General features: G+C 39.7%; 4 protein-coding genes across 7 annotated transcripts in view; 1 reads left to right on the top strand and 3 right to left on the bottom strand.

Moving 5' to 3' along the window:
* Window positions 1–6,729, bottom strand: part of map1b (microtubule-associated protein 1B) — a 16,806-nt gene extending 10,077 nt beyond the window's left edge. Inside the window, exons 1-2 of the mRNA XM_070924602.1 lie at window positions 6,546–6,729; window positions 4,280–4,381 (exon numbers count right to left, since the gene is read on the bottom strand). Coding sequence (XP_070780703.1) covers window positions 4,280–4,381; window positions 6,546–6,729 — 286 coding nt within the window. The remainder of the gene's footprint in view (window positions 1–4,279; window positions 4,382–6,545) is intronic.
* A 31,959-nt stretch (window positions 6,730–38,688) lies between these two features.
* On the top strand, window positions 38,689–42,493 carry ptger4b (prostaglandin E receptor 4 (subtype EP4) b). Its single transcript, XM_070924209.1, has 2 exons — window positions 38,689–39,607; window positions 40,905–42,493. Exons 1-2 carry the CDS (start codon window positions 38,828–38,830, stop codon window positions 41,472–41,474), a joined length of 1,350 nt encoding a protein of 449 aa, XP_070780310.1. The 5' UTR covers window positions 38,689–38,827; the 3' UTR covers window positions 41,475–42,493.
* Window positions 42,494–45,622: 3,129 nt separating this feature from the next.
* On the bottom strand, window positions 45,623–57,789 carry ttc33 (tetratricopeptide repeat domain 33). The gene is made up of 5 exons (XM_070924948.1): window positions 57,721–57,789; window positions 57,042–57,269; window positions 52,880–52,961; window positions 49,594–49,725; window positions 45,623–46,813 (listed from the first exon to the last, which is right to left on the bottom strand). The coding sequence occupies exons 2-5, from the start codon at window positions 57,266–57,268 to the stop codon at window positions 46,439–46,441; spliced, it is 816 nt and encodes a 271-aa protein (XP_070781049.1). The 5' UTR covers window position 57,269; window positions 57,721–57,789; the 3' UTR covers window positions 45,623–46,438.
* Window positions 57,790–58,399: 610 nt separating this feature from the next.
* On the bottom strand, window positions 58,400–69,118 carry prkaa1 (protein kinase, AMP-activated, alpha 1 catalytic subunit). 4 transcript variants are annotated; one of them, XM_070924299.1, is made up of 10 exons: window positions 68,981–69,118; window positions 66,595–66,736; window positions 64,159–64,252; window positions 63,798–63,942; window positions 63,326–63,413; window positions 62,963–63,187; window positions 62,357–62,876; window positions 62,025–62,151; window positions 61,268–61,353; window positions 58,400–61,216 (listed from the first exon to the last, which is right to left on the bottom strand). In XM_070924299.1, exons 1-10 carry the CDS (start codon window positions 69,075–69,077, stop codon window positions 61,070–61,072), a joined length of 1,671 nt encoding a protein of 556 aa, XP_070780400.1. In that variant the 5' UTR covers window positions 69,078–69,118; the 3' UTR covers window positions 58,400–61,069. The 4 variants fall into 4 exon arrangements, with proteins under 4 accessions (XP_070780400.1, XP_070780397.1, XP_070780399.1 ...); XM_070924296.1 differs by having other exon boundaries at window positions 58,400–61,353; window positions 64,111–64,252; XM_070924298.1 differs by having other exon boundaries at window positions 58,400–61,353.
* Between the last annotated feature and the right edge of the window lie 2,971 nt (window positions 69,119–72,089).

Genomic DNA, 72,089 nt, shown 5'->3' with positions numbered 1-72,089 from the left:
TGACTGAGGAAAAGAACATTTCAGTGGTCTGTGAAATGAGAGACCAATCAATCATGGAGGTCTGTCTTCATCCTGTTTATGATGCTTGTACCCAAGCCATATCTGTAATTGCTAATGTAATAGAAAATCTTGTTTTTCTTTTTTTTTTCTTTGTTTGTCTCTCTGTGGGTTTAGCCCAGCTTACTGGCATTTTACGAGATGAAACAGAAAATGCAGCAGTCTGTACATGGCGTATTACAAGGCAGCCACCATCACCATCACCCTGCCAAATTGCCATGTGTCTAAGCTACCTCGTCAAAAAATGACGCATTGTGCACTGGAGCTTGATTGACTCTGACAATTACCTTGATCGATATAAAAATCCTTAACGCCCAGCGTGTCTCCGTCTCAGTGGGAGACGAGGCAATGTGACACGCATCACTGAGCATTCTCCTTCTGGCTGAAAAGAAAGTGCAAGACTGGTATAGCCTGTCTGCCACAGTCTGAACCAGACAGGGTAACGTCAATGTGGATGGCACCGCACCAAAAATAGATCAGTGGAACAACTAAATTCAGAGCCTCCTTCCTTTTGCATCAACAAAAAGACCTTGCACATAAGGATTATAATTGTATCTCCTCAGGTGGATGCTCTGTGTATGTCAGCACCTTTCTCCTTGCTGTCATTTCCTTTTCCACCACAACAGAATAATTGACCACGTTGACTTTCAGCAGCAAAGATGGGGGGCCCCCTGAGCACAGTTTTCAATGTCACTTGTTCCCGTGTCCCCGCACAACTGGATTAAAAAGGGAACAAATATACGTAATATGTCTGGCCATGGAGCTAATGTCACTGCCACTGCTGTTAAGCCGGCTGACTCACAGAAAAGTCAATCTCTTGTGTCGTAGTGTCGATGCCTCTAACTAACATTCAGTGTTAAGCTCCGTTACAGCCTTTCCTCTTCAGGAATTAGCTTGTCAAAACAAATGACAATCTGGGAGGAGAAAGACAATAAACACTACATTATTATGTCTATCATGTCTTCCCACCAACTGTTTCTTTCCCAATTCTTCCAGCTGTGAAGATGAAGGGTAATGTGGCTTGATAGGTGACTGATCAGTCAATCTGAACTGACCAGCTGTTTAATAGACATCTAGAGAAAACAAGAACGTATTTGTGAAAAATAGCAGGAGGATCAAATTCATTTTCATTATTACTATTGATCATTGACTGGATTTGCGGTTCGGAGACAGCCTTTTAACCCTCCAGTTACTATTAAAGCTTTAGTGCTTTCTACACATGTATGCAGAGTGCTGGGAAATCTATATGTAACCATAAGTATCATATATCCATCACGGAGACACCGGGGTGTCCTGTCTTGCCCCTTTTTTCCTCCTTTCTCCTCCTCACTGTGGGGTCCAGGCTTCCTGTGCACTAATGTAGTGTGATTGATAGCATGTTATCTATCAAGCAGACAGATAATTGCATTCGTCCTCCTCCACCCGATTCACTACCACCTGCTGGGTTGTGTTTTCCTGTAAGCACTGAGCTCTAACCAATTAATGCATGATACAAGCTAATGGTAAACATAGAAATACTCGAGCATATGAAGATATTTCACTGATTTTCTTTACTACAACTAATGTTGAAATTATACCTTACATAAAGTCAGCAGCTCAGCTTCCTAATCAGCCTTCTTTATCCTGAAAAGCGCACTTATCATTGGTGTTTTGTGCAAATTCACAGACTTAAAGGAACAGCTCGACATTTCGGGAAATATGCTTATTCAGTTTCTTGGCGAGAGTTAGATGAGAAGATTGATACCATACTCACCATACTTATGTCTTTCCAGTAAATATAAGGCTACAGCCAGCAGTCGGTTAGCTTAGCTTAGCATAAAAACTGGAAACAGCGAGAGAGAAACAGCTTGCCTAGCTCTGTCCAAAGGTAGCAAAATCTGCCTGCCTATCCACCAGGAGCAGCAACTTCCTTAAATCTCTGACAAGACTTTAGGAAGTCACTGCTCCTTGCCAAGAAATACACTTTTTGTTTTTGTGTCATGGTTTTTGTACAGATTAAACAAACAAAATATAACATTTTAGTTAGTGAGCTTTGGAGATGCTGATGGGTGGATATTGTTACCTTTGGAAAGAGCCAGGCTAGCTGTTTCTGCTTGTTCTCAGTCTTTATGCTAAGCTAAGCAGCTGCTGGCTGTAGCTTCATATTTAGCAAACAGATATGATCTAACTCTCGGAGAAGAAAGCAAATATGTGCATATCACCAAAAATGTCTACTACTACTAACTATTGCTTTGAAGCAGTTTATTTTGTGTTTCACTGTGAAGTTTCAGGGTGAAGTTTCTATTTAAAATGAATGAATGAGAAAAAACACAACTTTATGCAGGGAAATTGTCTTTGATGAACATAAAATCCCTGTCAATATCAAGCTAAATATAGTAGGCCTAGTTTTCTAGGAAGCCCAAAGCAGTTCACGTATTAAAAGTTCAGAAGACAATGAAAATCCCCCCCTTGAGAAAGAGACTTGGCAAAAAGCCTGACGTGTAGAATATAAGATAACAATATTATTCCGGGTTAACTGCTTATGCAGCATTAACTCTCAAAGACTAATTTACTGATCAGAACTACATTTCTGTCTCTGTGTTGCAGCTTTTTTACCACTCGCATCTCACCCTATTTTTTCCTCCTAACCTACTCGATGTTTTCCTTTTCCTACCTCATCCCCCTCCCTGGCTCCCTTGTTTGCTTTTCTCTCATCCTCTTTCTTTCCCCCCTCACCCTCTCTGTTCCCCGAGTCCTTTCTGTTCCCCTCCCTTCTTTATTTTCATGGACAGACACTTGCCACTGGGGATTTTACACTGCTAATTACTCCCGAATCAACTGTGCATCTAGTGCTGGGTTGCAAGGCAACATCACAAATGGAGGAAGAAAGAGAGAAGAATGGAGGATGGGAAAACGGTCAAAACAAGGTGGGATGAAAGGGAGTGGGGATTTGGAGTCTCTTTGAATGCAATTATAAATAAATCACCATGTTTCACCTCCCTCTCAACCTATTGTATTCCACCTCTGTAAACCCAATCCTGAGATTTAAATTAAATCACCTGATCTAGTCCGCAGCAGCAGGTGTTGGCTGGATCAATCTATTGTAAAATATGAAGCCCTTCTGGTCGCATCCAATATGGAGCTTAGCCAAGCAGAGGCTTTACTGTAACAAGCTGCTGACCGTCAAGGCCATACAGCCCACTGACAGACCACATGTCCTGCCACACTGGATCTGTTCCATCTTTATGGAGCCTCTCCCTCACCTTGCAAATGATACAGCTATAAAAGCACCATGCAACAAAATGCTGAGAGGGCGTATCCGGGGGTAGGTAATAAAACCCCTCTGCTTAGTGTACTGCACAGACGTTATAGCTGACTGCGATGTGACAGTATACCGTGCTGAAAAGTGCAGTGGTATACAAGTATATTTACTCATGTACTGTACTCAAGTACAGTTTTGAGGTAATTGTACTTTACTTGAGTATTTCCATTCTACTACTTTGTGCTTTTTGTTCCTCTGTTTTTCTGACAGCTGTAGATGCTGGTTACTTTGCTTATTTTGCAGATTATTTTTCATATAAAACATTAGCTTTAAAAACGATATTCATTGTTCAGAGAAAAGAAAATCTCCCTCTTATCAACTAATTTTAATCTGGAGTTTAAATTTGATTTTCTTAGAAAAGGTGAAAAAGATCTAGTGGGAATATTTCAACCAACTACTAACATTTTCTAATATCTAATCTTTCATAATTCTAGTACACAGCCTGCTGCATTTTGCCTCCTTTCAAGATACATTTCTAGGACTTTTTCTTTAATATTTGAATTAAAAACAGGTTGAAATATTCAGATTGCACTACAAAATGAGGTTTTCAGGAATGAGTTTTAGACAGAAAAGTTTTTATAAATTTGGAGGTTTTGCACATTAAACTGCCCATCACTTAATAATCACCTCGACCAACCACAACAAAAATGCTGCTCATGTTTTAATGCGTAAGTGATAATAATCCTGTAGTATATATAACATATTCTACATAATGAGTATGTTCACTTTTAATATTTTAAATTTATTTGGCTGTTAATGATTATGTATTTTTACTTTACTTTTGAATCCAGGGTTTTACATTATTGTAGTATTCCTTTTACTTCAATAAATAATCTGTATACTTCTTCCACCACTGGGTAAGTGTGTATCAGATCGCTAGAGTGAAATTATCAGTGACAATTTCTTTCATTTCCAGTTTACCTCTAACATCTGCAGAGAAACGAGCTGAGTGTCTGGAGACAAACAGCTTGAGTTCCTGGTCCAGGTTGCAGTCAATAAGGTTGGTGTCCCATGAGCGAATCCCTGCAAGATAAAAAAAAAACACAGAAAATAAAAAAAGAGCAAGGAGAAGGAAAAGACACCAGTGAAGAAAAACATATGTTAGCTCATCTGAAGGTCTGAATCAATGCACGTGGCAGATGTTACACCGAGAACTTGGCAACAGGTCTATGTGCAAAGTCTCACCCACACATCTATTTCACTGATCCTTTAACTCCAGTTCATCGGAAAATCTTAGAGTGAACATGTATAGACTTGTTACTGGTTTGGCATGAGAAAAGAAATCTATAATAGGAAATATCTATAGCCCTGTTTCTGTTTTGCCATGGGCCAGACGCACTCAGCTGAGTCATGGTGGTATCATCCTCTCTTCATAATTATGCAGAGTAAAGGCCTACTGGAGGCCTCTGTAAAGTTAGATGACATGAACTGGGAGACAAAATGACTGAAACAGAGAATAGTGTTTTTCTGTGAGGTAAACTGCACACGAAAGGTGGACATAAGTGTTTATTTCACTCACAGTATTACTTGTTGAAAGGGTATTTGGTAGAACAGCAGGTCTAAACAGAAAACAAAGGGCGTGGCAATAACTTGAGACCATTAATCAATTAACATGAGCAACAATGAAGGTGATAAAATGCTGAAGCTATGGAAGGCGCAAGAATAATAGCCTAGTTGATACAAAATAGATTAGAAGAATGAAAACTGAAAATAAAAACAAAAGGAATTCCAGAATAAAAGAAAAACCCTTAAATAGCTCGATTCCATAAAAACTGAGCAAAGTCCATCTGCGGAGGAAGATTGTGAGATCCACAACAGCCACTAAAGGACGGTGTGTTTTGATTTTTTTTTGTTGAAGGTCAAGAGTAAACTTTCAGTCACAAGATCTGACATAGTTAGGGCCAGCATAAGTATCTATTGAATTAATATAATAATAGACTAATAAAATGGACAACTGCGACTCCATCAGGTTAATCTCCTAGTTAATGGGTGATCCTAAAATCAGGTGATACTCAAAAGTAAACACTTCTGATCATTTTCTTCTCTATAAAGCAGCTTTTTAATCACACCTGATCTGTGCTTGTTCAAAGTCTTTCTTCCTGTATTACAATAAAAAAACTCGCTTGATTTTGCACCCACACAGTAACTGCGCCATATCCTCACCTTCCCTCTCACACATACAGTACACTCAGGCCAGGGAGACCGGCCACCACAGCAGCTGGAGCATTTCTAAAACGCCCTGCTCGGTTCGAAAATCGTTCCTTGTGGCTTTCCGTAGGGACCGCAGTGCGGACCGAGCCACGCCCACCAGCCGGTGAGGGGTGAGAGAGCTGGATGCGGGATGATGATGATGACGATGATGGAGAGATGTTCCCACGGGATGAACGGGGAATTAATGTATTACTGTCCCGTTATCATAGCCAAGCAATCACTCGAGTCTCAAAACACAAAGCGCATTTATTCAGCTTTGTCAGCGAAGACGAGCTTTCTTCCACGGCGACACAGAAAGAGGGAAAGCTGCTGTAAACCCCGTTGTCTCTTCCTGACTGTAAGCTGATGCGTGGGACCCTCGGCGCTCCTGAAACAAAAGCCTGACGCACCTGAATAAAGCCTGGCAAGGTGCTGTGGGAGAAAAAGCGCAGCTGCACTGGAGCCAAAGAAATGCTATACGCTGCATTATTGACGCATACTCCAGATATAATGCTGAATCATTGTTGTCAGCTTCATTAGAGGATCCGTCCCACGTGTGTGGATGACAACAATAGGGCCTATTGTCATTAATATGACAGATAAACAGCAATTATATGGAGCTAAACTGCTCCTGAACACAGTGGGTGGGGGGTAATCCTTACAGGTACCTGTGGGTTGAAAGATGTGTGGCGACTGCTTACAGGGAGGGGCTGTTCAGTAACCTTATTATGAACAACATCACTTCTAGTTCAAATAGTTACCCGATAAATAAGGTGCACCTATTGTTAGTGACTCATTAATATGCGTAATTTGCGCAGGTAGGATATAATGTATCGTGCGTAAAACCCGGCGTTGCTAACAGGTGCATCGACGGCCTACATGACTTTTAAAAGCTAAAAGACGAACTTCCACGCTATACATCTCTTTTCAAGTTGTTCTGAAGACGTTAAGTTCAGCTCTCGGTGGCCCACACCCACCTCACGAAGCTCCATCTTACCTTTCTCTATGTCCGCAATGGCACACTTTAGGTGATCCTCCGTCAGGATCTCCCCGATAACCACCAGCAGGTAGAATTTGCTGTCGTTGAAGTGCTGCGAGGGGCTGGAGGATGTCGGAGATGTCCCGGTGTTGCTTTGACCGCCTAAAGTCTCCATATCTGCAGATTCTACCAGGGTGGCCATCCTCTGTCTCTGTCTCTCTCTCTCTTATCTCCCGTATACTCGCGCAGGATCCCAGCAGCAGCCTCCTCCCTTTATTCGCTGCAGAGCACCGGAGTGGTCTCCAGACATGCAAGTGGAGCCTTGATAGGAGTGGCCCTAGCTTTTTATACCAGCAGACATTGTGTCATATTCGGTAACCGGGGAGAGAAGAGGGCGCCGGGGTTTTTTCGCACACTCACTCCTCAGCTGATGTCATCCGCAACGAATCAAACGCCTCCGGAAGTCACTGAGATTTGATGCTTTGTATTGTACATATTCATCAGTGCTGGACTCCTAATTACTTGTTAGTCGTTACAAATACTCAATTAGACAGCCACAAGTTTGATGTGGTGTGGAGTACTTTCATACTGGGAGTATTTTTTTAAATCAAAAGCGGTTTCAAAACCACTTTAACTCCTACAAAAACACTATGTTCTTTTATTCAGTCTATTTTACTTTAAGAATAATTTAAGTAATTCACAGTCGGGGGGTGGCTTTAACTAAATAAAACACTTTGTTTTGTTATTTAAAAGGTTAAACTAGACATTTTTCTTGCATGTTTTGTTAATTCGTTTAAAAATGCAGAACACACATTATATTGTCGATTGATAGATAAACTCAACTTTCGAATATATAATATTAGAAATCGAATATATTACAATATCAGAAATGGACCCAATCATTGTCCAAAGGTGATGTTTCCATCTTTATTCACTTGCACTCGTAAAGTGTTTGGCTGCTTACCCCCCTCTGATCCTAATATCCATCTTTGATATTGCTCATGTTCGTCCCTCACAGTCTAATATGGAGTTTCAAGAGATTCACTAGAAGAAAAACCCTCTTCGATGGTGGAAAGCTTCCATCTAACAGAAAGCACATTTCAAATCAAAGGGGTGGTTAAAGATGCAGAACTACAAATGGATAGTAAATGAAAAGATGGGAGATCACAGGATTTCAGTCTGTCATATTTTTTTTAGGAAGGAAACTGTGTGTGTGTGTGTGTGTGTGTAGATGTTAAATGTAGTTGGCAGTGAAAAATAAGCCATTCTATCTTATGATATAAACATAAAAGATGCTCCCAGGAGGATAATCTAAAAGCTGAAAAAACAGCTGAAACTTTGCCCTCTGTGAAAGCAGACAGACTTCAGAACTGTAGCCGACTGTTGCAGGAACAAACGTGCACAAGGATGCACAAAAGGCTACACACACACGCGAACTCTGACTTTCATGCTGGATTTCCCTCTGGCAAGCCTAATTGATGTGATTCGGTCTCATGGATGGGGGTCACTGCAGGTGCGTTATTGACTTTAAAAAGGCTATCAAGAACAGGAGTCCACTCAGCAGCTCCTGGATGTGAATATTTCAGGGCTTTTTTGTGGCCTGGTGGGCTTGGCTCGGTCATATTCTCCTAAGGCCATGGGAGGTCGAATCAAACATTCATCATACACAGCTGGGAAAGAAGAAAGGCATTAAAAATACAACAGGCTGCCCCCGAAAGTCTCCCAGACACAGGCGAGGATGGCGTGTGTGTGTGTGTGTGTGTGTGTGTGGTGTTTTCAGGAGGAGGATTGATGGATACGATCGCTATAGGATTTTGCTTGTGCACATGCATTTGTGTCTGTGTCCGTGTATAGACAGGCAATTCAAAAATGAACATGGAAGGATTTTAATAATTCAAAAACCTTAAACCCATGTGGGTCTTACAAAACATCAAATCCTGTGAAGCCTCAGGTCACTTATAAAAACAACAAAGAAATTAGATTCACTGTATAATGCACTGGGTGAGTCTGGAAACCAGAGAGATTTATTCAGCAAAGAAACAAAAGAAAACATACAATACAGAGAAAGAAATGTAAAGTATTTTTTAGGAGAAAATATTAATGAAAAGTGATTTTCCCAAAGTGGGTTGTATGTCTTTGTTGATTATTCTGTCTGGTCTCTAGTCTGTTCGGAGGCGTTGTTGTGATTTTCAATACTGTTGTCCTTTTCATATTAAATAATTTTGCAGCTGTTTTTAACAATGCACCCGCTCTGTCAGAGCTCTCTTTGTTCTCTCATGCTGCTTTGAAAATTCACATATCAAAGTGCTGCTAGCCACACCTCATTCAGCTGGCAAATGCTGCTAATTGGCATTCAACCTAATGTGACACACCTTGGTAGCAGTGTGACTGAGTTACTTCAGTGTTAGCAAAGTACAAATGTTGTGTAGATACTTCTTCAGTCAGTCCTTGTCTTTTCTTTTGTTTACTGCTGAGCGTGGATTTCGTTCCTTTCATAGAACTGAAACACTCATCAAAGTGACCAATATATTAATTTATGCTTAATTTCAGTTCTGTGTTTGATTCTGTCGACCACTCAATTGTAACTGCCTGTAGGTAAAGTGGTTTGGCATTAAGGATGCAGCTCTTGACTGGTTTCACTCCTACCTTTATGATATAAATGTCACTCTTAACATTGGGAGGGCTTCTTCCATGCCTGCCTCCCTCACCCGTGGAGTCCCCCAAGGATCAATTTAGGGTCCTCTTTTATTTTCAAGTCCTTCGAATTAGAAGTCTTCAGTACATCGACCAAAACACGCTACTCATTGTTCTACTGTTTCATGTTATGTTCTACCCTTAAAATATTGTGATTATTTAAGCATGTTTTCGTGCTTAGTGTTTGTTTTACTCTTAAGCACTTTTCTATCTTCTAAACTGTTTAAATTAAAATGAAAATGAAGTTCTTGTCATAACTATATTGCATCAAAATACCCACCAGGCTCACGGTACTTGCACTTGCTGTAAGTGAGGCGCAAAATATCCCTAAATCAAATATATTACAGATAAATACAAGTAAAACAGCATAATAACATCTGATGCAACAGGGTTTAGTTTGATGATTTGTTGGCATGGAGACAGCCATCTGCCCTGACTTGGCATGAGGCCACAATCAAGACCATATCTCGCTGGCATCATGTTGAGTTGGCACATGATGTTCATAATGGCACACACGTGCATATCAGTTATCAACATCAATTATTAACATTTATATTAATTAATACATTTATTTCAGACAAATATTTTAATTGAAATAAACCACCAATGACATTTAACAAAGCAGGAAAAGCACATGTGTAGTTAAAAACATTTAATTTAGGTCTTCCAGTAGCACTTGCCAACATCCACAGCACCAAGGCCCAGCAGCGACACAGCCAACAGGCGCCATATGTTTGACAACCGTTCACCTTGAGAAAGGTTGATATGCAGTGCATCTTTATTTTACAGATATCACAGAGTGTCTGAATTAGAGCAGTTAGAGCTCCTGAGCAATTAAGTTACTTAGATCAATTTTATGCAACTTTGTAATTCTACTCCCCTACATTTCTGACAGAAATATTACTTTCTACTCCACTACATTAATTTGACAGCTGTAGTAATTAGCTACGATTAAGATTTCACATACTAAACATATGATCAGTTTAAACTGAATATAAAATATGATGCATTGTCATGGATTTAAGTACCCGAATGTTGTCTCAAGTAGGGTTAAGTAGTTAAAATTAGCTCCACCTTGACCAGCGGCCATTCTGTTGCATAGTGAGTACTTCTACTTTTGATACCTTTATGTACATTTTGGTGAAAATACTTCCGTGCTTTTAATTTTTTTGAATTGTGAATGCAGGACCTTTACTTGTACTGAAGTATCTCTACAGTGTGGAATTTCTTTTTTTTTTTACTTAAAACGATCTTAAAAAGGATCTAAATGTAAAGGATCTTACCACTCCATCACATAAATGTTCCTCTCTTTAACAGCTTTACTATAAGAATATAGTATCTTGAGAAATAAAAAGGGCAAAGGACAAATATATTTTATCCTAGAGAGGAAAGCACAGGTGCACAGACTACACTCCATCACTGAGGAGTCCCTCGCTCGGCTCTGCCTGGTATCTCTGTGGTATTTCTCTGGGCCAGCCTACACCCTGCTGAGCTGACAACACCAATGTGTCACCCCATTGTGTGTGTGTGTGTGTGTGTGTGTGTGTGTGTGTGAGTGCGTGGGTGTCTGAACATGCAATTGACTGAGAGAGACAGAAACAGAGAGGCAGAGGGGAAGTGAGGCAGAGCGTTCAATCAATCAAAGTTCAAATGAGCACAGTGAGAGTTTCACACACTCAGTTATGACACTCTATACAGTATACATACAGTATTCAGTACATCAGGACTAGGATTTACCTTTCTATTATTCAGACCTTCTCCTGTCCAGGCATAGAATTTGTTGAAAATGCCCGGGAGAAAATAACAGTGTCTGACCTGTTTTTCTGGACACGACTCACAAAGACAAGCTAACTCTGTGCACAGCAGTGTCGTGTTTGTGTGTGTGTATGCATGTGTGTGTGTGTGTGTGTGTCTGTCTGAACCAGTTGAACCCTGTTGTTTCTGTTTTGAACGACTGCTGGGTACAGAACATGGCTGCCTAGATTTCAGACTGGCTAACCAGCTGGCTAACTGAAGATTATTAGACATGCTAGTGGCAAGGCTGTAGGGAAGGTTAAGTCAGCCTGTCTTCTACTTATACTTCAACAACTATAGGACGGATCGCCATGAAATACAGAGTACAGATATTTGTGTTTCCTATAGGATGAACCCTATGACTTTGGTGATGACCCTGACAGGTCAAAATGTTTACGTGTCCAGTGAAATATCTCAACATCTTATCAATGGACAGGCACAAAATTTCTAGTTTCCAGCCGATGTATCCTAATTACTTTCGTGATCCCATGACTTTTCCTTTGATGCCACAATGAGGTTGACATTTGTGCTTGTGAGTGAAATGTCTCAACAAATATTGGATGGATTGCTATGAAATTTAGTTCAGACATATGTAATAACGTTGGTTATCCCTTAATTTTTCATTTAGTGCCAAATTAAAATTCAGGTCTTATGTTTTTCTTTCTGAATTTTAATTTGTCAATTTGTCCATTAATTTGGTTTATGTCTAAATACCTGCAAAACTACTGACATTCCCATCAACCTCAGCTGTACTTTGTGTTTAGTGCTTGTTAGCAACATGCTAACATGCTAAACCAAGATAGTGAACATGGTAAACAGTATACCCGCTAAACATAAGCATGTTAGCATTTTCATTGTGGCCATGTTAGCATGCTGATGTTAGCATTTGGCTCAAAGCACTGCTGTGCCTTAGTACAGCCTCACAGAGCTGCTAGTGTGGCTGTATAGACTCTTACTCTTGTATTAATTATACCACTCGCAGAATATGTACAGGTTTAGGAAGCTGAGGAAAAGCTCAAAGTCAATACATGTGAAAAGAACAGATTGTTCTCACCATGTCAAGCCAAGTCAATTTTATTTATATCGCCCAATATAACAAATCAAATTTGCCTCAAGGGGCTTTACAATCTGTGCAGCACAACACCCTCTGTTTGAGTGAGGAAAAACACCCCCCAAAACCCTTTTTAGCTAACCTAGTTAGCCCTATTGTTTTCTTTGTTAGGTTGGGATAAAGCTTATCATATTTTTTAGGCTGGCACACACAGGGGAGGAGAGAGTCATTGCAAAGTCAATAGCCTCCCATCATGACCCTGTAATCTGCACTTTACTAAGTGATCTCCTGCAGAGACGGAGAAAGAAAAGGTATTATTGGCTGTAGCGAGGTGAAATGGCTTTTTGGTAACGATCCCAGGAGGCATTAGCTCTGATTTAAGGAGCAGCGCCATATTCAGATGCCACTGACAAAAAAAATCATTGCATCGCAGTGGTGCAGATTCTAGGATGACACAGCAGAAAAATATGGAGTCATGTTTCATAATGTAGTCTGTTTTTAATATATAGGAGATTGTTTTTAGTTTGGACCATATGGGCTGCTGTTCAGTATCTTGCAGATGAGAGTGCAGGAGAGGCTTGGCCATAATTAGACTGACAGCTCCCTCTCGTGGTGACACCGTGATATACAGGATAAAAAATGACACTGAGCCTTTTACAGTTACTTCAGAGAATTTATGGCGCCAGTTTACATTTTTGGTAACAACTTATTTAATTGGCCTCAGTTATTGTTTAGCGTTTGCTTTACTGTATTGCCGCCACTGAGTCACTTTATGGGCAGTTCACTGCTACTCTTCATCCACAGCCACCTTGGAATGAAACTAAATAAAAATGTAAAAATATGTTGTATGCTATATTTGTTATGATAAGGTTTCATGATGGTTAGTAAAAAAAATATGTTGGGTTGTTATTTTGCTACAGTGTGTAATTTTTTACATATTTTATTTATTCATTTCTAGTTGTTGAAATGTCAAAATATTCTACTGAGCTGACACTTCAAACAGGATCCCACGCCACACACACAACTTTGTCCTGAACTGACACTTGAATGAATTACACAGTAAGGATGTTATTACCACTACAACCTCTCCCAAATTGCCAGTTTGTCTCTATCTTTTCGTGGGCACAGATTCTGATGACTGAACTTTGTGTGAGTGAGCAGTTAAAGTAGTAAATAAACATCATTCACCTGGTGCCGTCTCCTTCTCGGGTAAAGAGATCTCTCTGAATCACCAATACATCACTGGCTTCACACTTATACAATCTTGATCATTACAACATGCACTTCCTCTCTGATTCTCTCTTAAACTGCTCAAACTTGTCATTTCCTGAAATTCACACTCAGAGTAGGGGGTTTTCGCAATGACCTCTCCCTAAATTACAGAAAGCACAGAGGAGTACAATCTGTGAGGTCTTGTTATTGCACCACGCTAGGCTTTTATTATCAGCCAACTATATGTCAGCTCTTTTTCCACAGGAGCAATTTGAGGGAGGCTAACAACAAAGTCAACCTGCTTATTATCTGAATTTCTGTAGTGGGCCGTTCTTTGTAATTAAGATACAACCAGAGAGTGGAGCTGTGGTACCATAACATGAAGAAATAGCACCTGCAGCTGGAAAGGAAACTACTATATTCTGTAGGGGTGTATGTGTTTTTGTGTGTGAGAAACAGTTTGACATATTGTGATTTATAGGGAGCACAGTTTAGGTAACGCAAAAATTTGAGTTTACGGTTAAGGTTAAGAGAGTCAAAGGAATAGTTTTGGGACATTTTGGGTAATATGCTTATTCACTTTCTTGCCAAGAGTTAGATGAGAGAAGCGACACCACTCTCACATCTGTATGGTTAATATGAAGCTATAGCTTAGCAGCCGCTTAGCTTAGCACATGTCTATGTTGATGTACACTTGCACAAGTACATTAATTCCCTACCTCCTTGACCAAATCTGAATCATCAGCACTAAATGCATAATTTAGTCCGATCTGAATTTATTCTTAATTTTTACCGTAAAGGAGTAGTTTGACATTTTGAAATATGCTTAATCTTTTAGTTAGATGAGAAGATTGATACCACTCTCTGTGTGTTTGCTTCAGCCAGTAGTTGGGTAGCTTAGCTTAGCATAAAGACTGGAAACAGACGGAAACAGCTAGCTTGGCTCTATCCAGTTAACTAATTAACACGTTACATCACATTTGTTTAAGTAAAGAGTAAAAACAACATGTTTTATGGTTGTTTTTTTTACGCAGGACTGTTTCTTGGCCTGGCACATAGCTTCCTGGAGTCTTGTTGCACATATATACATACAAGCATTGTTTTCACACTGGTTTTTGTACAGATTAAACAAACAAACCTAATCAGTGAACTATAATGGTGCTGGTAGAAATATTTTCTTCATACCGTTGCACAGAGCCAGGCTTGCTGTTTCCCCCTGTTTCCAGTCTTTATGCTACGATAAGATAACTAGCTGATGACTGTAGCGTATTTCCTAAAATATCAAACTACTTTGAATTAAGTAAGTTATGCATTTTGTGATGATGATTAAGCTTTGGCTTAGGATGTAGAGAATAAATGTACTTTGCATGCTGCTTTGTGTGCCAACTGTTTCCGTTTCAACAAGGGCATTAAGGCAACAGCGGGCTACATTAAGATCCACCGACACCGTCTGACTGGAAGTACTTGGCACCTGCAGCACAATATCACACATGGCAGCACCCTTCCCGACATCTCACAGTGTGCTGGAGCGGCTAATAGAGCCAACTCTCCTTAGTGATGTGCTGCAAGTAAACCAAAGGAAAACACAGAGACTACATGTCACAGTTTTCTCAACCAACGTTGGACCAAAGCACAAAAATAGAAAATGTACTGACTGGTGCTCTTAGCCACTATAAAACCTATGCATGCAGTAAGACATCTTGTTTGCTATTAATCAGTGTAAAAGGCAGAATTTATTATTAAGTTCTTTTGAAGTCATGAAAATAATTCACTGTACCTGTAAACATTCTCGTATGGGCCGAACAAAGTATGAAAGAATTCTATAGATCAACTCAATATTTTCCATTAAGGGCAAATATACGAGTTTACAAGTTTTAATTCCCAATGAAAAGCAAAGGCTTCCCATTTTATCAGGCCAGTCCTTCCTGTAGTCAGAACAACATGTGCAGCTCAGTGCAGAGGAAACCTGTCCATACTGTTCTGGTTCATGTCAGCTTAAAGGCTCAATCACTTCTTATCTGACTCCTTAGCTGTACGTTATCTACTAAGGAATTGACTGAAGTTCATCCAAAGCTCCACACACACACACACACACACACACACACACACACACACACTCTTACAGACATACATTCCTTTGGACTTCATTGTGACCTGCCCTGTTCAAACAGTTTAGATGGATATCAATGGGACTGGTAGGTTGTTTGGTTTACACTGTGCTGCTGTTACAATAGCTGATGGTCATCAAAATAAAATAAACATTAACATACTGCTCTGCTTGCTAATTTCATTCTAATGTTTTTCTATGTTCCAATTTCATGTGAGTGCTATATACACTCAGCCGTCTAATGCAACAGTCCTGCAATATAGCCAACTTTCATGAAGGTTATAATGTTCAGTGTTTTTAATATTCTGTTCAACCCATTAATGTTAATGGGAGACTAAATATTAGAAACACCTCTCTACACCTCTACAACTTAGTGTAAATTAGCCTCAGGGATTCTACATAAGACCATATGATTAATGGAATACTGAGACAGGTAGCTAGCTGTAGGGATGGCCACGTTACCCTTTTGGTATAAAACATATTCAAAATAAACATGTCTTGTATTCTGTGGACTGTATCAATGGGAAATGGAAGTCTCTCAATCAGCATGATGGAAATTGGATCACATGGCTATGTAACACAACCCACCCAAAATCATAACCCTTTGCAGCTCCATGTTGCGTCTTTTAACTCATTGTTTTGGTTTCATGGCTGCAACTTGCTATTTACTAGTTATGGAAAATGCAGCTGGTTATTCTATTTGATTATGCTTTGATACTCCTTTCTTTCATCAGGAAAGCTTTGAGAAATAACAGATTCAAAAGAAAAGAAACTCATCACTTTCACTCTCACTGAATTGCAGAGGGACAAAAATTCAATGATATAAATGTAGATATATTGACACATTTAACTTTCCTTGGGCTTTTCCTAATAGGTCGGGGAATTGAAGGGTAGTTTGGAAATGTTTATGGAGAGTTGTGAGCCAGTCTGGAAATGTGGAAGGACATAGAGTATTTACAAGAGCTTACTCAGACTTGTAAACACACATTTCAGTTTGCAAATGTAAGTATTTAAGCCACATATTTACACATTTCACAAGTCTCTCAAGATTCTCAAACACCTTTTGATAAATCTGATTACACGGGTGTAAGCAGGAAGGTCTGGGTCAGATGCAGTCACATCGAAGCAATGCTGTGATGCCAAAGAAAGCTGTGGAGTTTCTGTGGAAATGGCCTCTACTGGAAACTTTACTGGAAATGTTGCCCTTGAAAGGTCCATCAAGAGACCTGGACAAACACATGACCGTACACCCGCACATACATCACATCAACAGGTCAGATAAACAAGTATTTACGCTAAAAAGTAAGACAGACAATACATGTCTGTGCGTATGAAAAGTAAATAAACGATGAGTAACCCACTATAGCATAGCTGTAATCATGTTTAATTAAAAACACTTTTCTGTTTCTAATTGTGTTCAAAACTCTTGAAGACATGTTGAGCTTGAAGGTTCGTTCTTGACTTGAAACAGCAGTTTGACTAAAAAACAAGAAAGACAAATCTTAACTCAAAGTCCACTTACTCAAATTCTTGTGGCGCTTTCTGCTGCATCTCATGGCCTTCACCAGCAGATGGAGTTTGCTTAGTTGTCATGGAGACTGAAGTGGAGGTAATTCTAAATAGATACATACTTTTATTTAATAAATACAATAAATGAATTACTTTTATATATAACACTTAATACTATCAATAATAATAAAAACTCTTGGAGTGAAAGGTGAAAGTGACCTTTCCTGAAGGCAGCAGAAGGTGTGGAGTCAGAGGTGCAGCAGCTGCGGACAGCTTTTGTGCCAACTCAGCCAATGTTACACAACCAGCCAAGCAGTAAGTAGCTGAGCCTCTTCTCTGCTTAGCAGTCCAAATACCCTCAAATCTGGAGACGTAATGCAATTAGCAAAATATGGTGACTTTCACATTTTCTCCTTCAGCATCTTTCCTGTTTGAGCCCATTAGGTTTATGTCTCTATTCTGTGACACTACTGTTTTTATGACTGCGCACTTCACAGGCCAGGGTGGTTTGTCACTGTCTTTCTGTGTTTTTAGTTCCTTAATCCCAGAGGAACAACAAAAGGGAAGGAGCATTCGCCAAGCGAAACAGGCTAACAACACATCACAATGCAAAATCAAAGAGCGGATGTTTGAGCTTGTGACTCACTTCAAAGTTCAATGAAGTTCAATTTGATTGTCATCAGGATAAAATAATTTGCGTGAATGCACTCCACGGCCGTAGCCCAGATTTTAGAGCTGCAAGCCCTGCAGCCCCTTCACCCCTAGAGACATGACGATTCTGTAAAAAGATCTATTGATTTTGATATTTTTCCATGTTTAATTCTTATTTTTTAAGATTGTGCTTTGGATTCATGTAATTAATATAACTAATGTAGCTTTAAACCTTCATCACTTTAAAAAGTAGATTGTTGGCAAACAGTTGCTTATTTACACATCCAGCAAATAGAATGTAAGTCCAATATTTACTTTCCTTTTAACTGTGTTTTGGTCTCCACCAACTCCTGAGGGAAATATCTGGATCTTTGGCGGTTAAATGTTCCACCAGCTAGTTGCTAACTATGTCTATCTGCTGTAATATAAGTAGCGTATATTGGATTTATCAGAGCTTTTTCACTGAAAAAAGCCGTCTTTCCTTTAGTCTCTCAACAAAACCTGAACCAGAGCTGGTGTGTCTGTTAAGTGTAATCTGGTCTGTGTGGCAGCAGTGGTCAGGCCTGGCCAGTGTTATTGTCTTCTGCCAACAGGGGATGCCAGCTTGTTACTGTACTGATCTTCCTTCCAAGTCCACAGTGGCTTTTGCTGCAGTGTTTATGAAACCAAGTAAGGCCAGCTTTTAAAAAGGCCAAGGGGCCGGCATCCTTGGGAATGTTTTTGAAATGTTTTTTGAAATCGGCAGGGCAAAATCGAACACGCACATCGCGGTCACATGGGAGCGAGTGGCTGCTAAGTACAATTTGTCAAGTTGATCCCAAAAAGAGCCACTTAAATGCCTAATCTCATCTAGTCTCCCTGTGCGTCTGAGCGGAGCCACAAAGAGAATTGCTAGTAATCTCTTATAATAAACAACGGTTTATCTGTGGGTAACTTAATGAAAATGTTCGATACAGCCTCTATTCCTTTGGTGAGCAATCATCTTACAAAAACCAAGATGTGCAATTGGACAACAATATTGTTTAAGCTGCTGCACTTTTTAGTTTAAAAGGATTTTTTTTTAAAAACCATTACTACACCATTTCTTCTGGTGATATGTGCTGTTTGTTTTGTATAATTTCCCCCCAGGGATCAATAAAGTATTTCTGATTCTGATTCTGAGCATCTAGAGATGAACACATTGATGATGGTGCATTAATGTCCTGCAGATCTCTGGATCATTTGGTCGCAAGAGGTTTTGAAAAACTACTTCCTGGAAGAAACTGCATGCGTTTGTGCACTTTTCAATTATAATAAACAAAATAGTGTGAGGCTTTAAGGAAATAAAACATATTCAGATATGATGTAGTGGAGATAAACATATGGAAAAATACTACTTGGCATTGGTTTAGTGTATTCAGTGTACAGAGATAGCATATGGTGCACAGTATCAAAGAGTTGTTTTTTCGTGCTGGTGCGACAATACAGCTGTCTCCTGATCCGTCATTCCTGGGGCATTACACATGGCAGGGAGCCCGTAAGAGCTCTTGACAACTGCAGAGATGGAACAAAACGCTCACTCGACAATCCCAAGAAGCAATCCCACCCAGATTTTCACTCCTCTGAGACAAAGTACGACAGTGGTGCAAATGAAGCAATGAAAACAAAAATTTGGACACATTATCACACATGCCCACAAACATGCTCACCCCAGTGGAATTAGAGAAGCATTAAATGTCCCTACTTTCTCTGGGAAAGCATTTATCTTCCACAGATCACACACTTAATTATTTGGCCTGGAGTCCCAGGTCGGGAGGGGACACCAGAGCTTGCATCCTGATCACAGACGTAGTCCAGCCAGGGTCATTCAAAGTGCTGTGTAGCTCTGACTCCTTTCCCACGGAAACAAGGAACAGTAGCTCAGGAGATGGCAGAGGCAGTCTGCTACGAGTGTTTTGCAATGATGACCCTTTTCATATCATATCGGAGTGTCTTCTTTAAGTGTTCCTGGTCACACTGTATTTAGACAATGTCACCGAAATATCTGCTGACGTGGTGATGGTGGTTATTTTCCCCTGTTTGAAATTCTGTGCAAAACACAACTACTTTACAACACAAGGGTGATCCAATCTCGCTTTTAAACACAGCAAATTACAGCTATCATGCAAACTTTCATTTTATTATTATGGGACCATGGATTGAGTTATAATCTAAAAGTACTAAAATGAAATTGTGAGAACATGATTAGAGCACAGCTACAGAATATATCGTTCAACTTCACAAGGATGTGGTTCACATAAACATAAACTTCGAAAAAAGCAAAGAAGTGTTTTAACACTTTGAATTTTCCCCCCTTTTTCATGAGAGGCGGTTTTATCTGTTTATCTCGGCAGTACATTCCATTATATAGATAATCTCCAGAACATAACTCACTTACTTACAAATCATTACGATGACACATATATCTAAAGCATACATTCCCTTTCATGCCTCTACAGGTTATCATGACAAAGGGCATTCAAGAATTTGTGGCACGTCCTATTCTATAAAAGGTTATCTGTATTGGCAAAGACAACACTGCCTGAAGATAACAATGACTTTTTGCCCCTCTGAGAGACGGCCAGACAATGAAAGCTCAGCAAACCTGCGCTAATGAGTTCAACAGAAAAGTAGTTAAGGGGAAGTTACGCTGCTGACCATTTTCATGTTACTCAGGAAAGAAAACAAGAATGTTTCCAGATGAAAGTGTTTGCTGATAGACTGGGAAAATGGGTAATCTCCTAAGGTTCCTACTTCAATTGAAAGTACTTTTTTTCTGCTAAATGCTGCTGTCTCAGGCTGTCTGTCGAGTTTGTCCAATATGGTGTCAATGATCCATGCCTTCATCTCTCGCTGCCCCTTCCTGAACTCGATCTCTATCTCTTTCCCTGTAGTTTCATCTGACTTGTTAATACAAGTTGCAGCTGTTGAAATGTTTTTTTTCCAAAACAGCAGATTTCATTGAGGATCTCAACCTGTCTGAGACATTTCAACACTTTAGCAATTCCAAGTGATATGGCTCAAGTATTAAAGGAGTCTTGGTGATAAGATCGATCCTAGTATTTACCACTTGTGTTGGAAAGTGTCTAAACTGATGTTCAGCAGATGTGGTCACCATGAAATTAGGTTTGATACTGTATACTTTTTTACTACAAACAAATTATATATGTGGACTCAAAGAGGATGAATCCTACTGACTTTGGTGGATCCCCTGACTTTTGCTCTTGAACCACCAGTTAAATATCTCGACAACTATTAGATGACATTTTTCATCTAACTTAAACCATAATTAGGCCAAAAAATGAATTTGACCAATACTTTGGTTTATGAACAAATTCCTGCAAAACTAATGACATTCCCATCATCCTCAGATGTAGTTCAGGTTAAGTGGTTAGCATGCTAACATGCTAAACTATTTAAAGTCTTCAGAAGATAGTTTTAAAACTGCAAGAAAATGTTCAAATTAAACATAGTGTGATACAGTCATAGCAACTTTCAGTACGTCAATGAATACAACACATTGCAAGTGTTAAAATTACCTTCTGTGATGACTTTGAAGCACTCTTCACCTAAAATGTTCAGGCCTGCATCCATCATTGCCCAAAGCCATGAATTTCATAATTATTTGTGGACAAATAATATGCAAACAATCCATTATCATAATACGATGTTTGTAGCATTTATAAAGTCAGGTTTATCACTTAATCCAGTTAAAGCCCTATTGGGGAGCAATTCTTTCCGTTCTACTCTTGCTAATAAACATGCACATTCTTGAAACGATTCACTCCAAGGGAAAGTAGTGGGTGGTCGTATGTCTGTGTGTGTGTTAACAGCCGGCCCAGACTGGCCAACGGGAGCACCGGGAGAATTCCCGGTGGCTTGGCCAGCTGATTGGCCTGGAGAGTCTGGTCAGTGTTAAAATTTCAAAATGAAATGAGTAAATCAAAACGGCACATGGCGGCCACAGTCACTCAGAACTCTAGACAGTCGCCTGCTTTTAACCTGGTGGTATGTTGTCTGCCTGTCATCACACGCGCATCAACACAACGCTCAGTTGCTGTGGGAGTGCGTGGCAGAGAAATGTAGAGAAAATTTGGGGTTGAGGCAGTTTTTGTGTGGAATTATAAAATATATGTTACTGGCATGAACAGTAAAATATTTCAACTGAATGGTTACAGTATATGTGGTCTGTTGTGAATGTGTGCAGATGGGCCTGGGCTGGGCTGTTAGATTCCTGACCTCAATTACTATCCCAGCCCCTGATTAACAGTGCAGAGATCAAGAACATAGAAGCTGCAATGTGTCAAGAAGAGGCTGGCTTTCTTTCACCTGCCCCACACAGATCTGTGATTCTTCATGGAGGACTGCTCGCTTTGTGCCACTACGGAGAAACATGCAGTGGGGAGATTTTGAGTTAAATGTCCTGATAGTGAGTGACCTAGACACATAGTTCTACCTTTTTAAGATACATGTTTATTCCCTTTCTTGCCAAGAGTTAGATAAGAAAATTGATACCACTCTCATATCTGTGAGAAGCAGCAGGTGGTTAGCTTAGCTTACCATAAAGACTGGCAGGGGGGAAACAGCTAGCCTCACTCTCTTTAAAATTACCAACACCTGCAAACTTCACTCATCAACACATTATATCTCGTTTCTTCTTCTTGATCCGTAAAAAAATTATAAATTGTGGTTCTTACAAGAGTTTATGTGCTGTAACTATTTCTATGTTGGGCACAGTGACTTCCTGGAGTCTTGTCATCACTGTGAGGTTGTCAGGCAAACAACTGCATGGATTCCATTCAATACTATACAGTTACAACTTTTTTACCTGATGGCCTAAAAAGCTAATTTTACTTCCTTTTTATGTGTGATTTGGTTGAGATTTTGATCATGTGATGTTAAGGTTTAGATTGTGGTTCCAGTGGGCTTTGGAGCTGTGGTGGGGCTCATGAGTAATGGCTCTGGGATTTTGTAAAATTGCGAGATTGCACAGAGGTCAACTATCTTAAGAATTTGGAATGGAATTTGCTGTCGCATACTATATATGCAAAAAGCAGGAATATCAGCTTGTCAGGGTTAGGATTTGCATAAACTCAGTGACGTGCATGAATGTCTGACGGGGGAATAATGTCATTATAGTATCAATCATTATAAGAAATCTGGTCTAAACCTATTCCCAACCCTCACAAATATGTCTCAGTGCCCTGGAATGTACCAAATCTCCAAACTGCCAGGAAATGAAAACCGTGGCAGGCAAAGTCTCTCTTGTAGGACTTACTGGTGATAAAGAAAGTTGGGCATGGGAACATTTGCAAGGTGGCAATGATTTAAAAAATCTTTGTCGGTAAGAGGAGCCTTTTACCTGAAACTAAATGACTCGTCTGTCAAGTTCAACGAATGGTTTGAGGTTATGACAGCATGAGTTGACAAACGTGCTGACAAACTTTTCCAGACCAGCTGTTTTGTGATCATTCATTGGTTCATGTATATAGGGACCCCAACGGTCATCCAACATTCACAAAGGCTGCAATTACTTCTAAATCACAAAATTATACAACGTAACGTCTCTAATGATGTTTCAGTTTCCCTCCGTGTGCTTTAACTCCGGGTCAGCCAGGTCAAATGATGAATATTGACCCACTTAGATGTACCTACGCTGTTTAATTAACTGCGACAGTCTGAAAGGAGTGTACCAGAGACTAAAGACACAAGAGTATACATGAGCAGCCATGTGGAAAGCATAAGGTAAATTATGAAACACAAGTTGATCTTACCACAAACAAACCTGCATGGAACAAGGCAACACCTACGATGAAGAGCAAATAACACCAAGAAAAGTTTGCAAAGTAAACTTCAAAGCTGAGCAGCGACAACTGATAACTAGGGAAAATACAGGAAGTAGTTTACTGAAAAAAACATATAAATATTGATACATCTAGGATTACACTGAGTGTTATGCCTTCTCCCTAAAATCTCAGCAAGCGGCCTGATGAGTATCTTATATTTCAGACATAGTAATATTTTGACAAAACTTGTTAGAGCGCCTGCAAATCAAAATACTTTGTTCAAATTTCCAAACACAAATAAAATAAGCACGGTTCATTCACACACATAAAATCAATCTGAAAATACACTACTGTATATGATAATGTCAGAAGAATATTGAAATACACAAGGGTTCATGGCCAACAATATCCAACACCACAGAGACACATTAAATCAAAAAGGGCAAAAAGTGCAAGTGCTTTTATCAGTCTATACACAAGGTGAACTGAACTATTCACACGCCTAATGGCTTCTGGAATAAAACCAAACGACCCTTGTTGGCACAATTAAGTGTCCCTGATAGCAATTTCTGAGTTAAAATCATTTTTATCATTTTTCAATGGAAATCTTAACCAGTTATGAGCTGGTTAGATAACAGCTGCTGGACTGACGTCAGATGTGATGTCACAACAAACTGGAACCAAACATCCAATTCAAACCTTAATGGTCCCCTATTTTCTTTCACTTGTGTTATCTTCATCAGTCTGTGTCCAGTTTAGAGTCACAACACTGAATGAAGCAGAAGATAACTGACTGAAGTGCAGGAAAGACAAAGAGCAGCAAGAACAACAGAAGTGAACAAAGGACGGGTCACAAAGGATTGTTGCCAAAGGCTCTAATCACCAGATGATTAGATTCATCTGTGCTGGTTCAGCAGTTGTGGGGAGTGAAGTGAGAAAATGAAATTATTATAATTATGTCTGACAGTGAGAATTTCTAAAAGGATAATAAACAAAACTAACTAATCCACAGAAAAATGAAGAACTAACTCTACACTTATGACTCCAAATTGAATTAAGCACATATTTCTTATGCTAGAGTTTTTTTAAAACCTCTTTTGGGGTTAAACATGTGAAAAAGAGACAAAAGTCTAAGCACTTTGAACTCCAAGATTCTGTGAACAAAAGACTTTAAAGGCTGCCTCTAATGCTAATTAAGGAGTTGTAGGAAGTGAAGTGATGAGCTGAAGCAATCTTAAAAAAGCTAAAAACTACCAAAAAGAAAATAATTAAATAAATAACAAAAACCATACTGTTTTCTGTATTTGTTAGTTGAATTATGCACATCATTCAGGGTGTTTCTGTAAGCGTATGTGTTGTTAAAGGAACGTTTTGGGTTTGAACATTAAGAAAAAGATGAAAGGTGCATAATCACACTGCAAACTGGGACGTCAAACCTTTGCTAAATATCCTGCTACCAAACAAACCAAATATACATATTTATATGCCAGAACTACTACCACAGAAGTACTTCTGACCTTTTCTTAACATTTGTTCCAACGTTTTATGCCGTTAATATCCTCACGATATTTAAAACGTACTGCTGTTCCTGTTACAGTTGCATTGAGCAGATATAGAGCTTTCTCACTGTGAACATTGTGACTTGTCATTGCAGAAAAAGTACAGGTGTCCCTGTTCATTTAGTTGTCCCAGTTGCCAGGATGCACAATACTGGTTATAAGTTACACTTGTGTTTGACAAGTACAAAGTACTTTTAAGTAGTAATGTATATGTTGCATGTAAATATACTTTTACCAGGGGCTGAAATAGCATTATCTCTATATTTTATGCTGTATTATGCCCTTACTTACGGACAGCCAAGTGAACGTTGGTAATGTGGCAAGTGTGGTGACTTTAACGTGTCTTACAGTCTCAGTCTGTTGGATTTTACCTCCAACAGACTGAGACATGATGAGTGTGAACATGCAGGTGGGCTCTGTAGACGGTAACTCCAACATGAGATGACTGGAGGACAGCCAAGTGTAACAGTTTTTTTTGTCAATAAAGTCAGACATGATTAGCCACAAGAACTGCACGTACAGCTGTGGCACAGCAGGGAGATTTGCATGTAGATATATGTTTAAAAACAACAGAAAATCGAAGAAAAAAAAGAAATAAGCTTCATTGTAATGTTGTTTTGAAAGCGCATCGGAGCAACTTGATTGGCCGTGAAGGCACAATGCTCAGCCGCCAGCCCCCGACACACATGGATGCCAGTCACACAGTCCACTTTCACTGAGGCAAAACCAGAGTCTCCTTTTTGTTTTCATGAAGCTAGTGCTTGTTTTTCTAACATGCCTCACAACTTAGTGATGAAGATGGATGGCATTTGGCTCGGCCTTTCCCTCCGTGTTGTGTTCCTGTCAGTTTGCGAGCTCAACCTGGCCCAAGCTGGTCTGACACTCAGGAAGCCGCCAGTGCAAGCTGCTTGCCTCAAACAGGAAGTGCTTTGTTTCTCTCTGCAAATATTTCATCACTCTGCCTGCAGGCCCCAACGGCCCCCCGCTATTCTGAAAAGGACCCATGAAAATATATACACACATCTGCCCTATATGTGGGTGTTCTGTAACCACTCCTTTTTATTCACCTTATTTTGCCTCAGTAATTATCTGCGACTACCATGTCTGCTGCTTTACTGCATTTATAGAGAAAACTGCTCTTACTCATACTTTAATGTATGAATGTATGTTGCAAGGTACTGCGATCTTGAAGATTCAAATACAGGTCAGTCAGTTTCAGGTATGTGCAGTTGAACTCTTAAATGCCGTGGGAAAAAAATACTTATAATATCAAGAACATGACTGTCCAGTATTGAGCAACAGCTTATCTACATAGCTGATATAAGGAAGTAAAAGATGTGAACTTATGGGACCTTTTCTCTACACTGATTCAAACACAAAATATAAAAAAAAGCTGACGTGGGCTGCATGGGCTTCAACTGAAATCTTTCTATTTGAGTCATGAATTAAAAAATGATTCATTCAGATGCTTCTCTTTAAAGCTGCAACCATCAATGTTATTATATTAACAATGGGTCAAATGGCTGCATGTAATATGAAAGGTGCCGCTCATAATGATTAAATCCGCAGAGAATTATCCCCTGATGTGCAGCTTTGTGGAGCTTATCAACCTCTTTCAGCTCATTGTTTTGGTTTTATGGCCAACAGCGACTGTTCTGGTTCACTCTCTTGGCTCTCATCCCCCTCGTTTTTAAGGCACAGGTTTTAAACCAACTGTATGCTACCTGCTCTGGACCAAATACCAGACAAAGTTAGCGACTAGCTGGTGAACATGGTGAAGAATTTAGCATCTAAAGAGCCACATATTTCCTTCAGGAGTTGGTGGACAACAAAACAGAGCTAATGAAATGAATGCTAATGCTGCTCTGTGTCTGCTGGACATCTAACTAAGCAACACGGTAAATACTAATACAAAGAAAAACTATTAACGCATTAATACAGTTTTTATTCCTTTAAATGAGTTATTTTAACGCTGTGTTGACTAAAAGATCACTGTTCACATTCTGGATGTCACTATATCAACATCAAGCACCACAGCAGGAATAAAACCACTGGCCTTTTAAGGATACTGACTTCAGTTCATCTAGTGTGTGTTATGTCAAAACCCAGTGCTGCTTCTTGAGCAATGTTTCTCTTTGGCACAAAATAAATTATTTTGCTGTCTTTTCCTGCAAAGCTCACTTAAATTCAGACAAATGTAAGCAGTGAGTGATTTGTCTTTTGCCTTCCCGCAATTACACTCCAACTTCCCGATCCATCTCCTCCTCCCTGGCTCTTTTTGCCTCTCACTTTTCACTGATAATGGCCACAGATTTGACGGACTGCGCAATAAAACTGAATAATGCAACGTGGATCTCCCTGTTTAGCTGCACGATCTTATCATATTTCATCCGCAGCTGTTTAAAGTAATATTTTCATGTGACGGAACTTTTAAGCAAGTGAATCATTGAGTGTGTTAGTCAAAGGTTTAAAAAGGGTTTTTTATTTGACATCTGTTTTGACCAGATTTGGTTCAGCTACCTACCTCTGGGATCTATAGGAAGTGGCATTCAAGCTGGAATACAATACAGCTGGAAAATAATGAGTGATTGGTAAGGTAGGGTCCCCACAGACAGCTCACATAACATGCTGTTCTCCTGGCCTTTTTACCTATATCCTTTTCCTTTCGTTTGATGGGGTGTCAAAGATGAATGTCTGTCCAGTGGACCATAGTTTTGGACAGATGGACAGGAATCATACCTGCATGCCAGGATGTGAGGTCAGAGAGTCGTAGAAAGTGGCAGAACTTTCCTCCTCGTTCCAATAAACACAACTTTCTATGACCAGGCAGGGTAAAACTCACAATACAGACATCCTGTCCTTAGAAACACACACACACACCAATATTGACATTAAATAGTGAATGTTTTGTCAAGAAAGACATTGACAAAACATGATGTTTTATGATGATTAGAATTCATCATGGATTATGTTCTTCTGGTTTTCATATCAGAGTTAACATGTTTTAGCTTTTGTAAATGAATATTTAACTTCAATATTTTGTGGAATAAGTGTTGAAGAGTTTTCATGTCCTCCAGCGGCTCTAAAAAGTAAAACGACTTCACGAACTGCACCCAAAAAGCTGCACAAATCAATCTTTGTATTGACAATGCAATAAATGACTGCTGTGGAAGGTATTTCTTATAGTAATGAACCCAAAGAGAATTCATTATTGTGCATTTCCATTCGCTACTGTTATGCGAATGTTAGGAGTTCAGCGCTTCGAGATAAACAGTTGGTGGCGCTAATTATCCAGTCAGGTGCCATTACACCAATGCAGAAGAAGAGGGCGTGAAATGATGACGTAATTGAAAGCCAATCAAAAATTAAATAGTGGAAAACTATGTGAAAAACATGATGGAAATAAGGTATTTATGTTTGTTTTATGTAGTAACTTGAGGAAGGTTACAGTCTCCTCATCGCTCCCCATATATCTGATGTTTCGTCTTCTCAGTGGACATTTAGGAGACATGCTTCCTGTATGTCACGATTAATACACTAAGTCTGTTTCCAAACTAAACTAAAAACTAAATTGCATATTAGCTCATTTTGCTTTTATCAGTAAAGTTGAAAATGACCATAAAAACAGGCAGATGGAAATGCTCTTACTGTCTAGAAGAAAAATAGAGAGAAACTGATAGTAATACTTAATACTCTCATTTAGGATTTAGTGTCACAGGTTGTTGGAGGAAATCTTTAGTGTTTCTAAATTCTCATTGAATTTGTCCTTCACTTCCTGTGTGTACTCCATGTTTATAATCTTTGGCAAACTATAATTGCAACTGTTTTTCCTCCAGTGCAGAGGGCCACAATTCATCAGCAGTTTGGTTGATAACATTGTATTCAAAAACTGACGGCCAGATTTCCATGGAATTGCTGTGGATATTCATGGTTCCCGAGGGATGCACCCTGACCTTTTATCCAGCGTCACCATCAGGCTACAGTCTCCATCTGTCTGTCTATGTGTGGTCTAAATATCTATGTTTGTCACTGTAATGTTAATGTCATATCACTGCAGCTGCAGATATCACAACTGAAATCAGAAGACAATCAACAGACAACTAAACATCGTAAATACAAGCCAAGCCCCGATTTTGACTTTGGCTCAAATTTTATATCTATGCAAGTGCCAAAAACTCAACAAATATTTCTTTGTTGTGTTAAGATAATAATTTAACAGCAACTTGGTAATCAAATGGTAACAGAGTTTAAACATGTGTTCACCCTGTGGGCTTCAAGAAAGAAAATCTACTGTGTGGACTCAGCAGTATGACTACTTTTCTGTCTGTATGGCTCATCATTACTTCGTATATTTACTTGAGATCTTGTACATCTACTTACTGGAGATGGTAACCACAGTCCACACTCATTTCACAGAAACCACAAAAATCCCTAAAGCAAAACAGAGTGAAACAGCCAAATAAATTGGCCAAGACTGATGTTCTTACTTTTATGCAGCTTGTTTTCCGATAAAACGACTCTTATTTTTTATTTGCTGGTTGATGAAGGTGTGAAAAGACAAGTGCCCGAGGAAATCCTGGGGAAGACTCTGAAATTAAAGTGATTATTTTCGAAGGTATAGCTGGAATGCAGATAAGTGTGAGCACCAGCGTATTTAGACAAAGGTTCCTTGTAGGTAGCAGCAGCTATTATATTTTGTTTTGAAACCTGTAGGATGCCGAGGGATAAAATGGTGGAAAGCACCAATGAGAAAACATTTCCACAGTAGTCAGTGAGCGAGAGAGAGGCAGAGACACAGAGAAACTGACCAAGAACATGGAACAAACAGAAGTGTGCAGACATGGACACACTAACCCACGTGTGCACATTTCTATACAGTCTAGCTGGCATGCAGAGCAGAGTCATGTAGTGCAACCGTCGTCATCAGACCACATTTATTGTCAAGGAATGCAGAAGAGGACAGGTGTGGCACTGTGGTATCATAACAGATGCCAGCACCCGCTGCTGAAGACTAATAATTGTCTCATTTCATTCTAACATGAAACACAAGTAAATAAATCTTTCAATCTCTCTCAGAAATAACATCTGTTGCTCAGTTTATAGGGGGAATACAATATAAAATATAATGTAAGGATTTTTCCCAATAAAGTCAATATCCAGTAACAAGAAAACATTAAGCTGGGAAAGAGGCATCAGGACATGAAGTGATAATGTCATGAGGTGACTGAAGTGAGAGAATACTTTTTGAAATACTCCAGATTTTTTATTTCAATTTAGGGCTTCCGGAAATGAATCAGTGTCTCCATACCTCAGTTAAATCAAGATGGTGCCGTCATGGTGTCCTATGTGTAGCCTCTGGTAGCATTGTTTGCTCTTTCAGTTGAGGACGGGACTTCTCTGGAGTGCTTCATGTGGCCACCAAGGCTAAGCTAAGGTTAGCCGTTGATGGTCAGTAAATACTTCCCAACTGCGTGCTGGCCTATTTCTACACATGTTAAACACAGAAGTACACATGAAATACAAGTACTGCAAGTCGTTACTTCTGTTGAGGGTTCCAAGCCATCAGTGTCACAATCAATCCAAAAATAGTACAAATGTCAGGTTTAACATCAGTATTAAAGTAACATTTAAAGTTTTAGTTGCACCAATTCGTACTTGGCTTTGTAATTTGGGGGAAAAACCCTGTCGGAGATATGCATTTAACCTGTCCGTCATTCTTTCATAACATGGGTGGGGTCATGTTTGGGGTGGCACCTGGGGCAACCAATCCCCACCACCACCACCATCTATCACACATGATCATCACCACAGTCTCTGAGACTACACTATACCACAAAAATAACATTTAAATTCTATTTTTGGGTGGATTTCCTCTTAAATGTTTACTCAAAGCATTACATTTCATCGCTCATAAGATATGCAGCGCCCCATGCAAAATGATACCCATGGTTCAGCAGTGTAAACAGCCGGGTCAGACAAGGTCAACTTTTCACACATTTGGTGTGTGCCGAGGCCTGTTGGATTCTGGGTCAACCTAGGTGAAGTACAGACGTATAACTCATAGCTGTGTTTGTGTATAGGATGAAAGGTGCATGAAAGGTTTTGGCATGCATCTTAATTTGGTAATTATATAATGCATCTCACCGTCTCTGTCTCTCACACAGTCTCACACATACACAAATACTGTGAAAGCAGTGGGACGTGAAGTTCTTGATGTTTGCTCTTCGAGCTGCCAGAGGGAAATAGTTTGCAACTGTTGAGACTTGTTCCTCTAAAGCTTATGTTAAAACCGCACCTGAGTGTTGAGCTGATGAACATAATTATAGCCATAAGTGTCTGAGGTTCTTTATGAATGTACTGATTGAGAGGGAAACCTTTTGGGGGGAGATTAAAAACAATGTCTAAAAAGCAAGTAGAAGTAGAAAAGTCCATACACAGAAAAAAGATACGAGAGAAAGCTCAGCGCCTGTCGCATATTTCCCTCTCATCCGGAGGGAGTCCCTCTCTCCAAAATAAAAAACAAGTGACAGGTCAGATGTGTGACAGATCGGCTTGCCTCCTGCAGGACTGCTGGGTCTTATCTTTTAACACACACACACACACATCACTTGTTCATACTGCAGCAGGCGGAGATAAAACTGTCAGAATATTACAGAACAGGCTGTATGTTCCATCAGTGCTGTTTGGCGATGAGTCATGACTCAGAAACGTTACATCTGTTCAGGGGTGGGAGTAACTATTTACATTTATTCCTATTACTGTAATTCAGTAGCTTTATCGTATATATGAGTGTTTGGGAGAGAAAGTCGGTAGTCTTACTTTTAGTGTTTTACCAAAACTACAGATTTCGTCAGCTCTCTGGGAGCATCTGAGACTAAAACCTGCAGCAAGCAAATGTGAAGCCAAGTCAGTAAAAACAAGTCATCTGGCTTTACTTTGTGCTCTTTATTTTCTATCTTCCCAATACAAAGGATAATAACCAAGGAGATATTCTCAAAAGCTGCTGGGTGAACACTTCTGGAGGACATTCTTCTGTTTTAAAATGGCTAAACATTAATATTACAGATTTGTCCAGGTGTTTCTTTTGGTTGCACACACAACTGCTCTTAGTTGCATAATAAAAACCTAGCTGACTGGCTGTGGGTTAATCATTAAACTTTTTCTTTTTGAAAAACAACATTTTTGCTTATGCAAAAGAAAGCTGACATCATCTCACAACATCTCTCACCCTGTGTTTTCTTGGATGGTGATCAAGACATATTCATCTATATATCTACAAACTAAACCTAACAGAACTGTGACCATTTTACAGAGAAAAGCTTTCTTAAAAACTACTTGGTTAGGTTAAGGAAAAGATCATGGTTTGGGTTAAAATAAAAAGTCAACGTTGACTTTTGGTTTCACACAGGATACTAACAGCAGTCTTCTAGGTGAAAGTCCGGCTTTTGAGCCATTCATCCACCCCAACCTGCTTCCTGTGTGGACTTTGTCGCTCTTTATACTAGCTGGCTTCCTCAAGCCTTGCCTGAAGGTAAACTACTTCCATGTCCGTGTTCTGCTACTTAAGTCGCCTTGCAACCGCCTCAGTTTGAAAGTATTGTGTGCATATTTAATGTGCATTCCCTAAAGAGGTGAGTGAGATCAGACGACCAGTTCACAAGGTGACGTAAAATTATGCTCTTTGTATTGCTGCATGAAACTACTGAAACTACAAGCCAAAATAAATCAGTCGACTTGTCTTGTTTATGCTCCGTCCATGGGGATCCGCAATGCTATGTCATCGTTGTTTCTCATTTTTATTGACAACCTTGACATGTGGTAGCACGTATATCAGCGTATGCAGATGACACAGTTGTCTATGCAGTTCCCTGATTCCCTCCTTATGTGGTCACATGTTGCTCTGACCACTTCCAAATATTACTTGAGCTATATGATATGATTTGTATCCTCTATATGTTTTGCATGCACCCACATCTGAACGTTGAACAGATGTAAGACACGCTTTAGTGCCACATTTGAACAGGACACAAACATACAACTGTGGTATTCATAAGATTAATAGGATGACCTACAGTAAAGGCTCTTGCCTTGTTTCAGAGACTGTGTTTGCACAATGAAACAAATCTAAATCTGACTAAATCCATTTGCTATAAATGGTGAATTACTTGACATAAGTGGCTCTCACTGACTTTCTGTTTCTGTATTAATTACTGTATTTCTGTTGTCAAGCAGCTCAGCACATTCTCCTTAGAAGTATAATCATATTGGGTGACTGGCCAGCACACAAATTAAAATGCTTTCAATTGACTATCATTTAGAATATATGCAACACTAACACTCAGAGCCAAAGCTTTGCCCTATTAATATTTAACTGTGGTTTAACCTTAATGGTAACACTCTGCTTTAACATTTTACCTTTAAAGTTACTTAATTACTTAATAACTTAATTAATAAATTAAGGTTTATAAGTTATTTGCAGATATAAGGAAACATACAAGTGTAATGTACCGTATTTGTCAACAATTGTAACTCCACCTATAGAAACATATTTTATATCATTACAACTGTGTTTTGCTATATCGTCATTCATTATCTGTTTAAACAGCCTCCACAGGAGGAGTTACAGTTGTTGACAAATACATTAAGAATCCCTTATATCTGTTTATAGATTCTCTTAAATCTCTTTTACAGCAACTGGTTCCATCGCTGACATTATTTTTGGAATGTTTATTGAGGTTAAATCCAGTATACATCCTCATCGCCGGAGTTTCACCTTTAATCTGCTGTTTTACAGAACTGGGGGAGTGATCTGATTCCCATAGGAGGTTTACTCCTCACTAACGACATGGGAAGTTTGTGTGGGATGTGTGATTAGCTGAACTTTCACTGGAGCAAACACACAAACAGACACAGCCATGTATGGCGCTTGCCTTCTCTTTATCCATCTGTATTGTCAGTTTCAGAATTTGTGCAGTCCCCCTTTTTTTTTAGAATCATTAATATCATTGAATTTGATTGAAGGAATGCAAGTATTGACAGAGGAGTATGGACATATCAGGACTTGCCTTTCAGTGATCTGTTCCCTTATTTAGAACAAAGGCTCTCAAAGTGTTGGCAATCAAACTGAGCAAAACATGCAGAGTCATAAACCGCAACGGGTAAAATAAACAACAAAATACAGATCTGCACTTGTAGGAGAATGTGTCACTCACTGGCACAATCACACTCAAAAACAGACTGATCGTTAAACTGATAATTGATTTTCTCTTTAATCCCAAACATGTTGTTAAATGTTATCAAGGGACATCTTCGTGTGCTCTCACAGGTGCAAGTGGACTTCAGCAGCTAAAACATTTCTTTATGCCGTTTTCATAAATTCCCTGGGGGAGACTGAATTACTAGGGAATCTGAGGTTTTGTCACATGACCTGACTCCCACATGACCCTACTCCACAAAGTGGACCTGAGTCGAGATGGGGAGGGGGGTCGAGGTGGGGGTGGTAGTGAGGAGTGGTAGGCTTGGTGCTTATACCTCCCTGGGGAACTCAAAAATGTCTCTGGTTTTCCCAGGCTGGGATGGGACTTCTTTTCAGTTTTTCTCTGAATTCTGTATTTCTTCTCTACATATACAAGGCAGTATCAGTATCAAGTGTAAGACATAAAAATATCAAAATAAATATTAAAGGAATCCAAACCTTGTCATTTTATAAACATGTGTCAGTCTTAGAAATTTGATCTGGCTCCACGTTTCCTGAATTTCTGATGAAAAGATCATCGCAATGAGGCCATTTAATTGAGACTTTCTGTTGAAACTTTACCATAGCTGTTATCCCAACAGATGGTCGTTGTAGAGATCCTCATTCATGTATCATGCGATAGGAATGCACCAGCAGCGTTATACTGAGAATCGCTGTACTGCATGGTGATGTCCACTTAGTGGAAGCAGACCAGAAAGCTGAGTCATGTGAGTCTCCCTGTTTTTATCTTTGAAGATTGTGTTTCGTTCTCCTGAGCCCGTTTTGTTTGCAGAAGGCAGGAAAAGCAAACAGATTTTCACATGACCACATACTGTATGCCCATATAGAAAAATAAATAATGTGTCTCTCTCATTTTTCAGAAGTTAATTGCCGCAATAAATCTGTTGTCAGGATTCTGAGTCTGCAGGTGCAGTATGGCGTACTGTAAACACATCAGCATTGTTTTGTGAGCTTCCTGCCTGCCAGGTTGTGGTGCCTGATGACCTTTCTCTTCTCTCATCTTTCCTCTAGTTTTGTGCCAGCACCACATAGCTTTGCTGCATCCAACCCACAAAAAGGCTGCAAAAAGCATCCACAGGTCATGCTCAAGCCCTCTATGCTGGGACAAGTGTAACTTTGAACTCTCCACGCCTTCAGCATGTAAAGATTTTACCCCACCTAAAATATTTGACTAATTTGTGAAAGAACCACAGCAGACGTGTCCCCGAGTTTGCATCATTGTTCTTGTTTTGCACTGATGTTTTGCACCCTTGGGTGTTTACGATTTTTCTTTCTGCTGCCAGCCATCGTGCCTCAACAGTTAAATGTTGCATTGCCACCCTATCATTGTACCAAAGCCACATCAAGGGTAAACCAGACTGTACTACCTGGCTGGCCATTTTGTTTGGGGAGTAAGGTAGCTGCTGCACCTGAAGTATACCCTAAGAAACTGGTATTATAAAGCAGTATTATCTTTATATATGCACAGTAACATACTTGCCTGTTGCTGTCTGTGATTTTGGCAATAATAAGCAACCTGTTCATGAGGGATGTTGATTCTCATGTTTTTCACAGATAGAGTATCTTGTAATATACTCTAGAAGAAATATATCAGATTTGCCCGAATATTAGACGACCCTGATTATAAGACATAAAAGGTAAATCCCACATCTGTGTAGCTTGTCTGTCAGTCACATACTCACATACACTCCTGTCAGGCTCTTGACTTGGAAGAAGTCACAATTATTTTCTCCAGCAGTTAGCATTTTTCATTTTGCCTTTTTGAGCTCCTCATCACCTGTGACAGCAGTAATTCTTGGCTGCTTGACAGGCGATTCGGTCATCCGTGTGTTTCTGCAGCAAAGAAGAGGACACACGTTTGACTCGTCTGATTTCCTCTGTGGTAATAAAACATGTGACACGAGCCTTCAGAAACTCCTGTAGGTTAAGCTGAGCTAACGAAACATTTTTCAGGCCGACTCTAAATGACACACAATAAACGGACCATCATTAACATAGCAACATTAAAGCTACAAACAAAAAAAGAACAGTGATGTTTGTTGTCTAGTCGTACAATATAATACAACCCCCGCTTTTTCAAATATAATTTCCTGCGGCACCATGTTTCTTCCATGCAAGTGTGCATGCTCACAAACTATACTATTACTACAACTAGCGTACTTATATCTGTTACTTTATTGTAACATAATGTATATATGTAATATTTAGAGCAAAGAATGACAAGCGTTCCCTTCCTCTTTGTTATTGAGAAAAATTCACCCCGAGGTCAGAGGAAGCGATACCTCTGTGAAGGTTTCGTCAGTATTTGGTGGAGCACATGACGCATTTTCAGCACCAACCACAGAGCACTCCACCGCTTTGTGATAGTATACAAACACTAACATCCTGCTCTAAAACATTTTGTTTACAGACCATAAATACCACAATTGATTCGTCAGTATTTTTCTGTTTGATTCAGTGAACACACTATCAACTTCCTGACTAGCGTCCTTAAAACATTTACATATTTATTTGCTGCAGCTGTTTCTTGGTGAACACAATCCGATTGCCACCAAGTAAAAAAAAAAAGAAGTCTTCACTCTTGCAAAATATAGCATCAAAAATAATGTCAGACATACACCGATGATGATGCAATGTTCATGTCTTAAAGTTGTGTTTGCACGCTACTTAAAATTAAAAACTTTATTTCCTTTTAGATTGATTTTAAATAGATATATTTCTTCAATTAATATATATATATATATATATATATATATATATATATATATATATATATATATACAAATTAAAAAATACATATATTTGAATAAAAATATTTGCTCTTTTGCAGAGTTTACTTAAAATTCATTGAGGTTCCGCTCAGCAGTCTTAAGTCTTGAACTGACTCAGTGAAGTGTTTACAAGATGGGAAACAGTGGTTAAGAAGTGCCATCACCACAAGCCTGAAGCATGTCAAGTCAATTAATAAAGTACATACAGAGGGTCACTTATGTAATCATTTGCCACCTATTTGAAGCTCCGGATGTTCAGTTGCACATTGAATTGTGTTGTTGAAAAGTGCTATACTAAATAAACTCGACTTGACAAGATAAAAGTAGTGTACTTAGTATATAAAGTAGTAGTATTCTTTGATGTATCCAGTTCTATTTTTGGCTTCCTGTTAACTACATTTTGTCAGTTGCAGGGGTTCCGTAAACCTCAACCTATACACATCAAAATACTGATAACATGTTATCTGTGACCATAGTATATAACAATATAAGACTCTGAAATGGACCATGCAGCATAAAGAAACTTAAGGTATATTTTGCTGATAATATTTCTGTACTTCTGCCTAAGTAAAACTTATGTAGGACTTATTAAGTAAAGTTAAGTATCTGAAAACTTCCTTCACCACTGCTGCACAGTAACTAGTATCTATAGCTGTCAAATAAATGAAGCAGAGTAGAAGTAAAAGGAAATACTCTGGTAAAATACCTCAAAACTGCACTTGAATAAGTGCACTTTATGTTCCACCATAAGGAATATCTCAGAATGATGTAGTCTGTGTCAGTTTGAAGGCTATATCTACGATGGTCTGTTTGAAAGTGATTACAATAAATACTCGTTGTTGGCCAACTCACGATGAATCACTACCATCTCACTTTGTTGCTGATTGGACACATTTTTAAAGAGAGGTCCAACTCATCTGCAGTCCTCTGTTTCCTCGGTATGCTCTCCAGACAGAGTTTTTGTTCACTCTCAAGCTTAAAGTGAGAATCACATTATATTAAGTGGGTGATGTTGTACAAGCTGGGGTCTCTGTGTTCCTGTTCCACTTTGTGTTTCATGGTGGTGAAAGAAATCTGCATCATTTACCTAAAAAGTACTGATGCACCAGTGTGTAACCTGCGATTTATGGTTGTAAGTGGTCGAGGTTGAGCTAATTTTAACTACCTTATCTACTGTTGGGCCAATTCTGGCTACAATTGGGTCCCACAAACCTTATTTTCCGAAAACTAGTGAGTTTTTCCTGCACTAACATGTTCAGGAGTGTTGTTGCACTATAAGAAAAATTAAACTTCAGAAAACAGGCTGGAATATTATTGAGAAAATAAGGGGCTAGGACTCTATTAAACTATAAATGAAACATGATAATGAGGTGATTTTTGCAGGAAACAAATGCATCATAATTTAGGTGATATGGTCATATGCTTTGTGTTAGTGATGACGAGGATGGTGATAGATCCACATCGCCGGGTCTGCGCACAACGTATGGGGGAATTCAGTGACAATAAAGAAGTGAAACCTGGTGCTTTGCTGTACACTGTGTCTCAGACAGCTCACTGGTTTAATGGAACGCAGAGGAGGAGCTGCCTTCAGTGGCCCCAGAAAGAAACTTCCCTGTCAGTTGGGAGTGTGACAGCAACGTGAAGCGCAGCTCGCAGTATCGGAGCATCGCTTGCAAACCAAAACCACTAGAGTAAACATATTTATCCTGGGGATTTCTGGTGTTTTCACCAAGAAACTGCCGGATTATGGAGTTTTGTTTCTGTGCGTAAAAGATGGATTTGCTTCTTGTTGGAGAGCCTGGAGAACGCGCATTAATGGAAAGTGTCACTACTTCGGAATTGAGAGGGGAACCTTTGCTTAGAGTGAAACAGTGAAAGAAGTCCCTGCAGGTATGAACTCCACGGCAGCAACGGGGAGATTTCAACCGCCCACCATCCCGGTGATTATGTTCATTTTCGGGGTGGTGGGAAATGTCATTGCCATCGTGGTTCTGCGAATATCACGGAAAGAACAAAAGGAGACCACTTTTTATACACTTGTATGTGGCCTGGCAGTGACAGACCTCCTGGGCACCCTGCTGGCCAGCCCCGTCACCATAGCCACCTACATGAAAGGCACCTGGCCAGGAGGTGAGCCGCTGTGCCAGTACTCCGGCTTCATCCTCCTCTTCTTCTTCTTGGTCCAGCTCAGCATTGTGTTCGCAATGTCAGTGGAGAGATACATGGCAATAAACCACGCATATTTCTACAACGAGTACGTCAACCAGAAACTCGCCGCGCTGACTCTTTTGGGCATTTACTTTTCCAACGTCGTGTTTTGCGCGCTGCCCGCCATGGGGATCGGCCAGGTGAAGCGCCAGAACCCGGGGACCTGGTGTTTCATAGACTGGCAGAACAATAACACAACAGTGGCGGCTTTTAATTTGATGTACGCAGGTGTGAACTCAGTCATCGTGCTGGCCACTGTCATATGCAACGTGATGGTGTGCGGGGCTCTGATCCTGATGCATAAGCGGTTCATCCGTCGCACGTCTCTGGGCACAGACCAGCGGCGCATCGCGGAGCTCAGGCGCAGACGGAGTTTCGGACGATTAGCTGGCGCAGAGATCCAGATGGTGATCCTGCTTATAGCGACCTCCGCTGTGGTTCTCATCTGCTCCATACCTTTAGTGGTGAGTATTGGAAACATTAAACCAGTCACATTTTGTACCGGGTATGTGCGCCAAAAGGTTGTTTATGCGTAAAAATGTCATGAGACCATGAGAAAGAAAATGCATTAAGAGTTCATGAAAACATCATCGATAAAAACAAAGCGTTAGGTGACGCATTTCTCTGAGGCACAAGTGAGATCGTTCCTACTGTCTGTTCAGTCCTTTCAGTGGTTTAAAAAAAAAAACGTCATTTGCATAGTTTCAGTAATAGGAAAATATGTGGCTTTGAATTGATTAGTGTCAACTTGCACGTATTGTTTGCAAACAGTCCCTGAGAGTTTGTAGTTTCAGCTCTCATCCACACTTCAAAGTTCAGCCTGAGCCAGATCTCCCCATGTGTTGAATGACAAGCAGGCATTCCTGCATCTGTGGGGCCGAAGTCAGTGATCGAATTAAAGGATATGTTCACAGGTTTAAAACTGTCTGTCTTATAACAGTCATCAGGTGCCCATATGTGCGTTGAAACAGGTTTCGCTGGCTGTAATCATTCCTCCTGTTCATACACATTGGCCACTAAGAAATCTCTTCCTAAAGCTTTCAATGGAAGTGATGTGTAAAAATATATTCGAAGGTTTATGATAAGTCTCAGTTAGACAAAGAAAAGTGAGTATCTTTAAAAAAAAAAGTATTCTTAGTACAAAATTCCCTCACAGTAACCTCAGATAAACCTTGGAATTCATTTAACACAGAACATGGACTGAACTTTTCACCCCCCCCCCCCCCCCCCCACACGTGATATTTTAACAGCCAGTAGGAACAGGAGGAATGATTACAGCAAGCAAAATCTTCTTTAATGTGGGTATTGTTTTAAGATGGGGAACCTGTCCTTTAGGCATGTCACTTTTTAATTGATGAAATGTCAAACATCACGGCTTTTGACTCTGGCTTTGTGATAGGATGATTATTAGACTCTGGGGAAGCCCAATGGCCAAAGGCTCTCTCATGATGAATGATGATGAGAAATGGGACTCTGTTTTTATTGGCCTCCTGCCATCTCTACACTGCTGTGGTTACACAGAAGTTACATTCAGCCAAGTGTCTATTTAGATTTGACCATTCCATGCCAACCATGTAGGAATATGTAAAATAAACAATGATTTTACTCTTGTAAATTAAGTGTAGACATATTTGGACTTGTTAAAACACAAGCTCAAATTGTTTCTGCATTGTTGTTCCATGTTCCTTTATGTAACAACTAAACAACTTGTGGATGCTTGTTAAGTTCCTAAACTTGCTGTTTTCTCTTATATGCCGCCAGTTGAGGATCTTTGTGAATCAGCTGTACAGAAACCAGAAAGAAGAGCCTTTAGGGTTGAATAAAGACCTGCTGGCCATCCGCATGGCCTCTGTCAACCCCATCTTAGACCCTTGGATCTACATCCTGCTCCGAAAGACAGTGGTCCTCAAGCTAATGGAGAAAATCAAGTGTCTGTTCTGCAAGATGGGCGGGCGGGGGCGAAGGAACGGCGGTCAGTTCCGCTGTGCCGACGGCCACCTCTCCTCCTCCATCGTCTCCCGGGATTCTCCCTCACTGGTGTCACGCGAGCTCCGGGAAATGGTGAGCACCTCACAGACCTTCCTGTACCCGTCTGAGGGAAACACCGGGAGGCTGGGGTCGTTTCAAGCGGGGGCGCAGGGCGGCTCCAGGCCACCAGCTGTGCAGACGTTACAGGAGGTCGAGGGGCCTCAGAGGGGGCTTTCACAGAGTGATTTAGAAGACACAGAGCCAGGCAGGCTGATGAAAGAGCCTCCAATGTGCCCCAAGGACCCGGCTCTACATGTGACCTTCACAGGCGAGACTGCAAACGTGCAGGAGAAATGCATATAACAGTCAGCGTGATCTCCATGAGCAGTCACCACTGACACAAGATAGGAACTAATGAGAGCAGAGACATGATAATAATGGAAAAGCATCTGAAGACTGAACAATCATCCATCAATCTGTAGATATCTGGTGGACTGCTAATAAAAGGACGATTGGCAGATAAATTAATGAACTAGATACCCATTATTAATGTATTACTCCTCAGTCATAACTCACAACACACACCATATAACTAAATACACTTCAGTACAATAACAGTTATATCAACAAATCCACAGACGTTGTAGAGGAGCTCCTTTGTTGCACTTTTTGAATTCTAAAACCACTGCTAGGCTGTTAGTAATGCTTGTCTTGTAGCATTTCGACAACCTGCACAATGACTGTAAAGAATTCATGTTAAAATGTGAACAATGTCCCGTGATGTTAATTTATTCTAAGTATGAAATTGTACGTTATTGTCTTCTCTGTGAGAAGGTCCAGATAGTTTGGAGCCATTTTAAATCGGTACAAGATGAATATGTTTGGGTTTTTTTGGTACGTAGGAACATTTGCAAACAATTTGGTCAAACTGGTCGACAGAGCAGAGCCAACATCAAAGCTAGAATTATACCATCCCCCTGCATTTCATTACAAAAGGCAGCTATACTGTGGCTTCCCCACAATATAGACACTGGAGGATGTTAGGAGGCCTCCTAAGGTAATGTGTTACTATAAAATTGGTCATTTACTCTTTTCAGTTACCTTTTAAGGATTAATCCAATTTCATCTTATTTCACCTTAATGTAATGTGTAATTCCTCTCATCTAATCAGATTTTATAGGGAAATTAAGAAGGGGAATGGAAATTGAAGACATTATAAGGTTTCCGGTCTGATTAGTTTAAAGGTTTTTGCCTTTTCTTATAATGGATTTCCTGTTGTAACACGGCATCAATGCTATTGTTGCTATAAAGATTGATATAAATGCCATGTTCATATTTCAAGACTAATGTTGTACCAAACTCATAAATAAACTGAAAATAAAAGTTGGTAAATATTCATATGAATTAAGTTTTGCGTCACTCTTTTTCAAACTGAACAGTTAATCACAAGGTTTAGTATGATAATGAGGTATGTATACTGTGTAAGTATATGATATTTAGCTATATATGCATGGTGAATATGTACAGTGTGCTGTAAAGTGGACACATGAAACGAGTCAATTAAGCGATTAGTTGATGGACAGAAAATTAAGTGGCAACTATTTTGATAACTGAATAAGTCATTTTTGAAGCGAAAATGGCCAAATTGCACCAGTTTGAATCTGAGGAGTTGCTGCTTTTATTATTGTAAATACAATTATTGGAGGGTTTCGGGGCTGTTGGACTGTCAGACAAAACAAGTAATGTTAAGACATCACCGTGAGCTTTAGGAAATGGCACTGGACATATTTCACTATTTTCTGGCATTTTAAAAAAGCAAATAATCTCCGTACTAATCGAAAATGAGAATAATCGTTCATCGCAGCCCTGCTGTGTCTGCAAAATCTATTTAACTTGCATGAGGCCTCTGCTGGCAACTGCCTCAATTAATCTTTGCTGAAAATGAAATATTGATCAGTCCTCAATGGAGCGACATTGATGAAGGAAATTAAATTAATTACTGATCACTTGAGGTTAATGGATGGCAGTCACATCTTTATTGATCAAAACAACTGAACCTGCTGGAGAGTCACGTGCAAATACACACTGCAAAGCTTTTTTAGGAAAACCCTAATTAATGCTATTTACTGTATAATTAATTTCTCAATGTCTCAGAACAGAATTCAAACCAGGCCTTAAAATAAATGCCTTACAGTAACATTTTCGTTTGCCAGCTGGTCACTGTCGGTGCCATTTAGCTGCTGAGAAAATCGATCAGCTTTTGTCCCGTTTATCTACAACAGCACTGATGGCTGTAACACATTTCTAACCAGCAGCCAGTTCAGGTGGCATGGCATCGTTCACCTGCACACAGATGGTTTCTTCACCCCAGAAGATTACCGGGTCCAATGTGGCCGGTGTCCAGAGCCTTCCGAGAGCAGTAAAAACCTCCTTCTGAGAATAATATCCCATCAGAGAGAGCTGTGACCTCAGACTGAGATATCTGTTAAAGCTGTCGAGTCTCTCTGGAGGCCGGAAAGTGATTGACAAAACAGTTGTGATAGGATTTTAAGGGTGAAAGGAAAAATGATTCTTCTTGGAAACTTGTCCCCTCTTTCCCCACCTCATCAGCTAACGCCAGTAATACACGACAGTACATGTGACAGGCTGTTTTAGACATTTAAAACCCGGCCACGGGGAGCCTGTGAAAACAATCGGCCATTAGAAGATGCCACTCAAACAGCTGTGAGTGTTCATGATGTGGCCTTTTAGCTCAGGAATGGAGTCAAGAGCAATGGGAAATTACAGGAAATGATGGATATAAAAATGGTAACAGTATTTGAGATCTTCAGATCTATTTAGACTATGTTAAGGCTAAGGTCATGATAAGCATTACCAGAGACTTGAAGATGTAGCAAATAGTTCAGTATTTCACTGTGCAACCAAACATTGTAATTTCATGACAATCCAGCCAACAGTTGTTGAGATATTTCTATCAAAACCACATGTCAACCTTATGGTGCCACTACAGGAAAAGTGAAGGGATTACCAAAGTCAGTAGGATTCATCATCTGGGAACCATGAATGTCTGTACCAAATTTTGTACCAATCCATCCAGAAGATGTTGAAATATTCACAGCTGAAGTGAAAACTTTGACCTGTTGTTGGCGCCATTGAAGAGTGGGAACAAACCAATACAGGATATAAACCTGATATTGTCAGACAGTGTGGCATAAGATGATTGTAACAACTTTAAAGCTACTGTACATAAAGGGAAACAAAAAGAAAAAAACAGTCAAACAATTAACAACAATCAAATAAACCAATTTAAATTAAATGGGCTTTCTTTATTCCTTCCAGTTTCCAATGAGCTTAGTCATAGATTTGCCTTCATCATACAGTGTTACCCAAGAAACTAACCATCCAGATACATGTGTATTTAACCTGAAATCCCTTGGCACACCCTATTTATACACAGGTGACCTCCTTTTTTTTAAAAATAAGCTGCACCAGCAATGATTTGGGTGTGTCACAGGTAAGGGTGCGACGACTTATCTAATCATGTTTTTTTTTGTTTTAATATTTGTATTTAATTTAGATCAATTTGTTGAGATGTGTTCGCTTTGTCTCTTGACCTATTTTTAAAATGAAGGCTCGCACTTTGTATTGTAATTAGTGTGCAGCAATCTTGTCAGTTGCTTTTCTGTGTATAAAACAGCATCGGTCCAGTTTGACTTTGTGACTTTTTGCAGTCATCTGCTCCTCCAACAAGAAGCTTCTGAATACTGTTCCATTTAAAAAAGGATGTTTAGAATTATCCCTTGGCAGAAACCATAACCATTGCTGCATGTTTACATGACCTGCCAATGGTGCCAACTAACCATAGAAATATATACAGTATGTGTGTATGTTCAGGTCCAGTTTTTAAGAGTTATTCACACAGAACCTGCCTTATCTTGGGACTTCCACTGACCCTTTTATAGGAACTCAATTATTTATATATTTACGCTGCCCTACAAAGCTGAGGAGCACCAGCTGCCTGAGAGCTGAGACTGAAAATGACATCTTTAAATTTTCTTTTCCACTGAAATGAACCTTTAAAGCACACAGAAACTGGGACTCAATCCATCACCACCAGAACATAAGAGCAAATGACCAAATAACTGTAAAACTAATGACATTGCCATCAGCCTCAACAGTGCTTTGTGTTTAGCGCTAATTAGGAAATGTTAGCATGCAAACATGCTAAACTAAGTTGGTAAGCATTAGCATTCTCAGCTTTTAGCTCAAAGCACTGATGTGCCTATGCAGCCTCACAGAGCTGTTAGCATGTCTGTAGACTCTTAGTCTTGTTACTTGCACTAACTCACTCATTAATAATTATGATAACCTAACCCTAACCTTGGAGCAACTTCATCTAGTAAATCATCTCCAGAAAACGAGAACAAAATAACCACTGGACTCAAAACAGTCCACAAGGAAAGGAAACTGCAGGAAACACAGAGAACTATCACATACTTTGATTCATATTTATTACATCTTTTTCAGCAACAACCTGTTTGACAAACACAGAAACATCGAAACCTCACAGGACATTAACATTAGACTATCTTAACTGACTATTTATCATTATTATTTTTCTGGCCCGGGAACTATTTTATTCAGTGAAATCTCTACCACCTCTCTTTCTTGATTTTGATTTGTGTTCATATACCTTAATCCTGGAGGACACTAAATTCTGAAAGATGAATTAATTTAATGTACTATAGAAGCAAACAGCTTTAACTTTGATTGTGTTTCTTCATTAATGTGTTAGCAGCTTTTCACTGCTTCATCTATAGGATAATTCCAGTGTGATTGGAGCTTTTGTTTTAACCCTTCTTTATTTGTACATTTCTTATGTAAACTGAGTCTAAAATTTATGAAGAAATCCCAAATGAAAAGGCTAACAATTTCAACCAAGCTAAACAGCTAGATGTGAGTTGAAGCCTCTCGTTCTGTGACGGACGGACGTTTACTGACAAGCTGTTTTCTTGGCGTCTGGAACTGAACGTGACCTACAGTAATGAGCCAGAACAGATCTAAAAATATCTTTGTGTGTGCATGCAAAAACTTAACATGCACATTTAATGCATTAACATTAAAGAGATGGAAAATGTAAAACAACAAACTTCAATTGTAGTTTAGTCTGTTGCACATAAACCTTCACTAGAATTTGTCAGTTCTGTTTTGTTTTCTTCTGTAAGATTTTTTATGCTATAGCTTCACACGCTCACAGTGGCTTCAGAAATAATATCATTCAGTCCTAAAAAATGTAACCAGGACAATCAATTCATGCTGAGACCAGTTCAAAGTCCTCTTGCTTTGACAAACTGTTCCTTTGATGGTGTCGCTGCGTCCTCTGATCCCCCTTCCCCAGTGACTACATTTTTTATATTTCCCTCAGCGTCTATGACCACGGCGGTCCTCTTCAGCTCCTCATAGCGTGTCTGTCGCTCAGCAACTGCCTCGCAGGCGGCCAGCACCTCATCAGACTCGAAATCATAGTCCTGCTCGAGCTCAGGGGCATTAAGGATCTGTTTTTTGGTCTCCTCCTCTTGTCGAGTTTTCTCCTCGGTTGCTAAGTGCTGCTTCTGTAACCTGCACGCCCACGCCAGGTCTTCCTGCCACAGTGTGCGCTCCGAGGGGCACAGGTGGATCGCGACCTGGAAGGACTTCACAGCCTGCAGGGACAGCACCGCAAGAGATCAGGATTCAGACACAGTTTAAGTTTAAAGTCTACAACAGATTGAATGTTTAGCTAAATTCTTTCGGGCCTCTTTGTGGGTTCACTGTAACTCTCACAGATGAACAGTGTGACGCTGGCATCTGTGCAGCTGAATGAGCAGGTGGGTGCATCATCAGCAAGACAACTAGCAAGACCCTAACATTCTTTGTGCTGCATTGCAGGCGGATTTATGGTTTCATTAAGAAGACATCAATATCTCTTAGCTGACTGTGGCCTTGTAGATCAATGTGAAATTTATTGTCCTATTGAACAGAAATACAAATGGCTCCAATTGAGTGACCATTTGCTGCCTGTGAAATAAGTCCATCCCTACGTTTTATTTGAGATCACTAATGAGCTCATAAATCAATTCTGACAGATGTCTGAAATCAGTTGTGCATATTCTGAAGTTGAGGGATAGAAAAATAGTTGTGTAAAGGTCCATGTTAATATGGTAATGAAGCCAATCAGACTCCACCTTAAAGAGTTCACATTTATTCACATGACCCTGGCTGGACTTTGAACACCTACCTTGATCAGTAGTTCACCAGATCATGTTATCTCCCTTTAGGACCTACAGTTTGCATGAATTAGCACCAGCCAGTGAAGACAAAACAACTAAATGTAACACAAAGAACACTACAAGTTAAGTGTATAACAGCCGGAGCGTTTTACTAGAGAAGACATATCACTCTTTTGTTGTTGTTGGAACTACAAAACTCAGTCCACTCTCGATTGGTCAGTTGTGTTATAGATTTTACTTTCAAGTTCAACAGCCAAATTTAATGTTGTCCTGTTACAAGTTCCACATTATTGACTAGCTGATAAAACGTTTGTCATTGGTTTTGTGAATGCTTGAGAAAAAGAGAGGAGAGATAAAGGGCTAGTAGTAACACTAGCAGGCTGAGGTGGACAAAACAGAGTGCAGTACAGAAAGGATCATGCAATGCTAAACTACTAGATTACCCCTACAAGCGCTATGCACAGTTGAGAAGACACATCTCATAAGTTCTCATCCTAATGAGGAAAGCTCAGCTTTTCAGGTGCACCTGTTCCCAGTGATACCGTGAGCCACACCTCTTATGAAAATCCAGTCAGCCCTAGAACAAAAGCCTCGAGGCCAAACTGTGGTAAAGGTCAGGCTGAGGAAGTGTTATTAATGCTTCAAACATCAAGCATTTAAAAGGCTGGCCCTAAACAACAGCTTTAACAAAATAGGGACTACACTGCAAAGTGATCATCTTCACTAAGTAATTTAGTATCTTCATAAACAAAAAATAAACTGGTACGAACCTAATTGATTGGATTCCATGTAAAAGACTGAGCCGTCTTATCAACGGGAATCTCACATTAACTTCATGTGAAATGTTCAGCACCCATACCATAAATAACCTGCACTGTCAAGTTCAACTGACAAAGTCTTTGACAGGTTAACTGTAAAAGATTTTTGACAAATGAAACTGTCTGTGCCCAAAACAACATATCCCGTTTCATCTTGAACAGACAAGAGTCTCATCAAGTCTGTATTTCGAAAGTAGTCCTTCAACAGACAAAATGCCACAGTAGGCAGATTAACTGGCTTCCCTGGAAAAATCCTGGCCAAAAAAACTTAAGACAGATAAATGGTGACAGAGCTGTCAATGTCACTTTCCAATATTTTCAAAAGAAGAGGAGAAGAAGAAGAGGAAAAACAAAATCAGAAGCTATATGTTTGTTTTACTTGGGTAATTTCCATTTTCCTCGAGTGAGACAGAGAGGAGGGTAAATGAAAAAAGGGAAGGAAAAGAACAGACTCGTGAAAGAAAAAAATGGGGAATCACTGCACTCACATTTGCGCAAACAGGCACCACTCGAACATGTTGATGCATACAAAGCTTTAAAACTCGACAGAACAAGCCTAGCTAAAAATAGATGTGCAATCTTTTTCCCTCCCTTCCCAATAGCTTCAATATACAAGGAGGTGTGTCTATATTTGGTTTAGTTTGAGCTCAAGTAACTTTCAACACTTCCTATTGTTGTTTTTGGTGCCCTAGGACAGGTCTCTCTCTCAACACACAGTGCCATTAGCTTGAGGCTTTCGGAGTTCAGCCCTGTTTGCTTGGCTCTAGATGGGCGAACAGTGTAACGATGATCTGCAGGTTTCATACACCCACAGGTCCCGGCGTGTTCTGGGGCAATTTAAGCAATCCTCCAAGCCCCAGGCACCTGGGCGTGCTTTGAAAGAGGCACTTCATCTCCGAGGCTGGGAGTTTGCAAAAAGTAGTAAACAGAAATCACTGACATAATTTAACTGATTTATAGTCAGCTACAAAAACAGCTCATTGCAAAATCAAACATTCAAAATTGAGACATTTTGATGAAGATCATTAGTGACTGACTGAGCAAGAAGCCATCAATTGTTCTGCAACACTACTGGGTGGATGTTGGTCTATATGTGCTTGAATTTTGGTGTGTTTGCACAGACAAAATGGCGCTTTTTTGAATACAACCAAGCAATACATTTGGTTTTAATCACCGTGAGCACAGGCTCAGCCATCTAATACACAGTCACGTGCAATTACTCAACAATGTTCTGCAATTGTTTTTTCAGGTTCTGTTGTTTCCTTCTTTCATGTCTCCTCCATCTAGTACTCACATTTGTTTGCAGCCCTGAATTCGATAGCAGTTCGACAGCTTTTGTGAACATGCCGTACTCTAATTTGTTTTCATTTGGAGTGTATTGCCAGCTACACTCACCAGGTCCACCTCTCCCAGGTTGAGCTGGGCACGGCCCAGAGTCTGCCAGCCCTCCCACCAAAGGGGGCGGAACTTCACTGCCATCTCTGCTGCCTTCACAGCAGGGAACACTTCGTGCAGAATGGTCAATACCTGTGACGAAATATGACAAAGGATAAAAGTGTGATTCCCAGTGTTAACACAGCATGTGCAAAGTAAATAACATTATTGTTAAGATGATGTAATGACTGTCCTACTGAAAGACCTGGGCTTACTCCTCTACATTGTATTAGCCTTGAACAGTGCTTGAGGCGGATCTACACAGGAGGCATTTCAGTCATGTTTTACTTAGCTGCTAACGTGCTGCTTTCACTGCGCCGCCTGTGTAGACACAGTGTTAGACAACACGCTAAAACCAAAGGGGGGTGGCCCTTTCCCTACTTTTTACCCCATTACTTCCAGCACCCTTTGCATGGACCACACCCATCTTTGCTTTCATTTTGATCTCAACTACACACCTGTAAGTTTGCATCTTGCACAGTTGTGATGTTATCATGTTGACAAAATCTAAATCTAAACACCACACACAGACTCACAAGGTGAAAACAATACCAGCCACACGCTGTTGCGGTTGGTAATAATTGGTTGCAGCCTAGTGACATAACTCATTCACCATAAGGACATACTGTACAGTGTGGAACAATAGCACAGTAATGGTCACATGATTACTCTCTTACATGACAGTGCTGCACTGAGCTCATTAACCTCTTTAAGCTTGCCAGAGCCAGCAGTGTCAATCATCTTGAATCAACTTTTATTCAGACACTAAGTAGATAAATGCATGCAGTTTTATTGGGATACTTTTTAATTTTGCTTTGCTGTCATGTAGGGAACAAGCTGTCAAGGAGCTTATACCATTGTGTATTTATGTATTTGCATAACAATCAAAAGAGCAGCGCTATGCTAGAATGAAAGTGTGACAACAGAGTGTACTCTTGTTGGTTTCAGTGCCTGATCTCACTATCTGTTCACATATTTTTCAGAGACATGAGTGCACTTTTTAACCAAAGAAACCACAGAACTAAAATGAGCGAGGCGCAGCGTCTATCTCTGTAACACTTAAATTAAGATGCAAGAATAGCACCACTGCATGATACAATTAAATTCATAAGGTCCGAAATCTTGGTAGAAGTTTTATTATCGCCTTGATACCTATGCTTGATACATAGGCACGTCCAGTGATAAGCCACAACCAAAAGGGTCACCTCTCACTCTCAGCACGATCCCCTTTAGGCTGAAGTCATTTATATTGCCAGGAAGATGTGGTGACACTTTAACAAATGGAGCCAATTTCCTCCAGAGCGCACAACAGTCTGCGGTGGCAGACATACAGGGGACGTATTACACACAATACAGATTGAGTTAAATGTGAAGAAAGTGATGAGGGGAACTAAATGACCAGCGTCAGTGTAACCATCCTCATCATCTGGGTCAGTAATGGGAATACGATGAGGTCAGCCTATTCTCAGCCTAATGAATGTCAATAACATCAACACTGCTAATGGACAATATAGGTTAGAAGTGCTACATGTGTGTAGTCAAACACATTGTGGCTGAATCTAAGCAAAAACGGAAGCCTGTGCAAATGTCATATTTCAAATCAGTCATAGCATGGGGAAAAGATCCCTTTTGTGGTGATGCTTTCCAGGCCTGGTCTTCTAATGATTTCCTTCTCAAATATCCTATAATGGATAATATTATATTAGGCATACAATACTCCATGTGATGAGAAAGTCTATGGCTATAAGGAGAGATTTTATTGAGTTAGTTGTAGTAAATGAATAAGAAATTATGGAGAGAGCTCTGTCCATCTGTCTACTAATATATGGGAACCATGCTTTCAAAGATGCCTATGTTAGAAGAAAAAAGAGAAGTGGCAGCTGAGGAATGATGGCAGGATAAGGGACAAAAAAAGATTCAAAGACACAGAAGATATTGACCCAGAGAGGAAGAAGAGGAAGTGAAAGGAACAAGGAAATGGAGCTAAAAAGCCAAAACATTAGAGCTGTTGGAAACATGCTGCAGACTTTCAGTGGTGTCCTCACTGTCCTGATATCACTTATCTAGCTTAAAAGCATACCAAAGTGACAGCTAAGAGGGGGTCTATGTGGCCACAATGGCTGATAAATAATCACACACACACACACACACACACACACACACACACACACACACACACACACACAATACACAGTACATACACAGTACATACACAGCATGCTGGTGGTCAGTTAAGTAGCATACCCAAACCAAAGGACATGAACGGAATATGTGTCCACTTGTCTTGAAATTTCAAGCTGCAAAACAAGTTGCTGCAAGTGAGTGATTTACTGTGTAAATGCATATCCTGAACACAAAACCCCTATTGAATATGTCATCCTACCCAGAAAGTACACCCGCAAACTCTGAAGGAAGTGGGACTGCATTACATTTTAGACATGCTTGTACTATAGCAGGAAACGGCAGAAACATAGCGTGTATCCACCATGTGGTTAAAGACAATTTTAACCACATTACCCAAAGACTGGCTGCTTCGAACAGAGGCTCACATCTTTTCAAGTCTATCTTGATACACTCACATGACCATGCGTACATTGAATGACTGACTAAAGTCATTTCAATGGAAGTAAAAGCGAATTTACATAAAAATTGCGTTAAGAAAGCATCTTAAGAGGAATGATTATAGTAACCAAAAACAATTTCAATGAACATATGGGCATAGGATTATTGTTTTAAAGGGGAACAACATTTTACACATCAAAGTCTGTTTATAGGTCTTGGGGAGTACTACTGCATATGTGAAAGAAGTTGTATAAAGCCTTTTGTGGCTCCAGAGGCAGCTGCACAAAATAAATGTCGGTTGGAGACTACAAGTTTGAAAACTGAAAATAATCTGGAGGTGTGGAGTAAAAAACAAGTGGCTAGCGGTTCGTGGTTACATTAGCCACTAGTAGCATAACATGCCCGAATCTCTCATAAAACTGTCCATGGTTGGGTTGCATTATGGGTAATGTAAGCACCAGGTTTTGACAAGGAAGAAGTATACATGGAATAAAAAGACAATATTTTTATTTTTCTGCTGCATCGATTTTGAACCTTTTTTTGTCATTGGAGTGATATGCTAAATCGGTGAAGTACTCTCGTTAGACAGACTTTAAAAAATGTGAATGTATCCTTTAAAGAAAAAGAGCAGTGAGAAGTGAAGTGAGAAGATGTGTAAATAGTAAAATATAGGTTTATAATATACCTGAGACTTCATCTCATACAGTACTGGGTTGTCTGGAGTCAGCTGAATGGCCTCGTCCCACTTCTTCATGGCCTCCCAGTGCCTAAAGAAAACACACAAAAAGATTTTGTTCATGGCGTCATAAAGCATAACCTGGCTGCAACAGGTACACTGTATACTGGGGAAGCTTTGCAGTGTGACACACTACTAAACAACCATGCATCTGAACTATTTATAGGGCATGAATGTTTATTGGCTATGATTTAAAAAGAAAAACAACGATTTCAACGCCCTACACAAATAGTAGAACAGGGTGTTGCACATGTTGTACTACACTGAGGTAAACACAGCTTTGTATTGACTTTGGCTACTGTTCAATTCTTTGGATATTCTTTGCTCAGTGGATATCATGAAGCTGTTCTCTCTGGTAATTTCTTGTTATAGAAAAGTCACTTGTGTTACTGGACTTTTATGAAACATGGCTGAGTCTTATGTTAATGTTAATGTTTACCATCACCCTTTCCCATGTGTTTTGTGCATTTTAGTTATCCCTTATTTTCACTCAAATAAAATTGAATTAATAGTGAAAAAAGGAGAAATAGCTCCCAGGACAATAAAGCTGCCAGCAGACTCCACAACACCAGTCCAGCTGTCCGACAGAATGGTATCACAGAGTATACAAGGGCTGCAGCAAGCTAAATAAACACACACAGGACCAGGGAGGTGAACAGATATGTCGCAAATCAAACTCTTCCCAGGGAAGCCTGTAATGTCGTCAGTTTATCGGAGCTAGTGAGACATTGAGATTGGCTGCTAGCTCCTTTTCAGACATGCCAGTAGAAAAATAAACAGGATTTGCATACATTTGTACAGAAGTCGGCCTCACTCCAAGCAGCTGTCACCACTGTAGTCTACTGATCTATTTTGCATAGATTTGTTCACAATTCTTTAGGTTTCTGACAGGCAGATATTCCCTTTTTTTTTTAGACACACTGAATGGACACTTGAATGCTCACTTCTATGAACCTTCTCCTCTTCAAGTCAATATTGACTCAAGAATAATTTCAATAGCCTGATCAAGACAAAGGCTCGGAAAGATTATGAGGTAAAATCCTGATGTCTGTCGTGTCTTTTATAGCTTTATGGAGAAGGATATCCTGTAAACTTCAAAAGCAATTAAAACCACACAATGAGACCATTAACACTGATCAATTACAAAACTCGGATTACAGCCAGAACAAAGAGCAAGCCTGTGAAAACATATGCCACTGCTATTTAACAGTCAGAGAGAGAAGTGAGGAAACGGAACCAGAGCAGTGTGGAAATACAGATGAGGCAAAAGACACTACAAAACCATGTGAGGAAATTAAGCAATAAGTACTACACTGCATGAAGCATGACAGCTAAAAAATGACACCTCTACCGTTCTCACAACTCAGCATGGTATTGTGCTGAAAAGAGCAGAGGGTTGGCACATTATGACCATTTCACACACTGCTCCCCAACACGTGTTTACGATGACAACACTAAACCAGCAAACTGACTAATCTATCCACACACAAAAAAAACAAAACAGGCCTTCAGAAGATGTTGAACATTTCAAATAGCCTCCGAGAGCCAGATTGCATCTTGCAAGCTCAGTGTGAAAAAAATTGACTCAGCATGGCAGCTGGAAGCCAGACAAATCGGAAAACTATGATGAGAATTTGGATGATGATATGACTTGCTGCCTCACAAAACTCCCACACCTCCCAAGCCACTGTTAAAAATAAATAAAGTGAGGCATAATTCTGCAACTGCATGGTCTCTTTTTTCAGACAATTTCATTGGTCTTTCAGTTTGGACAGTTTCCAGCTGATACGTGATTGAAGGAGAGAACTGTCAATCATCTTCTGTACGACCTCTTTGAAATGACAACAGTGTCAAGCAAATGCCTGTTGAGCATTGCTAGTCTTTGCATGACTATTACATGTTCAGAAGCCTAAAGACTCTGAATCAACTTTGCTCAACTCTCAATTCAGCGGTGAGCAATAAGTAATAGCCCAGAATTAATTAATTAATATGCATATTTGTGAGTATTCTTTTTGAGTGTTTGTTTGTTCAACCACTCATTTATCAGTCAGTCAGACAATGGGTATTTTTTTATTTTCTTCACAGTTCGTGAATAAAAGTGTCACTCAGCATCTCAGCACATTCATGCATATACAACAACGACTGTCACCCTTAAGATTCTACTGAGCATGGCAGCAATAGCCGATATTACAGAAAACATTTTTGGCTGCCATATGAAGACTACTGTGTCTGTAGAGAGTTTATAATATTCTTGTGTACTGCTCAAGAGGCAAAATCTCACGTACAGTTAAAAATGTACACTGCCAAATCTAGCTTAATATTGACTGTGGTTGGTAAACCCTCTGTAATTGTGGGAGTACAGGAAACTGGGTCTCACTGTGACTCGCGACCCTTGTAAATGTCTGTTGACCTTAAAAACATTGAAAAACAGCCAAAAGTATCTGCACACGGTGTGACTCAAGAGGAGCTACAGATCACAAACAGGTACTAGAGGAGGTCTTCAATTACATCAGGTGCATCCAAACTTGGTAATGACAGACTGACATCAGAGGTCAATGTCGTTAGACGAGAAAAACTCCTGGCTGACATCCTCAACCAGACACCATCTCAAACCTCTCAACAGCCATTATGGAGCAGCAAGATATAATTTCCCCGGCAAAATCCAGTTTCTCCTTGCAAATACAATTACAGGTCACTAAGGGCAACGACATTACATCTTCTGGACTGGGGGGGGGGGGGGGGGTCACAAAATGATTCTTATTTGGCTAAAAAGGTCAATTATTATCAAGAAATATCAGATAACAGTTCCTGAAGGAGGCCTATTTTGTTTTCTTACATCTGGGTCAATCAAAAAAAGCCAACTTTATATAAAGGCAGCTGAGGGATTTTTTTGCCAGAGCCACACAACACACAATAAAACACTAAAAGTGGCGCCGGAAATCATTTTTTAAATTCACAAGCAGAGAAATATCGCTTATAATAATAATATTGGTTACCATTATTCAACATAACAAACTCTCCCCAACAGTAAACTTCAGGGGGTTTAAACATGTAATTTCTTATCACTTTCTGCTTGACAAGCTTTCATTAAATTGCTCCATGTTTGTTTTTTTTACCCCCTCATATCAAACATAGGCCTGGAGAAAAGCTTGTTGTTATATCCATTTACTGATCCCAACTTTGGGAGGAATACAGCTCTTTGGGTTTTTGAAATCCAAATCTATACAAAAACACACCTTGTGCTTTCACATAAAAGCCATTAAATAAAGTGGAGGAAAAAGCTCAAATGCTTAAATGGCTCTAAGTTTACAGTGCCTTTGAATACAATATTTATTGAATGCGTATCTTTATTAGCAAGTCTGTGTTAGACAGGTCTGTGTGCTCTGTACAATGGTGCCCTCCTTTGGAAGATTTTTAGTATCACACGTCTATAGTTATTGGCAAATTTGAACTCCTTTAGGCTATTCTATAGTCTTAGTGTTAGCTGGAAGGGTAGTTATCCTCATTGCACTCTTCTCTCCCTCCTTTCCCACAGTAAAATCCCTAATTACTTGTCTTCAGCAGATCCTGCTTCAGAAGATGAGCAGCTGATGGTTCACAAAGATGTAATTAAGCCCCCTGCTATCCAATCCAGTAGTCCTCATAAAGAATCCAGCAGCACACAGGCAGGAAGACCTCCGTATCATAGAATAAAATAAAGTTGTAATCATGCTTGCTATTAAACTGGGCTCACTGTATGGAGAATGTCTTTCAAAGGAAATAATAGCATATGCATGACGCTTGTTTGTTCAACACTAGTCCTTTTTATCCAAGCAACAGGTGAGCAAATATTCAATGCCTAGGATTTAACAGTACACTGTGCATTTTTATAAAGATTGATTTATAAACAACAAAAATCCTAACTAATCTTGTCACTCACACAACAGCTAATAGTTCTCTCTAAAATTAATACGTGCATCTGTACACAAGCAATTTAACAAAGATGTTACAAAATTGATGGTTGCAAATAATGGCTGTTTGTATGTCTGTGTGTTATTTTTGAAAGCTGTCACTGACATGATGTTCACACAGCAAACACAGAAAACAGCCAGCTTTAAACAGAATCCCTCACCTGCCTTGCTCAGCCAGCACTGCCCCCTCATCCTTCAGCCTCTTGCTCTTGGCTGCACAGTCCTCCAGCAGGATCTCCCGCCGTCGTTTGATGGCGTGCTGCCAGTCCACGTCCTCATCCTGACTTGGTCCATCATCCTCAGCCTTCTCTGCCTCAGCCTCAAACTGCTGCACCACTGACTTTGAAACCTTCTCACCAACTTTCCTCTTCCAGCCAAATGAAGCCATCCTGTGGGTAAAAGGCAGTGGGGTTGGGTGGTGGGAGCGGTCACACGCTCTATGCCCAGAAATCCTACCTCATCTCAGTATGCAATCAGAAATTCATAAATATCAGAAAACTGCTATATGTTTTAGCTTATTGTTAAAGATACCCAGGTACCTTACCCGGTAATCTGGGCGACTAAATTTTAGCACGGCTGCTACAATAAGTTTTCTCTTATTTAAATTCAGGGCATATAGGTAGTTATCTAACAGCTACAACCCTCAGACTCTTCAATAAACAAAAACCCTATCACAACAACGCTAGCTAATGTTAGCTATGGTAACCTAGCTAGCTAACACTTGCCCAAACTCTTAACACTTCCGTACGTTGCACTTGCTTTAATTTTGAAACAACACAACACATTTCATATTGTTATTTTAGGACAGTATAATATGGTCTGGAGGGAAGGCATACGCACAGACTCCTACAGCTTTCCGTGGATACAACCGGACAAGCTAACGGAAGCTAATGGTTAGCCATATTTGGTGACCCTTCAGATTAATGACCCGGAAGCTGTGGAAATGTTTACGTTGTCTCTTAAAGAAACACGTACCGTATTTTTAAAGTTGCGATCACGTGATGCATGTTAACGACGCTAACTGTGAAAAAAAGAAAATAAATATTTTACTACACTAAAAATACTTTCAGGAAATGTCGTTACTAAAGTGTAACGCAAAGATTTGCCCACTAGATGGCACCACAGAGATGACTCAAGACAGTTTTCTGACATACTTGACATTTTGTGTGCTGTCATTTTTAATTAAAGTCACAGATGTAATCTAAAAAGGTAATTGCTTTCTATCACAGTAATGCCATATTACACAGAAATACATCAAGACTGTTCTAAAATGACCTGAATAGCTAAATAACTTCGTGTGATATCAGAAGAAGACAGTAAGTATTTCAACTTCGTGAAAGAAAGTGTATAAACCTTTCTCCTTGCACTTGGACATTCCTTGTTTACAATGTGTTTACACATACAGCATAAATGCAGTGAAAGTATGTAGTTTCCTTGGTACTATATTCCAAGTTAATGTGACTAATTCTTTCCTCAAAGCTGTCAAAAGTCTAAACATACAGAGAAATCTTGAGCATAATTTTGTGCAATTTAGCAGTTTATTAGGCAGTTGTGTATACAAATGATTTCAACACTGTCCATTCAGATTTACACTGGTCAATCTGGTAGAGTCCCTTTACACACCAAACAAAAATAGAACAATTTCTTTGAAGCGGTTCAGAAAGACTGTCAGACTTTATCTGCTAACAGTCGACTAGGACACTACTCCGTAAGCTGTCAAAAAGGTCACGGTTTCACACATTCATCTTTCCTACAAAACCCATGAAAAGTTTTGTTATCAGAACTTGCAACTGCCCTTTAAAACTAAACATGTTTAGTTTTACAATATCTTTCCATGACCATAGTGTGTGTGTTTCTTTAACATGATCACTGTATTTTATAAACTCTAGTTTAAAACTGAGACATAAAGGTCAAATTGTCAACTAAATATTCCCGCAAGAGAAACAAGATGATCACAATTATTGTTGCTCTTGGCAATTTTTGTTGTATTATATCTCTGAGATGTAAAATCTTTTATACAAACGAGATCTTTTAGGTTTTTAAAGCTGTGGAGAGCTAAACACTGGAAACCTAGACTTCAGCAACTGCTAACGCCTCTTAATAAAAATAAAACTTTTTTTAGTGTCTGATATTACAATGAGAACATGTGAAGTTCTTTAAAACCTGGTTGAATTGACCGGGGACAAAAATGAAGATGATGAAATGAGAATTCAGTTTACCTTTTTAAGTTTTCTTTGTTTTTCCTATTGTCATAATTCAAGAGGTAGCAGTTACTGATGTCTAAAATAGTTTGGCAACAACATAATCTGTTTTTTTTATTTTTAGTTTTGCAGTTAAGAATCTTCTTCTTCTTCTTTTTTTGTAAGGCCAAAACATAGAATAATCTGTGACTTTTTAACAAACAGTATTGTGAATTAACAACACTGATAAAATCATTTGTGGACTTTAACCCATAAAAATTGCAAAAGATGCCAATAATTCTGACCAGCACTGAATTCAACTTTTACTGACATAAAAACTCATTAACAGTACTGATAATGATAAGGCAGCCAAACAACAGACACCACTTAAAACTTTAAGACTGTGGACAGGAAATGGAGGGAGACCGTCATACTTGTGATTAAAGACATATCTAAGACTTTATGAGCTTGCAAGTATCAGGTTCTGTCTGCCATTTTGGTATCAAATATAAATTAGCCACACATTTATGATCTTAATGCGCGTGAGGTTTTTTCTTCCCTCAGGATGGCGAGCTACCCAGCACGACTTTACATTTCCAAGCTCACAAGTCTGTTTCAGGTTTAAACATGTGTAAACCTTTTTTCAAGGTCAACCTTCAAGGGAATGTGTGGGCAACCAAAACATAAACATATCCAAAAATGGCAATATTATGGATGTATTCACTTGCCAATAGACATTGTCCATGCACTGCATGTAATTGCTACTACTCATTTTCAAATTGAGCCCTGAGGCCTATACACTTGTGATGGATTGGCATTTACAAATTGAATGTAGGCAAAAGGCATTTCACTCAGTAATCATACTCAAATCCTAATCCTTAATCTAAAAAACAAAACAAAAAAAAAACTAAGAAATAGAGAAAATACAACAAAAAAGTCAAAATCAACTTGTCATTTTAATATGTGACACTGAAAATGATATATTTCTAGATTTTGACTGTCATGGCAAAATACCTCTTAAATGGTAAAAGCAGGCTATATTTATCTGGAAAGACAATCAAGTATCAGAATAATTGTGATTGAAGGAAACAAAACTGTGATATTGATTTAAAAACCAGACAGTAAAAAAGGAAAATATATACCATCCAGCAATAGATCTTAATGCAATAAAGAAAAAAACAATTCCATTTCCAAAAGAACCAACACTGCGTCCACTCAACGCACTGATAAATATATTCACGTCTTTATATATAAAAATGTAGGGGACAGACAAATTTAAACAAATTTTTACAACAAGGACAAAACCATGACAATTTAGTCTGACAACTCAGATTCTCAGAGAAGAAAACCAAACATAAATCTGATGAAGCATTCTTTTGTCCCTGACACAAGACAGAAATACAAGGGTCATTGCACTTCTTCAGAGTCCAATGAATGTGATGGGCATGACAACCCCAGTTATAGCCAGTGCAGCGCCCCGATACATCTGCACCACTTCTCTGATCCCCACTGAGAGAAATACAAGAGCAGCAGGAAATAAAAGATACTTGTGCAAAAGTGCTTCCTGCATCCTATACGACTGCCACCCAAACAACGTGGTGGCTTCCTCCTCTGCAGGCAAAAACTTGATCTTGTTCTCTGTACTGGAAAGCAGTGCTCACTGGCTACAGTACAGAAAATTCAGTGTAATCACTTGCGCTTATATGTATAGGTGGGATGTGGACATTTGCTATTAAATTGATCAAAAAATTGTAAACCCCCCCCCCCCCCTTCTAAATGTTGTTCTGTCCTAGCTATTAAGTAGCTCGTCTTTCATCTTTCCCTGTACCCCCTTCCATTCCCTGCCAGCTCAGTATACATCTCTTCCGCTTAGGGAACACTAACCTGCATCAGTGCCATGGAACAATCACTTCATCCTCAGCCGGGATGAATTGAGCCATGAATCGGTTGCATGCTTATTGCTATAAAGACACTCAGAGAGGAAAAAAGGCTAGCGATTGTTTTGCAAGCTATCGTGCAAGTAGTTTAATAAGATTTGCACACATCTCAAAGAACTCGATGGTGTGGCTTCCTGGTCGAGGGACAAGCGCGCTGTCCCCCCCTCCTGTTGAGTCGATGGATGAGGTCAACGATGAAGCTAAGGAGCCTTCTGCGGCCTTGGTGGAGTGCACAAGGCTAGACATAGCTGGAGCCTCTGCCCCATCCACATCGTTCTTAATAGTGGTGCGGTAGTTGCCCACAGACCCAGAGCGGAGAGGGGTAGCAGTTCCAGATTTTGTCTCCAACATATCATCTGAATAACACAAGACACAAAATGTTTTCTACAAAATACACACACAAACAAAACTTTCATTTCATTCCATATCAATGTCTTTAACATCTCAACAATCAGCTTTAGATATTCTGCATTTCAGAGCTTTCAGCTTTTGATTTTAATCAGCCTTTCATTCCTTAAAGCCATCAGTTACAACATAACAAACACTGAGGCTGACTTTGTTGTTGCCTGAAGTCAAAATTTAGTCTCATACCCTTTACACAGCATGCCTGTGCTACATTAATGGCCTGTAACAACACTCTTATCTCGTATTTTCCTTTGACGTCCCGCCACGCACTAACACAGACAGAAAAAGCCCTCAACCCTGAGTCAATCATTTATGAAGTCTGCACTGATGCAGCGTACTACAGGACAGAATCCAGGTAAACACTGCCCAGATACAAGGAGCTGAATTTAGGGTTTACCTGAATATCTTGTCAATGTTAACATGTTAGAGAACAGCACAGCTAGTTTCTTTTATTTACAATCTTAGAATTTCAGGTTTATTGAAAAGTTTAACCAATGACCAACTCCTTTAATTCTTTTAAGACTTTGATTATTTTTGTAAATATGTAATGTAATTTTTCTGTGTTTTTCCATGCACATCTTAGGAAATGTAATTGATACAGAACAGTGTAGTTGAAACTTACCGTCTATGCTACGGAAGTCTAGGAGGTAGGTTCTGCTGTCCACCTGGTAGAGTTGAAGGCTCATCTTGGTTTGCATCCCAGTAATCGGATTCTTCCTTCTCACACGTAGATAATAAGGATTCACAACCTGGAAGAGTTGTGAAGAAATGATGACTGTATAAAGCTACCTCTTTAAAGGTATTCTGATATCACAAATTGTTATTTACACTTAAGTAACATGATCTCAACTTTGACTGTTTAAATATGTGACCCCATTTCATTTGACTGCATTTTAACTTCCATCTTGGGCCTATTTTCTCCTTTATGCCCATCTCAAGCAGTTTCGTCCTTACCTTCCACTCATAATCCAGCTGTTTCATGGCACGGCACACTTCTGACATGATATCATTGGGTCTACTCTGACTGCGGATACCCAGGTGCCATTTGGCCCTTCTAACACCCTGGTGCTTGGACTTCTGGGGATTCAATTCATCCAGCGTGTGGCGAGGCCTGGGAAGAGTCTCCGCAATGAGGAAGGGTACGCGCTCAGGGTGGGGCTTGACAATGCCGGCCACAGCTGCACCAGACGAGGTCAGGTGTTGGTCATCTAGAAAAGAGTCGGGAGGGCTGGACGCCAGGTAGAAATCCTTGGCTTCATTCATGATGCGACGATTGTCAATGATGAGATGGTAGGCAACGGCCAATGGATCCTGATGGTTGCGACTATATATGCAGGCCAGGACCTCCTCCTCTGTGCACTCAAACTTATCGCATACCTCCTTCAGGGCCTCATCGTCAATCATGTTGTTGCTGTAGGAGGGGTCCTCAGGGAACAAGTACTTGGGTAGGTCCTGTTTGAACCAGTCATCCTCTCTGTGGGAGGAGAATTTTTTTTAGTAAAACAAACCGCAGAGCACGAATGCAATAGCTGACTGTGTAATTAATCTCGTCAGGCTCACCGGATCTCTTTGATGGTGGCTCTTTTCATGGGATCCACCTGGAGCATGTGTTTAAGGAGGCTTATTACTGAAGGGTTAAGATACTGCGGGGTGAAAAAGATCCCATCGCAGATCTTCTTAAAGAGTGTTGGCACGTGGTCGTCATCAAAGGGAAGTGTCCCACACAACAAGGCATATAGAATGACCCCACTGCTCCAGATATCTACCTCTGGACCAGCATATAACCTGAGGACAAGTAAAAAGAAACAATCCTGTAATCATGAAAGTTTCATTTATTCAGTGACATCTTGTAGCAACATAATGGGAGAATGCTTAAAGCCCTGTGACAATGTCAACTTCCAATGATGGCAAAGAAAACATTACCTTCCTGAAATGACCTCAGGAGCAGCATAATTTGGAGAACCACAGCTTGTTCGCAGGAACTCTCCGTCTGACATCATATTTGATAAACCTGCACAGAATTTTACACCGTTATCATCATGTGTATATGGCTTTAAACCTGCCATTACTGATTTTGTTTGCTACTTAAAAGGCAGCAGAAAGAAGTTCAGTCACTCCTGAAGGATATAGCTGTCTCTTTAGCTGCTAAATGCTCCACTATGTTCACCAGCTTGTTGGCCACACACAGTGAGTGTAACAGATCATGGAAAAACTACATTTTATAATGACACTGACAAAGAAACTGTATTTAATGCGAGTCAGTCACGTATGGCTGATACCCAATGCACTTAATGTCAGGTCAATTTTTGGTCAAAAACTCCATATGTTACATTTAGTCTTGAGTTACTGAACAAAGTCCTGTGTCCATATCAGTTTGGGACTGAGAAACACTTACCAAAATCTGCGATCTTGGCATTCATGTGTGCATCAAGCAGCACATTTTCAGGCTTGAGGTCTCGGTGCACCACCATGTGTCTGTGGCAGTAGTCTACTGCTGAAATAATCTGCTGGAACAGTCGACGACTCTCCTTTTCATCCAACTGTCAAAGCAGAAATTATCCATTAGGTGAGATCTTCACTGTGACTCAGTTAGAACATCACAGCTGATTAAGCAGCACTTCGTGTTGTGTTTTGATATCTTTTCCAGCCACGGTTTTTGGTTCACAGGTTACTGTATCCGCACCAAAGGCTGCAATAACACTGAGCACATGATGCACTTCTGCGTTCTGGCATTTTCCAGTCAAATGGTGTATTACCTTTCCATTTTTGCAGATGTAGTCGAAGAGCTCTCCTCCTGAGACATACTCCATCACCATGAAGATATCTGTAGGGGTGCTAATAACCTGATACCTGCAGACATTAACAACAAGTTGGTTTGTCATCAACAATTAGTCATCAAATATAGACAGTTATGAGTTATTATTTCATCATGTCTACAAAGAAAAAACAGGAATGTGTGCAATTAAATCACCCGTATTTGGTATCAAACTGTGGAATTGTATTGTAGAAACATCAAAAGTGGCTAAAGGAAATTGTTTTGTGTTCTCCATGTCTCACCAAAACAAGCACAAAACCTATCCAGGACCATAGCATGTGTGTGAGGCTGCATTTCCAGTAAAATGACAGGGCAACAATATGACTAAAAACACAATATCTCAGTATTTTATGCCTTGATGTTACGAAAATGCCTCTTTAATGAAAGGCAGCATATAACATACTTTACGAACCTGTGTTTCACTGCACCATGTCATGCAAGCCCTCCCTCTCGCTTGCCATCAATTTTTCAGTAGTAAATAAAAGTTCATAAATGATGTTTAAGCCAGTTTCAAACCCACTTTCAACCCTGGCCAGGAGGAGGGACACAAAGCCAGGTTAACTTTCATGTGTGTCATGAATCTAAACTCTACTATTACTACTACTACAACTACTATTAAATCTATCTGCTGATTGTGAACCATCCTCCTTTAATTGGTCCGGACAAAATTAAACAAACTACAGCTGTGAAAGCCCCTTTAGTTAGTGAGCTTTAGTTTTCAAACAATCAAGACTTAATGCCTCCCAGCTACAAAAGCGTTTTTGTTAACTACAAATTCCACGATTTAATTAATCTATGACATGGCACATGTCTGGTTTGATCAATGTTGTGTGGAGACGCGGTATGAAATACAATATCAATACTCAAAAGTATTGTAGATAGTTAACGTTACAGCAGCATTAAACTTGATTGAGTGACTTATGAATGCGTTATTATTATCCTTTCAGTCAAAGGCTTAGTGAGAAATTCTTGCACCTCAGAATCCACAGTAGCACCCATCATACCTCCATCTATCTACACTACAATGGCTGTCTGGCTACTTTTGCATATAAGCCACATTTCTCCCTGAGATTGTCATATCCAACATCAAGCTGCAGAATAAGCTTCCAGGACGAGTGAAATATATGTCAGTGGCTCAAAAAGCACACAGTTTTTAAAGTTTTAAAATATAAAAAAAACAAAAACTATTGATTTTATTTTGACAGTTAAGATACTGTATTAAAACACGCTTTCGTCCAGCCATCACAAAATTGCTGTGTCTGTCTAAAGGTAAATGCAATAATGATTGTGGTTCAGTCGACAGAAACAAATCTGACTCAAAATTAAAATTACTAAAGTTTCAGCAGACGTGACAGATGCTGACTAACTGCTCATCACATGTATCACGATTGCTACAAACATCCTGTAAACCAAGTGAAGCAGTATTGTGTTATATTATTCAGACTAGACAGGCAATGTTACGCACTCTGCCCCAGTGTTTGTGCACCCTGTCAAAGATGGGATCTCTCTCTGTCTCATACACAAAACAGAGTTTACATTCTTGTGCATGCATGACATGGAGCTGGTATTTCAGGCAATTAGCCACACCTCCTGGTCAGTTTAATGGCCCCTTAAAGTGGCCTTGGCCCTTGCTGCAGCCTGTGGACATTCACATACTAGGCAGGAAGTACCTCCACAATTTTCCAACTATATTTTTAGATCAGTGACTCTCCCAGCAACAGTGTACCACCAGAGCATTTTTGTGTTGCCGAATGGAGGGTTCACTTCAGGCTAGTAGTGTTTAACGTCTCTGCTTGACGCACCTGTGCATTGACGAAACAACTGCATACTGAGCTGGCCTCCACTTAGTGTCACAGTCAGTTCAGACATGTGACGTTAAACAATGGCTCATTCAAAAATCACGCTGTCGTGTATCCATCTGCACCAAAACATGCAGATGTTGTCAGCAGTGCCATAAACTATTTAAAACAGGACAGATAATGTGTTGGCTTTGACAAAAATACTTATTTGGATCGGAAATGACAATTCTTACAATTGCACTATACAGACCCATGAGTTCTGTAAATACAAAGTAAAAACACTTTTAGTGAATACTAAATCCAAGAAGAAGAGGTCACAATGCAAGGCATCACGAAAGAGAGTCACAAAGCACTTTTTTACATTAAAATGAAAGGTCAAAAGAGGGGATAACTAAAACAGGCTATAAAGCAAAATGAGCCGAGGATTGAAGTGAGAGGAGACTAGGTCAGACAGATATTGTCCTAGATGGATGTATTCTAAAACACACCATTAAAGCCTGGAAATAGCTCAGTGGGTGGCATTAATGTGGCGGCAGGGGGATTATGGAGCAGCGAGTAGGGTGTAATCTAGGACTTACAGTTTAATTATGTGAGGATGCCTGAAAAGCTTGAGGTTCTGGATCTCCCTGCGGATCTTTCCCACCACGTCCAAACTGCGGATCTTCTGCCTGTTCAAGATCTTCACCGCCACTTGGTGCTTGGTCAGCTCATGTTGGCCCACTGCAGGATAAAACAAATTGAGCACACATGAGTATTACTAATTAAAACCCAGGACATATAAAAGATGAAAGATATCATAATTATGCGTCTTCAAAATGCCAACATTTCAGGAACTAAGACAAACATTCACGTTTTAAACCTGCATTAACTGACTTTTTGGCCACTTGGGGGCAGCGGACACAAGCTGTAAACACAACACAGACATATTATCAACTTATAAAGTTGCTCTGGCAAACATGTTAGCAAAGGTTGCTTATTTACACATCCAGCAGACACAGAACAACATTATCATATATTGGGAGTCATATTTCTGTCGACCTGATGAATGCAAGACCAATTTCCACTCTCCTTTTTAGCTCTGGTCTGGTCTCCACCAAATCCTAAGGGAAATATCTGGCCTACTAAATGCTCCATTATGTTCACCAGCTAGTTGCTAACTTTGTTTGTTTGCCGATTAGTGCAGGGTAGGTAGTGTACAGTAGATTTATCAAAGCTTTTTGCTGAAAACTGCTATCTGCTGTACCTGGAAATGATACAGAGAGAACCAGACAGTGAACCAAAACTGTTAAGTTGCAGGTCGAAAAAAACACAACAATGAGCTAAAAAAATTCTAAAACCCTCTGTAGAGATGGGGGAAACTGCAGAGTCAAGTGATAATCATCACTACGAGTGACCCCATTCACATACAAGTAGTCTTTCGATCTATTGTTAATATAGAAATATTGATTATGGGAGCTTTAAGCGTAAGAAAATGTCATTAAGTGTTGGCAACAGCTAAAAGTGCATCTGCAAAACACGGAAATATCAATGCGGCTGTAACCACAACACTTAAGACTGAAGACCAGGAAATATTAACTAATGAAAAACAACAATCCAAACAGGATGTGCTTTAGTCAGTGACTTTTGAAGGGGGTTCCCAAGGCAAAAAAGGTTTGAGATTTATCTAAACACAGAGATGTAATCCTTCAGCTGAAGTGAAGATAACCATAACTGATGCTGCAAGAATTTCACATGACAACGACAATATGCAAAAGCAGCAGCCAGGAGAAAAGTATGCAAACATACCCAAGACATATCAGAACAAATCTACTAGACAAAAAACAGAGAAAATACTATAACCTGTGAGTGGATCCTAGGAAGACAGTACACTTGCACAATGGTAGTTAGTAAACAGCTGCTACTGATTTACCAGTTGTGCTGGTAGTGAACTATTAACCAAGTCTCTCATAATCAAGACCATAATCACAGAGCAAAACCTCCAGTGTACTGTGGTCCTCTTCCTTACACCAACAACAAAAAAACTGAGTGCAGAGAGATGACTCACTGGGAATTAACTGGCTGTAAACAAAGCTAGTGGTTGTTCTGACTGTGCTTTTTTTTTGTGGAGGGCCTGGTTGGTTCACTTCATTTGGGTATATTAGGGCTTAATCATGTGTTCCTAAGAGACAAAAAGGCATTACAGGATGAAACAGAAAACAGCCAACAGAAAAGTTTTTTTTTTTTTTTTATCATTTTAACGATCACATAAGACGATAATAGGGGCACATCTGAACAGAAAATGTGAGCAGTTACAAATAGAAGTTTTCTGAAATCCAATATGTATTTTAGACCAATACGTGTTGATACAAGCAAAGCTATATATCGACATACTAATCGTACCGCACTCTGGACTGACAACGCTGGGCGTAGATTCGGCTGGGTTTGCCCCAGTCCCTCCCAACACACACTTAAAAAGCATTACTGACTCTTCAATAGGATGGCAAATACAACTCATAGGGAGGGCAGAGTTGAGATGCAAGCGGGAGAACTTTCGTATATTATGTTTAAAAAGAGAGAAGAGGAAACGACACGAATCGGGATAATCAAATGATCCTCATTAATATGTACCCAGCTAACGCTAACACCAAGACGGTTTACTTCCCGGTGTCTGTCTTGACAAGCGACTTGTGGCTCTCTGGCTAGCTCACAACGCAACCGACGCTAACTGCAATATAAGTGGCTAAAAAGAAGCTAATGTCATAAAACCTGCATTGTGTGATTGTCACTGGGAACTGCAGCTACATCCCAAAAAACGTCACGTTTGTCACAAAGAAGTTTAGCTAACTGGCAGGACAACAAGTGTGTTCCTGACGATGCGACAAGTTAGCTTTCATAGCAGGCTAAATTAGCAGCTAAGCTAAAAGCTCCCATTGCCACCATCTTTCAGTTGGCAGGATGCACAAGCGTCAAGGCGGTCAGACATACCTTTAACCTTTCCAAATGTCCCCACTCCGAGTGTGTCTCCGAGAATGTAATGTCCAATTTTAACTCTTCCTTCATGTTTCTGTTTTTCCGTCGCCATCTTCCCGCAGTGGCCTTGCTGCGGGGTTAGCTAGCTGCGGGCAGAGATGGACTGAACTCCGCTGTGTGCGTCTCTAGTCTAGCGGCTCTGTTCCTCACGGAGGGCGGGTGGGAGGCGCCCCGGCTCCTGCGCGATTCGTCAAAAGCGTAGGCGACGTAGTATGTTGCCTTCAAATGCACCCAGTAAACTTCTAAATCGGTGTGTGATTATCAACTTGTCAAGGATTAAACTTGTTTGTGCCTGGAAAATATTAGGTGCATGGTTATTTTGAAATCAAGGTCACTGAGTGAATGTATATGTGCATTAGACATACATGTAATAACTAATGAGAAACAAAAGTAAGACAAAAATGTAGCATGGACAAAGAACAAACGGAACAGAATAATCACATGAACAAATGTACAAAATGTTACATTAATTATTTACAGAGAAAGCTAAACAGCACTATGGGAACTGTGGATCAACTCAGTACTGTAATGCCATATATGGGCCGTATTTTTTTTATCAGTCAGACGACCTTATGCATTGTTATGGTCTTTGTCTAAGACAAGGCTTACACAATTAGACTAAAACTGGTAAAATGCCATGGGAGTTATAGACAGGGAATTACATATCTCATCCAACATTTAATGCTTCTATAATTTACATTGACTAAATTGAGAATCTAATTCTTCACTCAGTGTGGCTCAATTTTAAATATTACATAGTACAAAGCATGCCAATAATCTTATTTGCAAAATAAATTAATCATATTACATCTTATGTTGATCCCTAAGTGGTCTCAACTATATGATCAGTGCACTGATTATCACAGGATAACTATAAAAAGAAATTTCTTGTCCAACTCATTATGTTGCTGAAATGACTTGAATCTGGCAGTCACAGTCTTGTGTATGTCTTTCTGTTAACATGGTGTCATATGACAGAAATCAGCCCTTGTGATGTGCTACAATACTTTAAGCAAACTGCTGAAGATGACAACATTTTTCTAAAACACATTTCAGTAAATTAAAAAACAGACAAGACCATTTTGAATCATGTTGAACTTTACGGGAACTTGTTTTTTATAACTCTGTTTAATACTGTGGGTGCCTGATCAGAGCAGATGTGTGTCTCAACAAGGCCAACATGAGAACAAATAACTTAACCGCATAGCTGATTATTAAAAGTATTAATCTAAATTAATCTTAGCCTCTTGATCAGTACTGTGTTCATTGCGTTATGTAGTCCTTCCCCTATACTGCTTAATTTTGCAACTTGGTGGGTATGAAATACCAAGGTTTCAGGCACTTATTCATCATTTACTCATATATTCTGTCATGTTACAGTATGCTATTCCATTTTAGGAAACTATTCAAGAGTTGGAAAGGCAAATGAGAGCGAACATTTGGTAGGATTATGAATGGCAAGGACACTCATCTGCCTCCAGAGACTGAGATTTGTACCACTTTAGTATTCATGGGAACTGGATTTTGGGAAAATTCTGGTTATTAAAGTTATTACATGGAAATAAAAAACTGAATCAAAGTAACTACTCATGATAGAACATGTAACTGATGGTATAGATTCCCATTATCGCATTTCATATGTGATCTACATCTTCTATCTCTCTACAGGGAATTGTTAAACAATTGTTTATAACAATTGTTATTTGTCAGCCTACTGTCTGAATGTCTTGCTGGAACACAATTTGATGGCCCAGATCTTCTCTGACATGTGAGACAGATGTGAATTCCCTGAAGTCCTCCTGTGTTCTCTCACAGATCTTACAGATGAGACTTGTTTTTGTTCCGTGCTGGTCTGTGTTGGATCTCCTTGCAAGTTTCCCAGTAGTAAGTCAAAGGCAACAGGACCTTGCTGTGTGGAATCTATGGTGCTTCTTGACTTTGAACAGATCCACTTCTACTGTAACTCGTGACCTGGAAGGCTGAGAATCCTTATAGACACGTTGTGAATAACAATCAGCTCGTCAAGGATGTGAAGAACTCCTTGGTGACAGTAATGGATAAACAAACACCCTCAAAGCATCCCAAATCTTACCACAAAGCACAGCATAATGCACTTCAAGGAATATCCTGAATAACTGCAAAAATCTTTATTTTTTACAAACCCAAAGTACAGGCTGAACAAATACAGGTTTCACTCTGTCAGTAAGCGATTATTAAAGAAAGACTGGTGGTGAACAGTTACCATGACTCCCTAGAGAGGTCTGGTAGGAATTAACAGTTGGTACCAAAAGTCCTTGTCAGTGACCCTCGGTGTATGTTTGTGTGTGTCTATTATGTGTGTGTATGTGGGCTGTGCACTCTGTATGTGCTTTGAAAAGGATACTGATTTAATCCGATTTTTATACATCATTTACCCATTTTATTGACCAAAAATATTAATATGGTGTTTCCACAACATTACAATACAGTGCATATAATCAGTTCTGTTTCTGTTCTTATCTATCAGGCAGACGTTTGAGAAGTAAGGGGCCACTAAATGCTCATAAATTAGTTTCTATTTCCTCACAATTTAATGCCTAATCGGAAACCTACAGATCACACAAAATCCTCTCAGTGGGGACATCTTGTGGTTACTGGTCAATCTTGCAGGTGCGATTTGTCAATTGAGGTTCAGGTCAGCTTTTCTGGTTGTTGCTCATTGACAGAGAATCCAAGGTTTGTGTGTTTAAAGTGACTGTATAGGCTCTGTTACATATACTTGTATAGGTGTTTTTGCATTTACCATAGGAAGTAGGTTAAATGGGGAGTAACAGTTCAAACGGATTGTAAAGTCATTTAAGATACTTTTGCAGCTTATTTAGAAAGAGGACACCTCCTCCTTAACAACTATTCATGATATACAAAATTTAAAATGTGACAGATATAGACTATTTGTCCATGAGATGATAACAGGTCCTATGCAACAATCACATGGATGAATTATAAATGTTAAATGAGAGCAATTATTAGCTCAAATTGTGTAGAGTAAGGGGAGATGAGATATAGTTTTTGGGTGCGTCTCAAG

The sequence above is a fragment of the Enoplosus armatus genome, chromosome 18 (genome assembly GCF_043641665.1).
Source record: "Enoplosus armatus isolate fEnoArm2 chromosome 18, fEnoArm2.hap1, whole genome shotgun sequence".
NCBI lineage: Eukaryota > Metazoa > Chordata > Actinopteri > Centrarchiformes > Enoplosidae > Enoplosus > Enoplosus armatus.
This window is presented reverse-complemented; position numbering and strand designations above follow the sequence as displayed.

Coding starts and splice junctions, on each gene's coding strand:
- ptger4b (XM_070924209.1), top strand. CDS start 38,828: ATGAACTCCACGGCAGCAACGGGGAGATTTCAACCGCCCACCATCCCG. Junction 39,608..40,904: donor TCTGCTCCATACCTTTAGTG/GTGAGTATTGGA, acceptor ATATGCCGCCAG/TTGAGGATCTTTGTGAATCA.
- ttc33 (XM_070924948.1), bottom strand. CDS start 57,268: ATGGCTTCATTTGGCTGGAAGAGGAAAGTTGGTGAGAAGGTTTCAAAG. Junction 49,726..52,879: donor TGTATGAGATGAAGTCTCAG/GTATATTATAAA, acceptor ATTTCGTCACAG/GTATTGACCATTCTGCACGA. Junction 46,814..49,593: donor ACCTGGGAGAGGTGGACCTG/GTGAGTGTAGCT, acceptor CTGTCCCTGCAG/GCTGTGAAGTCCTTCCAGGT.
- prkaa1 (XM_070924296.1), bottom strand. CDS start 69,077: ATGGCGACGGAAAAACAGAAACATGAAGGAAGAGTTAAAATTGGACAT. Junction 64,253..66,594: donor CATCCTCACATAATTAAACT/GTAAGTCCTAGA, acceptor TAATGTCTGCAG/GTATCAGGTTATTAGCACCC. Junction 62,152..62,356: donor AGCTGGATTATGAGTGGAAG/GTAAGGACGAAA, acceptor CAACTCTTCCAG/GTTGTGAATCCTTATTATCT.